Source organism: Manis javanica, chromosome 8, assembly GCF_040802235.1.
Source record: "Manis javanica isolate MJ-LG chromosome 8, MJ_LKY, whole genome shotgun sequence".
NCBI lineage: Eukaryota > Metazoa > Chordata > Mammalia > Pholidota > Manidae > Manis > Manis javanica.
In genome coordinates, this window is record NC_133163.1 from 10,407,561 (window position 1) to 10,477,247 (window position 69,687).

The 69,687-nt window shown below is 47.8% G+C and overlaps 3 protein-coding genes across 6 annotated transcripts; 1 reads left to right on the forward strand and 2 right to left on the reverse strand.

The window, feature by feature from the left end:
- Positions 1-9,269: 9,269 nt before the first annotated feature.
- Positions 9,270-28,444, forward strand: DDX24 (DEAD-box helicase 24). Of its 4 annotated transcripts, none has more exons than XM_036991708.2 (9): positions 9,270-9,370; positions 10,588-11,298; positions 18,915-19,442; positions 19,821-19,974; positions 20,242-20,757; positions 22,737-22,812; positions 24,780-24,968; positions 26,335-26,464; positions 27,945-28,444. In XM_036991708.2, exons 2-9 carry the CDS (start codon positions 10,590-10,592, stop codon positions 28,208-28,210), a joined length of 2,568 nt encoding a protein of 855 aa, XP_036847603.2. In that variant the 5' UTR covers positions 9,270-9,370; positions 10,588-10,589; the 3' UTR covers positions 28,211-28,444. The 4 variants fall into 4 exon arrangements, with proteins under 4 accessions (XP_036847603.2, XP_036847604.2, XP_036847605.2 ...); XM_036991709.2 differs by having other exon boundaries at positions 9,308-9,370; positions 10,585-11,298; XM_036991710.2 differs by lacking the exon at positions 9,270-9,370 and adding an exon at positions 9,449-10,070 and having other exon boundaries at positions 10,585-11,298.
- A 1,713-nt stretch (positions 28,445-30,157) lies between these two features.
- OTUB2 (OTU deubiquitinase, ubiquitin aldehyde binding 2) lies at positions 30,158-49,507 on the reverse strand. Its single transcript, XM_017676795.3, has 6 exons — positions 49,312-49,507; positions 39,251-39,346; positions 37,780-37,898; positions 34,815-34,899; positions 34,076-34,270; positions 30,158-33,407 (listed from the first exon to the last, which is right to left on the reverse strand). Exons 1-6 carry the CDS (start codon positions 49,312-49,314, stop codon positions 33,201-33,203), a joined length of 705 nt encoding a protein of 234 aa, XP_017532284.2. The 5' UTR covers positions 49,315-49,507; the 3' UTR covers positions 30,158-33,200.
- Positions 49,508-58,849: 9,342 nt separating this feature from the next.
- Positions 58,850-67,359, reverse strand: CCDC197 (coiled-coil domain containing 197). The gene is given in 7 exon segments (XM_073241928.1): positions 58,850-62,484; positions 63,893-64,054; position 64,550; positions 65,509-65,567; positions 65,570-65,601; positions 66,888-66,933; positions 66,936-67,359. Coding segments are annotated over 7 exon segments (471 nt in total). The 5' UTR covers positions 66,994-67,359; the 3' UTR covers positions 58,850-62,371.
- Between the last annotated feature and the right edge of the window lie 2,328 nt (positions 67,360-69,687).

A 69,687-nucleotide genomic window follows, 5' to 3' on the forward strand; every position in this document is an offset into this window, starting at 1 on the left:
CAGTGCTACTAGCTGTCCCATGGCTTTCCCTCATCCCTGAAAATTGGTGGATCCTACCAAGTTCCTTTCCATTAATTATAAAAATAATAACAAAAGCTTCTTTTGGGGTCTCCTCTCTGCCTTTACAATGCAGTTCTTTCTTTTCTATATTCCCCTTAGGATATTTTCTGCCTGATGAGATGCAGCGATACATATTCTTCTTTGCTGTTTCTCTTCCAGCTGAATGTGCTTTTTTTTTTATTAGTGTTTTATTTTTTATTTTTTTATTTTTTGAGAGGGCATCTCTCATATTTATTGATCAAATGGTTGTTAACAGTTAACAACAATAAAATTCTGTACAGGGGCTCAATGCACAATCATTAATCCACCCCAAGCCTAATTCTCATCAGTCTCCGATCTTCTGAAGCACAAAGAACAAGTTCTTACATGGTGAACAAATTCTTACATAGTGAATAAGTTCTTACATGGTGAACAGTACAAGGGCAGTCATCACAGAAACTTTCGGTTTTGATCATGCATTATGAACTACAAACAAACAGGTCTTCGTAAGAGTTCTTATTTGACAATGCTTCCCACTTATTTTGCCGATAAGCCTAATTAGTTTAACATCTTCCTTTTAAAAATACCTTATTTAGAATTTGATTTTGGGGAATTTTGTCAAAAATATCCAAGAGGTTTTAAAACACTTGGTCAAATAAGATCATAGGTCACTGTGAAACAATGGTTCTCCATTTAACCACAGAGAGAATCAAAGTCTTTGAAGGCAAAAACAGAGAGTTTAGTAGTTGTAAAACAATAAAAACAAACCCTCTGCATCCTCACCAGCATTTGTTGTTCTTGTCTTTTTGATGCTGGCCATCCTTACTGGTGTGAGGTGATATCTCATTGTGGTTTTAATTTGCATTTCCCTGATGATTAGTGATATGGAGCACCTTTTCATGTGTCTGTTGGCCATCTGAATTTCTTCTTTGGAGAACGGTCTCTTCATATCCTCTGCCCATTTTTCAATCGGGTTATTTGTTTTTTGGGTGTTGAGGAATGTGTTCTTTATATGCTTTGGATGTTAACCCCTTGTCGGGTATGTCATTTACAAATATATTCTCCCATACTGTAGGATTCCTTTTTGTTCTGTTGATGGTGTCCTTTGCTGTACAGAGACTTTTTAGTTTGATGTAGTCTCATGTGTTCATTTTTGCTTTTGTTTCCCTAGCTCGAGGAGATGCGTTCAGGAAGAAGTTGCTCATGCTTATATTCAGGAGACTTTTGCCTATGTTTTCTTCTAGGAGTTTTATGGTTTCATGACTTACATTCAAGTCTTTGATCCATTTCAAGTTTACTTTTGTGTATGGGGTTAAACAATAATCCAGTTTCATTCTCTTACATGTAGCTGTCCAGTTTTGCCAACACCAGCTGTTGAAGAGGCTGTCATTTCCCCTTTCTATGTCCATGGCTCCTTTATCATATATTAATTGACCATATATGGTTGGGTTTATATCAGGGCTCTCTAGTCTGTTTCATTAGTCTATGGGTCTGTTCTTGTGCCAGTACCAAATTGTCTTGATTATTGTGGCTTTGGAGTAGAGCTTGAAGTCAGGGAGCATAATTCCTCTGCTTTATTCTTCCTTCTCAGGATTGCTTTGGCTATTTGGGGTCTTTTGTGGTTCCATATGAATTTTAGAACGATTTTCTCTAGTTCATTGAAGAATGCTGTTGGTATTTTGATAGGAATTGCATTGAATCTGTAGATTGCTTTAGGCAGGATGGCCATTTTAACAATATTGATCCTTCCTGTCCGTGAGCATGGGATGCATTTCCATTTATTGGTATCTTTAATTTCTCTCATGAGTGTCTTGTAGTTTTCAGAGTATAGGTCTTTCACTTCCTTGGTTAGATTTATTCCTAGGCATTTTATTCTTTTTGATGCAACTGTGAAAGGAATTGTTTACCTGATTTCTCCCTCTGCTAGTGCATCATTAGTGTATAGGAATGCCACAGATTTCTGCCTATTCATTTTGTATCCTGCAACTTTGCTGAATTCAGATGTTAGATTTAGTAGTTTTGGAGTGGATTCCTTAGGGTTTTTTATGTACAGTATCATGTCATCTGCAAACAGGGACAGCTTAACTTCTTCCTTGCCAATCTGGATGCCTTTTATTTCTTTGTGTTGTCTGACTGCCATGGCTAGGACCTCCAGTACTATGTTGAATAGAAGTGGGGAGAGTGGGCATCCTTGTCTTGTTCCCAATCTTAAAGGAAAAGCTTTCAGCTTCATGCTGTTAAGTATAATGTTGTCTGTGGGTTTGTCACATATGGTCTTTATTATGTTGAGGCACTTATCCTCCATACCCATTTTGTTGAGAGTTTTTATCATGAATGGATGTTGAATTTTGTCAAATGCTTTTTCAGCATCTATGGAGATGATCCTGTGGTTTTTGTTCTTCTTTTTGTTGATGTGGTGGATGATGTTGATGGAATTTCGAATGTTGTACCCTTCATGCATCCTTGGAATAAATCCTACTTGATCATGATGGATGATCTTTTTTTTTTATGTATTTTTGAATTTGGTTTGCTAATATTTTGTTGAGTATTTTTGTATCTATGTTCATCAGGGATATTGGTCTGTAATTTTCTTTTTTTGTGGTGTCTTTGCCTGGTTTTGGTATTAGAATGATGCTGGCCTCACAGAATGAGTTTGGAAGTATTCCCTCTTCTTCTATTCTTTGGAAAACTTTAAGGAGGTTGGGAATTAGGTCTTCACTAAATGTTTGATAAAATTCAGCGGTGAAGCCATCTGGTCCAGAAGTTTTTTTCTTAGGTAGGCCTTTGATTACCAGTTCAATTTTGTTGCTGATAATTGGTCTGTTCAGATTTTCTGTTTCTTTCTGGGTCAGCCTTGGAAGGTTATATTTTTCTAGAAATTTGTCTATTTCTTCTAGGTTATCCAGTTTGTTAGCATATAATTTTTCATAGTATTCTCTAATAATTCTTTGTATTTCTGTTGTGTCCGTAGTGATTTTTCCTTTCTCATTTCTGATTCTGCTTATGTGAGTAGACTCTCTTTTTTTCTTGGTAAGTCTGGCTAAGGGTTTATCTATTTTGTTTATTTATTTGCTTTTGTAACGTATGGTTCTTGGAGCTTCTCCAGAGGTTTGGGCAAGGCACTAGATGAGTAATGATGCTTCAGGAATAAATTACTTTTACCATCTCAATAGGAAGACAGTTTTTCTGTACTACACTACTTGTATCACTTCTGATACCAGATGTGTGGGTTTTTCCACCCCAAGCTATTCTTCAGAGGTCAAGGGATCAAGCACACAAGACTGCTTCACTTAGATGTTAATCTTAAATAGTGGGACCCAGGTTACTCCCAACTTGTGTCCAACTTGGTTACAAATTAGAGGTTCCCAGGATCCCCTCCCTGGGTTCCATAATTTGCTAGACAGATTCACAGAACTCAGGAAAGTGCTTTACTTACTATTACTGATTTATTAGAAAGGATATTAAAGGATACAAATGAACAGCCAGAGGAAAAGTTACCTAAGGCAAGGTCCTGAGCTCAGGAGCTGCTTTTTCCAGAGTTTGGGGTGTGCCCCCATCTCAGCACATGGATATGTTCTTGTCTACTTCTTGTTTACCAACCGTAAGTTCTTAGAAACCTGTATTTTAGGGACTTTTGCAAGAGGCTTCCTCACATAGGTATGATCAGTTATTAACTTGATCTTTAGTCCATTTCCCTGTCCCAGAGGATGGAGCTGAAAGTTCCAAGCTTCTAATCATGGCTCCATCCTTCTGGTGACCAGAACCCTTTCAGGATCCCCATTAGAACAAAAGATGCTCTTATCACCCAGGAAATTCTAAAGTATTTAGGAGCTCTGTGTAAGATGCTTCTATCACTCAGGATATTACCAAGATTTTAGAAATTCTATGTCAGAAGCCAGGGTCAAAGACCAAATATTCCCAGCAACTTTACCACTTGGGAAGTTACAAGTGTTTTATGACTCCTGTGTTGGGAACCAGGGTCAGAGACCAATTATACATTTCTTATTATTTCACATCACCTGATAAAAGAAAATGCCAAAGCAATCTCTATTTAAGAAAGAATTGCAAATCAATTTTTTTTACTATTAAAAAATTAAGTGGAATATTGAGAAGAGAAATAAATCACCTTTATCATAACAAAGAAATTTAACATCAATACAACATCATAAAAATGTACAAATCATCAAATTTTCCTAAATGATTCCCAAATGCCCTTCACTGGTGTATTCTCACCTGCCCCAACCTAGGTTCCAATCAAAGATCAGGCATTCATTTGGTTGTCATTTCTGATCTTATTTGGTCAAGAGCATTTTTGTTTTTCATGACTTTGTAACAGTCCAGGACAGTCATTTTGTGGAATATTCCACAATCTGGATTTGCCTGATTGTTTCCTCATGATTAGATTCAGGTTAAGCATTTCTTGGAAAGAATACATTATGGGGAGTGTAGTTTTTTTTTAACTTGTACATATTGAAATAATTATAGGTTTGTAGGAAGTTGCAAAATTAGTGCAGAGAGGTCCTGTGTGCTCTTCACCCATTTCCTCCATGGACTACATCTTGTGTAATGCTAGAATAAGATACAAACCAGGAAACTGACATTGGTAGAAAGTGTGTCTAGTTCTGTGTCACTTTATTACATGTGAAGATGATGCTGGGGTTCTTGTTTGTGGAGTCAAAGAATGAACTTAGCAAACAGTCAAGGTAGGAGAGCCAGGGCAGAGGCTTTTATAGAGCGATAAAGTGAGAGGGCAGAGCTCCTGACTCACACCAGGCAGGGACAAGAGAGCCTGAGGTGGTGTGTTGTCTAGGGGATTTATAGGTAGTTGAAGATTTGGGGGAACAGATAAAGGGCTTAGGGTGTGGACTTGTTAAAAGTGGCTTTAGGATGTTTGTCCTTGATGAGATAGCAAATCCATTTTAGCATGCTAAAGTGAATCTTACACATGATTACAAATAATTAGCATAATAAAAACATGGGCTACTTTGCTTTATCTGGAGAGTATCAACTGATCTCACTGAAGAATGACTGTAGAGCTTAATGCTGAACATAGAGTTTTGGTAGGGGGTTTCTTTGCATGTAGTTATTGCTCTGACTGCAAATATCTTGCCTTGCTTTTTCCAGAGGCCCTCACCCTACTCTGACTACACCCACGGTCCCTGTCTCATAACCACTATCACAATCAAGATACGGAACTATTCTATCATCCCTTGCGTTACTTCTAGTCACACTCCGCTTCACTCTCCCCAGTCGCTGGAAATCAATAATCTGTTCTCCATCTCTGTAACTGTCATTTTGAGACTATTGTAACCTTTTGAAATGTTTTTTTTTCACTCATGGTGATACCCTTTAAACCCATCCAGGTTCTACCCAAGTTGTGTGTATCAGTAGTTCATTCCTTTCTATTACTGAGTAGTATTCCATGGTATAGCTGTACCACCGTTTTTTTCTCTAGCTTTATTGAGATATAATTGACATAGAACACTGTCTACATTTAAGGTATACAATGTAATGATTTTAATATGCTGTGAAATAACTACTACATGTCATAGTTTATTTAACCATGCACCTATAGTAGGACATTTTGACTGTTTCCAGCTTTTGGCTGTTAACAAAGCTGCTATGAATTATCAACAGATGCTATGTGACAAGGTCAGTGGTCTTTGTCACTTTTGGTGCTGGCTTCAACTGCAAAAGTGAAGGTGGGGGGCTGTCCTCAAGCTAAGGACAGCCTTACTCATTTATTCACTCAACAAACAACTACTGCCTCCTAAATCAGCCAGGCACTGATTAGGCATTTTAGGGGATGCCCAAATGAATCTGAGGAGAATTCCTTGAGGCACATGCAATCTAGAAGAGAGAATGCAAGAGAGTAAATATCTCAATCTTGCATGTGAGAACTGAAAGTGATATATTCCATAGAGGACGTTCTGGGTGAAGGCAAATTCTGGTGTGCTAAGACCCTCACCCACCCCTTAAGATCCAATCACCACCGACCAGATGGTCGCCCACCCCTTAAAGAGCCAATCAACAATGGCCAGATGGCCCTCACCCCTTAAGAGCCAATCACCACTGACCAGATGGTCGCCCACCCCTTAAGAGCCAATCAACAATGACCAGATGGTCCCCACCCCTTAAGAGCCAATCAACAACGACCAGATGGTCGCCCACCCCTTAAGATCCAATCACCAAGGCAGAACACACCCTACCCCTGCTCCTTAAAAACCTGCTTCCTCACCCACGTGCTGCTGCTCCTCTTGCATGGGCTGTGTCTCCTGAGTCGTTCTGGGGTAAGGAGGGTCACAGAGAGATACCATTTCACTGGGAATCCTGAAGGAGATGCTCACTGAAATAAATTATTATAAATCTGAATCATACTTACTCAACCTTGGCCACAAGTTTCAAATAACATTCTCCAGAGAAATTCTCTCTCTTGGTCTCTTCAACTTCAATTCTTATTCTTTCAGTTAGGTATGGAGCTAAGGGTTACAAAACTGTTAGGCAGGAAAATAGATATGAGCAGGGTAGAAAGAGAACAAGGTCAGTAAAGCGCCCCTATAAAGGACTCAGCTAACCAGTTAAAACTAGAAAGCCAGAAAAGACTCAGAGTTAGAGTTGAACAGTTCAACTCAAAAGGTCAAGGGCAACTTGGCTTTGAATGTTTGACTATTCCCCAGATAAAGAGACATATCTGAGCACAGCCCATGTCTTCATTGTGTCGATTAGATCATTGTAAGATTTACTCCAGCCTGCTGAAAGGCCCACCTATACAGCATAATAAAACCAGGGAGATCCCACCTTAAAGCCAAAATTGCATTTTAAGAAATCCAGGAAGTTAAGAAGATTCTTAACTTACCCTTCAACAAATAATAACTCGGCCCACCCTGCAGGGCAGGGCAAATAGTTGAACTGATATACCCCGAGACCAAAAAACTGCTATTCTAGGAAGAAATCAGTAAATTTCTTATGTTAATTTTGCAGAATTACCTGGAAAACTAATCAAAAGAAAGATGTAATAACTCATCAAAGATAAACATTTAGGGACCATTTAACAAGTCTATACCCATAGCCCTTTGAAAATCCTCAACCGCCTATAAAACCCCAGACCCTAAAACTTTAAGGTGCCTCTTCTCTGAGGTAGCCCACACCCTCCGCTCTCTGAGTGTGCACCTTTTTTGCTTTAAATTAATCTCTCACTTATAACATTTTGTCTCTGTTTTTCCAGTGGTTAAGTATCTTTGTTACTTTGCTTTTTCATTCTAATCACCTTATACTCTCACTTCCCCGTGTCTCCAAACTGACTTTTCCCCTAATAAAACTGGTTTCCAGACGAATTCCTTGCCAGGTCTAAGACTTTCTAAGCAACCTGCTTTGGAGGCTGTGGAAATTCAGCACTTACTGTTTTCTTCTCAGTCTTGGTGCCTCCACTACAACCAATTCAGAAAGAATGCGATTTGGACATCTTATTCATAATAATCAAGGGGGAGAGATCAATTTTATTGTGAACAAATAATGAATAAATAAAATGCCATTTAATCTGATGTTAAAATTTCCATCTCACAGGCCATTTATAACTTCCTTGTTTTCCCTGGCTTAGATCTGATCCAGGCTATAAAACCTAGAGCTGGGAAGAGGGGAGGTAATTTGCTCCTCATCTTTCTTTGATCTACTTCCCTATGTGGCTGTTTCCAGTGAACTTCAGGGTAAACTGGGTGAAGCCATGAGATAACGGGGCTGAAAGCTATTTTAACTTAGCTAGTACTGTTTACAGATCTCTCCTGGCTGTCCAATAGTAGCGGCCTTTTCCATCATGGAAAATGTCAAAACAAATGTTATCCTTTTCTCTCCTAGGATGTTATTTTATGCATCCACTTGGTTGCACCACTGTGTCCAAATACTTGGGCAAACATTACTATAGATGTTTCTGTGCAGATATTTTTTGTATTAGACTAACATTTAAATCTGTGGACTTTGAGTAAAGCACAATACCATCCACTGTGGGGGGTGGGCATCGAACCAGTTGAAGGACTAAATAGAACAAAGACTGCCCTTTCCTAACCAAGAAAATATTCTGCCAGCTGATTGACCTTAGAGTCCTCCCTGAGTCTCCAGCCTGCTGGTCTACCTCATCAGATTTTTTTTTTTTTTTTTTTGGATTCACCAAGCCTCCAGAATCACTGAGCTAATTCCTTAAAAATAAATCTCTTTGTACACACACATATGGTTGGTTCTATTTTTCTGGAGAACCTTGACTAATACAGATGCTTCTGTTAGTTTTTCAGAGGTTTCCACTGAGAATCTCCACCCTGTACCATTCTGACCCAAGATAGCCCTCAAATCTCATGGCAGGGGCCTAACTTCTAGTTTCCCTTTGGTGAGATACCTACCAAAGAGCTGTGTTAGACAAAGTTCTGCCAAGATAACAACTCAAAACCCTCCAAGGTGTGTAACTATCTCAGAAGAGACAGGAACCCCTGTCCTGCCATGAAGAGACATGAAGCCCCTCCTCCTCACTGCCATCAGGGACAGCTCCAGGCTTTTGTCAACAGACTTCAGGCACCACTTGGACACAGGCTTCATGCTACCCAGATTCTTGGGGACAAAATGGCAAAGTTCCCCAAATAAATTAGTTAAGCTGTCCCATGGTTGCTCCATGGGCGGTGAGGAGTCTCACTTGACCTAAGATGAATTCCTTTAGGACCTCCCAAGGTCAACAGATACAGAAATAGTGTTTATTTCCCAGATGATACCCACACCAAAAGACGAGAAGCTGATTTCGCTGGATATAACAAAGGAGCCAGTTTGGTGATTAAAGCATAGGCTTTGAAGTCAGGCCGACTTATCCCGGCCATCAGTGAGCGATAGGTGAGGCTTGAAAAAAAACGGAAAATAGCACCTCCAATACAGGCTGGTTAGGTTATCAAATGCTGAATGACTGCAAGGCTTAGGGCACACTCAATAGCTATTCAATACGTGGACAGCCACGCATTAAAACTAGACCAAGAAAACTTGCGTTCCAGTGCGTGGCGGTCACAGAGACTTATTGGAAGCAGCACACCGCCCTCCACCAGGCCCGCGAGCTCCCAAGGCTGGGGACAACCACCGCGGCCAAGGCCGGTCAACAATCCCTCCGCGTTCTCCACTCCCGCACTGCGGCAGCCCGACCTCGCGCGAAAGCGAATCAGGTTACGGCGTGTAGAATGGGGGCGGGACTTCCTGCCAAAGCAAGTACGCGAGAGTGATGCAAGCCCCACCCCGGAACTGCGGTCGTCGCTGCAGCTGAGGGGTTCTGGCGGCTGTTGTTGATGCCGTTGCTTGGTATCTCCTCGCGGTGAGTACGGGAGTGGGAGCGGGGTTGGCTGGGCCCGGCACCCGAGACGAGCTGGGTGCTCGGGTGCATAGAGGGCGGTCGCCCGCCGGGGAGAGCAGTCTGGCGGACCCCGCGCCGGGGGGCCCCTTCTGTGGGCGGCAAGGCCCAGCGGTCTTGGTTTCTCCGCCTCGTGCTCCCGTTGGTGTCCGAGACGAGGCCCTAGCGCCCGTCACGACGGGGCCCAGCGCCACGAGGAGGGACCCCGCCTGCTGTGAGGGTCTCACTCCGCGTCCTCGTCCCCCTGTGCCTGACCACCCGCAGCCCTCAGCATCGAAGCGGGGCCGTTTGTGATCGTGGCGTGGCCGGTGCGGTGGGGGAAGCTTCGCAGCGTGGCGACGTGCTTACGTAGTGAGGCGCCATGCTAAGCGGTTTTTGATGTGCGTCATCTTTTTGTTTTCGATTAACGATCCAGCGAGACCAATACCCTCCTCATCCCCGGTTACAGTCGAGGAAACTGAGGCACACAGATTTAATGCTTCCACCGCAGTCCGAGCTGTCGAGTTGTGGGTCCGAATTTGAACCAAGATTTACTTTGCCCTTTCCACACTGTCTGTTTTGTTTTGTTTTGGCGTTTCTGAAAGGAGAGAACGTGGATCGATTTCCACTCAGATGATTTGTGCCTAAATGGCTTTTTAAATGGACTGGTGCTGAAATGAAACAGGTATTTGCCATCTTGGGGCAAGGCTTGAGAGGGAAGGAAGCTCTGCACTTGGAATAAAGCTGGCCCCCTTAACACCTCCCCTCCTCCCCGCTTCTTACTCTGCCTTCAAAATGGTTTGGATGTTAGCAGGCTTTAGCCTTCAGGCTTTACATAGTTTTATTTATTTGCACAAAACATTTTGTAACTTAGTTACTGTTAGACCCAACCCCATTTTAAAAGGTGAGAATGCTGAGGTTCTGAGAAGTTCAAGGAGGACTGTCCCGGGGCACACCAGCAATAAGTGCTGGATCTGGAATCCAAACTGGCTCCAGCTCCTGTGTCCCTTCTGTTCCAGGCCAAGCTGCCTGTTCTGTGGATTCATTTCCTTCCTTTGATCTTTAGCATTAGAGTCATCCTTTGTCCTTGTTTGCAGGGCCTGATACTCTGTAGGCTGCTTAGAAGATACTTGTGTTCTCAGAACCCCATGCTTCTCAGTTGCCAGCCTTATGGGACGTTTCTCTCCTTTTTTTTTAAGCAGCCATGAAGTTGAAGGAGACAAAATCAAGGCCAAAGCCCCCAAGCTATGGCAAATTTCAAACAAAAGGAATCAAAGTTGTGGGAAAATGGAAGGAGGTGAAAATTGACCCAAATGTGTTTGCAGAGGGACAGATGGATGAGTTGGTGTGCTTTGAGGAACTGACAGATTACCGGTTGGTCTCCCCTGCCAAGAATCCTTCCAGTCTCTTCTCAAAGGAGGAGCCCAAGAAGAGAAAGGCACAAGCTGTTTCAGGAGAGGAGGAAGGAGAGAGTAGCTCCTCAAAGAAGAAGATGAAATTGAAAAAGAGTAAAGATGTGGAAGCTGAAGGCACCAGTGCCCAGAGACAGTTTGAGCTCCAGGACACTGAGCCAGAGTCCCAGGGAGATGGTCCAGTTTGTCTCGAGCCAGAGGTAGGGGAGATGGCATCAGAAAGACCCACGCAGACTGTTCCAAAAAGGAAGAAAAAGAAAGGGAAAAAAAAAGGTGAGCCTTCCCAGGGTACTACAAAGGTGCCCAAAAAAGCAAAGACGTGGATTCCTGAAATGCATGACCAGAAAGCAGATGTATCAGCTTGGAAGGACATGTTTGTACCCAAGCCCGTTCTTCGAGCACTCAGCTTTCTAGGCTTCTCTGCACCGACACCAATCCAAGCTCTGACGTTGGCACCTGCTATCCGTGACAAACTAGACATCCTTGGAGCTGCTGAGACAGGTAAGGGTAACTTTAGCTGGCCGGGGCAAGATTGCTTTTGTATTGAGCCTGTGGCAGCTAACTGGTTGGGTGGATGGGGCAGAGAAGAATGTTGAATGGAGGTGTTTAGAAATCAACTAGCTCTGCCTAGAAGTACCACTTCCTGATTCGTACTCTAGGCAGGTCACTACCTCTCTGAGCTCTATAGGCCCCATTATAATTGAGATAAACAGTAGTATGTACTATACTAGTGTTTTTGCTATGGTAACTAATTATAAATACTGTTTATACACTACATGGAAAGTGATTTGCAAATGGTAGGTTTTTTTCTGTTCCTGAGCCTTTTCTAAATGGCTCAGAGAGATAAAGTAGGGCTAAGATCAGCCCTCTGGAGAGGTAGCTCTTCATTTAGGAAGAAATATCTGTTTCTTGAGTTTTCTAAAGATAAAAGGGCTCCTTTGGGAGTTGGTGAATTTATTGTTGGAAGAATTTAAGTGTGTGGTAGATCACCAGTGGGTGGGGTTTGTGGGCAGGTTTGGACATGAGGTTACTGTTGAGACCAGGCATTGCTGTTAAAGTTCCTCATTCCCCCCGAACCCCTAAGACTGTATGCAGTAATGTCGGGGTGACCAGCCCTAGGTATGCTAAACTAGTGACTTGGGGGAGGAGCTTGTACAGTCTGGAACTTAGTTCAACTAGACCACAAGAATTCAATAGTAACATATATGTAATGTGATCCATATACATAATTTTAAATTCTTTAGAAGCTATACTTAAAAAGTAAAAAGCAGGTGAAAATTAATTTGAACTATATTTAACCAATTATATTTTTAAAATGCAACATACAATTTATGTAAAATTATTGAGATATTTTATATTCTTATTTTTGTACCAAGTTCTAAAATCTGATGTGTATTTTAAACTTGAAGCACATCTCAATTTAGAGAAACCATATTTTAAGGGCTCAGTAGCCATATGTGGCTAGTAGCTACTACATTGTATGGCACAGGACTAGATAGATGGTCTGTACACTGTGCCTTGTGTTTCAGGAAAAGTGGTCAGAAAACTCAGGGTTTTCATAAATGGAAGGTCACATAGATGGAAAAGTGAGAAAACTCCAGGAAAGGGTAATGGAGGTAATAATTACTTGAATATTTACTTAGCATTTAAACTTTAAATGGATTGTGCACTGTGTTAAGTGCATTCTCTTGATGAACTCAGTTCAGCTATCCTGAACTAAGTTCTATTGATTCCCATGTTACTGCTGAGGAAACTTGCTCTCACAGAGGACAGACAGTATCCCTAAAGTTGTTCAGCCAAAAGTGGTAGTGCCTGGATTCTAAGCAACATCTGTGCTAAGTATTCTGCTGCACTGCTTTTGTATGCAGAGGCCTCTATGTGGCTTTCTGAGAGGCAGAGGCAAAGTTCTTTGAGCCAGTGTAACTCGCCTGACATTTGAATTCATACCACAGTTCCTGTCAGGCTGTTACCATGAAATGTGTGAATATGCAGGTCCAAGATTCAAAAAGATTTGGAACTGTGAGCAAACTGCTGCCCACACAGATAACAAATATACATACATTACCCCAGAAAGATGCGCTTTGGGCCCCTTTGTAATCTTGCCTTCTCTGGGATTTCTACCCTTCCCCCACCCCAGTCTTGCTCATTCACAGGCAGCTGGTGTTATGATAGGCAATCACTATAGATTAGTTTGCATTTTTCAGAATTTTATATAATAGAATCATACAATATGTACTTTTGGGAGTGGGGTTATCTCCTCGTTTACTCAGTGTATTTGAAATTCATCCTTGTTATTGGAAATACCAATAAACAGTTTGTTCCTTTTTATTGACAAGTAGTGTTCCAGTGTTAGGGATATAGTATAATTTGTTCCTCTGTTAGTGGATATTTCTTTTTTTTTTTCTGTTTTTCTTTTGCTATTACAAATAAAACTGTCATAAGTATTGGTGTATTAGTCTCTGTATGGGTATATTTTTTTACCCATTTACCCCTTTAATTTTTGTTGGGTGAATACTTAACGTGTGGAATGACTGGATCTTTTGCTAAATGAAACTTTTAGTTTCCTGAAGTGATTATACCATTTTATGTACCCACCATATCATGACAGTTCAGACTGATCCATGTCCTTGTCATTTGGTATGGTCAGTCATTAATTTTATTTTATTTAGACTTTTACATTTTAGTGTTATTCCTTGTGGTTTTAATTGGCATTTCTCTTGTGACCAGTTGAGTGTATTTTTGGTTACCTTTGGTCATCTGTGTCTTCTTTGGTGGTGTCTGTTCAGTTCTTTTGCCCATTTTTTAAATGGGATGTTATTTTCCTATTACTGATTCATTGTATGTTCTAGATACACCTCCTTAATCAGGTAAGTGATTATTTTCTTCCAGTCTGTGACTTGTCTTTCTATTTTATTTACATATTTATGTACCTCCAGTACAATTTTGAATCAAAATGGTATAGTGGGCATCGCTGCTTTGTTTTTGATCTTTTGGAGAAAACATTAGCTGTAGGTTTTTTTTTTGATGCTCTTTATCTGGCTGGGAAATTTCTATTTTTAGATTGCTGAAAGTTTTTATCAGGAACAGTTGTTAGATTTTTTTTTCAAATGCATTTTCTGCATATACTGAAATAAGTGGTTTTTTCATTTTTAGTGTGTTAATAATGGTGAATTACATTGATTGCTTTTCAAATATTGAACGAAACTGACATTCCTGGGATAAACCAAACTTGGTCACAATGTATTATTCCATTTTATATTAGATTTGATTTGCAGAAATTTTATTGATAATTTTTAAATTTATGTTCATGGGATATTGGTTTGAAGTCTCTTGAAATGTTTTTGGTTTTGGAATCGAGTAATGTAAATGACTTTCAAACTATTCAACTTTCTGAAAGAGTTTGTATAAAATTGTTATGTTTTCTTCCTTCAGTATATGGTAGACTTCATCTGTGCCTGCACCACTCTTTGTAGGATGGTTTTTAACTACAAATGTTAATTGCTTTAATATATTGGAAGTGTTTCTGTTGCTTATCTTATTCTTGAATGATAGTTTTCTACTTGCAGTTCAATTCATGTTTTTGTGTATTTTGAAGCTCTGTTACTGGGTTCATTAATGTTCAGGACTGTTATATTCTCTAAATAACTCATTCCTTTTACTATGAGATGGCTCTCTTTATCCCTAAAATATTCTTTGTTCTTCAGCCTCCTCGGTCTGATGTTGATGTAGCTTTTCCAGCTTAATTTTCATTAATGTTAATATTGTGTATCTTTTTTTCTTACTTGTACTTTGATTTCTGTATATCTTTATATTTAAAGTGAGTTTCTTATATGCACCATATTAATTGGGTCTTACTCTTTAATCTGACAATGTTTTTTAATTGTGATGTTGGTTATTTACATTTAATGTGATTATTGATAATGCTTGGGTTTTAATCTGTTATTTTGCTAGTTTTTCTCCCAGCTATTCTTGTTCTCTTTTTCCTCTTCTACCTTCTTTTGGATTGAATTTTTGTGTGTGTGTATGTGATACCATTTTATCTCCTTTATTGATTTACTAGCTATAACTCTGTCATGTTTTTATAGCAGTTGCTTTTGGGTTCACAGTGTGTATCTTTAATATATCATAACCTACCTTCAAAGTGATAAAACACTACTTTATATATAGTATGAAAACTTCAAGATGGGAGTATATTTCCATTTCCTCTCTGCTTTGTACTTTTTGTTTTACACCTTATATGGTCAGAGATCCCAAAATGCATTATTATTTTTACTTTATTTGGTCAATTATTTTTTAAAGAAGTATAAATTTCTTTTTTTTTTTTACTTATTTTTATTAAGGTATGATTGATATACACTCTTATGAAGGTTTCACATGAAAAACAATGTGGTTACTACATTTACCCATATTATCAAGTCCCCACCCATACCCCAATGCAGTCACTGTCCATCAGTGTAGTAAGAAGCCACAGATCCACTGTGTGCCTTCTCTGTGCTACACTGTTCTCCCTGTGATCCCCCACACCATGTGAACTAAACATAATACCCTTCAATCCCTTTCTCCCTCCCTCCCACATCCTTCCTCCCATACCCCTCCTCTTTGGTAACCAATAGTTCATTCTTGGAGTCACCGAGTTTGCTGCTATTTTGTTCCTTCAGTTTTGCTTCATTGTTATACTACACAAAAGAGGGAAATCATTGGCATTTGTCTTTCTCCGCTTGGCTTATTTCACTGAGCATAATGTCCTCCAGCTCCATCCATGTGGTTGCAAATGGTAGAATCTGTTTCTTACTGCAGAATAGTATTCCATTGTGTATATGTACCGCATCTTCTTTATCCATTCATCTACTGACAGACACTTAGGTTGCTTCCATATCTTAGCTATTGTAAATAGTGCTGCGATAAACATAGGGGTGCATATGTCTTTTTGAATCTGAGAAGTTGTATTCTTTGGTAAATTCCAAGGAGTGGGATTCCCAGGTCAAATGGTATTTCTATTTTTAGTTTTTTGAGGAACCTCCATACTGCTTTCCACAATGGTTGAACTAGCTTACATTCCCACCAGCAGTGTAGGAGGGTTCCCCTTTCTCCGCATCCTCACCAGCATTTGTTGTTCTTAGTCTTTTTGATGCTGGCCATCCTTACTGGTGTGAGGTGATATCTCATTGTGGTTTTAATTTGCATTTCCCTGATGATTAGTGATGATGAGCATCTTTTCATGTGCCTGTTGGCCATCTGAATTTCTTCTTTGGAGAACTGACTCTTCATATCCTCTGCCCATTTGTTAATCGGGTTATTTGCTTTTTGGGTGTTGAGGCGTCTAAGTTCTTTATATATTTTGGATGTTAACCCCTTGTCAATATGTTATTTACAAATATATTCTCCCATACTGTAGGATTCCTTTTTGTTTTGTTGATGGTGTCCTTTGCTGTACAGAAACTTTTTAGTTTGATAGAGTCCCATGATTCATTTTTGCTTTTGTTTCCCTTGCTCAAGGAGATGCATTCCAGAAGAAGTTGCTCATGCTTATATTCAGGAGATGTTTGCCTCTGTTCTCTTCTAAGAGTTTTATGGTTTCGTGACTTACATTCAAGTCTTTGATCCATTTCGAGTTTACTTTTGTGTATGGGGTTAAACAATAATCCACTTTCATTCTCTTGCATGTAGCTGTCCAGTTTTGCCAACACCAGCTGTTGAAGAGGCTGTTTTTTCCCCATTGTATATCCATTGCTCCTTTATTGTATATTAATTGACCATATATGGTTGGGTTTATATCAGGGCTCTCCAGTCTGTTCCATTGGTCTATGGGTCTGTTCTTGTGCCAGTACCAACTTGTCTTGATTACTGTGGCTTTGTAGTAGAACTTGAAGTTGGGGAGCATAATGCCCCCAGCTTTATTCTTCCTTCTCAGAATTGCTTTGGCTATTCGGGGTCTTTTGTGGTTCCATATGAATTTTAGAACGATTTTCTCTAGTTCATTGAAGAATGCTTTTGGTATTTTGATAGGGATTAAATTGAATCTATAGATTGCGTTAGGCAGGATGGGGTTAAACAATATTTGGACAATATTAATTCTTCCTATCCATGAACACAGGATGTGTTTCCATTTATTGGTATCTTTAATTTCTCTTAAGAGTGTCTTGTAGTTTTCAGGGTATAGGTCTTTCACTTCCTGGGCTAGGTTTATTCCTAGGTATTTTATTCTTTTTAATGCAATTGTGAATGGAATTGTTTTCCTGATTTCTCTCTCTGCTAGTTCATTGTTAGTGTATAGGAATGCCCCAGATTTCTGTGTATTAACTTTGTATCCTGCAACTTTGCTGAATTCAGATATTAGATCTAGTAGTTTAGGGGTGGATTCTTTAGGGTTTTTTTATGTACAATATCATGTCATCTGCAAACAGGGACAGTTGGCTTCTTCTTTGCCAGTCTGGGTGCCTTTTATTTCCTTGTGTTGTCTGATTGCTGTGACTAGGACCTCCAGTACTATGTTGAATAGAAGTGGGGAAAGTGGGCATCCTTGTCTTGTTCCTGATCTTAAAGGAAAAGCTTTCAGCTTCTCGCTGTTAAGTATGATGTTGGCTGTAGGTTTGTCACATATGGCCTTTATTATGTTGAGGCACTTGCCCTCCATACCCATTTTGTTGAGAGTTTTTATCATGAATGGATGTTGAACTTTGTCAAATGCTTTTTCAGCATCTGTGGAGATGATCCTGTGGTTTTTGTCCTTCTTCTTGTTGATGTGGTGGATGATGATAGATTTTCGAATGTTGTACCATCCTTGCATCCCTGGAATAAATCCCACTTGATCATGATGGATGATCTTTTTGATGTATTTTTGAATTCGGTTTGCTAATATTTTGTTGAGTATTTTTGCATCTATGTTCTTCAGGGATATTGGTGTGTAATTTTCTTTTTTTGTGGTGTCTTTGCCTGGTTTTGGTATTAGAGTGATGCTGGCCTCATAGAATGAGTTTGGAAGTATTCCCTCTTCTTCTACTCTTTGGAAAACTTTAAGGAGGATGGGTACTAGGTCTTCACTAAATGTTTTATAAAATTCAGTGGTGAGAAGTATAAATTTAAAAAGACAGTTTTTATATTTGCCCTTGTTACTATTTCTGGTGCTCTGTTCCTTTGTGTAGATCCAGATTTTTCTCTAGTATCATCCTTTATTCTGCATGAAAGACTTCTTTTTGTATACCTTGTAGTTCAGGTCTGTTGATGGCAAACTATTGCTGCCCTTGTATTCCTAAAAAGTATTTCATGTTGTTTTGAAAGAAATTTTTTGCTGATTATAGAGTTCTAGATTGTCGGGGGTTTTTTGTTGTTTTTTAGGTCTTTAAATAAAGATGTTATATTGTCTTCTGTCTTCTAACTTTAATTGTTTCTCTTGAAAAATGCTTTTTCTTATTTGGGGTTTTCTGGGTCTGTTTTTGCTTTTTCCTATAATTTTTTTCTTGTGTAGTGCCTTGCTTCTTTGAAGATTAATATTTTCTTACTGAGAGCTGCTCATTCTCCTCTGACAATTATTTGTTAGACTTCTTTGAGGCCTGCAATAAGGTTTCTTCCTTCAGAGATCATCTATATACTTCCGCTTGGGGAATTATAGCTTAGGAACTACTTAAAATTCTCAACTTGAGGTTTTTGCTTTGTTTTTTTTGAACACCCAGGTAGTGTGAATGCAGGTTCAATTTATGTTCATAGGGCAGTTGAAATGGTCAAGCATAGATAAAAGTGTGTTATTTTTAAATTTTCTCAAAAACTAAGAAAACTTCCTTTTACTCCCTCCTTACCCACCAAAGAAAGGTCTTGGGAAAGTATTATATAGATTTCTATCCCCCACAACTTTGCTATTTCTTTAGGATTCCATTGCTTAGATTTTTTGTCTGCAGTTAATCTTTGGTGACCCCAGGCCTCAATTCTAGTCTACCAGACTTTTCTTCAGGCTTCTAATTAGAGGTACCCTCCTGTTGCAATACTGTAGGGGAACCTGTGCAGGGTGGAGGAGCTTTAGGTTGGTCAGGATGGCTCTTGGCTATTTCAGGGTCCCTTATTCTGTGTAAAAGTACATGTGTCTGTTTACTCATGCTGTCTTTACTTTTTGTTTTACTTACAAGGAAGTGGGAAAACTCTTGCCTTTGCCATTCCAATGATTCATGCGGTGCTGCAGTGGCAGGCAAAGAAGAAGCCTACCCCAGCTCTCAGTAACACAGGAGCACCACCTGGCGAGACCAAAACTGAGCCTGGAGCTGAGACTGGATCACCAAGCAAGGCTGGAATGGAGCCTGGAATTGAGGGTGAAGCACAGCCCGTTGAGGGTGAGGCAGAGACTGGAGCGCCATCCAGCAAGGCCAGAGCCAAGACTGGAGCTGGTGATTCAAACCAGGCGCTCCCCTTCTGTGATGATGTTGCTGATGAAGGGCCCTCTTCACTGGTCAGGGAGAAGCCTCTCACCCAACAAGGTGAAGACAAAGAGGAAAAGCTTGTTGAAGAGCTCACTGGAAAGTTAAAGCAAGAATTGGATGGCAAAACTGCTGCCTGTAAAGCCCATCCAAAGCGTCCTCTCCTTGGACTGGTTCTGACTCCCACTAGAGAGCTTGCTGTGCAGGTCAAACAACACATCGATGCTGTGGCCAAGTTTACAGGTGAGATTTAGTTCCATTTAATAGATATTTTCTGGGAGGATCTCAGATGCTGGGGTGGCAAAGGTAAATGAGCTATATAGCTCCTGCCCTCTAGGGGAAACCTTTCTCATTTGTCAGAGAATTAAGCCCTATCGAAAAATGTTTGAGAGATACTTTCTCAGTTCTCTCAAGGATAACACATAGCTAATGCCATTCTAGATGCATAGGAAGTCATTTAACTTGCTGGATACAATGCACATAGAAGGCAGCTCTTATTGCTGAGAGTGGAGCTGTGCTGGTGATGAACTGCCTTTGCTAATCTGGGGGTACCAGTGTCAGCCATGAAGAAGCTAAGTACTCAGACGAATAACAGTGTTTCTTATGTTTTGTGTACCTTAGGAATTAAAACTGCTATTTTGGTTGGTGGAATGTCCACACAGAAACAGCAGAGGATGCTGAACCGCCAGCCTGAGATTGTGATTGCCACTCCAGGCCGGCTGTGGGAGCTAATTAAAGAAAAGCACCCTCATCTGAGCTACCTTCGACAGCTCAGGTGAGAGACAGTACTTCCCCTTTCCCCTCACCTCCTGTTCTGAGATGGGCCTGAGGTGATATGCTAGTCTGTACAATGTCAGGTGCCAGGGTTTGGTGCCATCCAGACCTTGGGTCTTTAGAGAAAAACAGGCGTGCATGATGGTGATTAGTTGAGGCCCTTGTGGTGTGTGTGCGTGTGAGGGTGGGGGTGGTGGTAGAGTATGCTGTAGATGACTCCTCTTAACCTGCTACTAACCAGGTTACGTGGGTTTGTCTGGATCTCTAGGTGCTTGGTGATCGATGAGGCTGACCGGATGGTTGAGAAAGGCCACTTTGCCGAACTGTCACAGCTGCTAGAGATGCTCAGTGACTCCCAATACAACCCAAAGAGACAGACACTTGTTTTTTCTGCCACACTGACACTAGTACATCAAGCACCTGCTCGAATCCTTCACAAGAAGCACACTAAGAAAATTGACAAAACTGCCAAACTTGACCTCCTCGTGCAGAAAATTGGCATGAGGGGCAAGCCCAAGGTCATTGACCTCACAAGAAATGAAGCCACAGTGGAGACGCTGACAGAGACCAAAATCCATTGTGAGACTTATGAGAAAGACTTATATCTGTACTACTTCCTCATGCAGTACCCAGGCCGCACCTTAGTGTTTGCCAACAGTATCTCCTGCATCAAACGCCTCTCTGGGCTCCTCAAAGTCCTGGATATCATGCCACTGACTCTGCATGCCTGCATGCACCAGAAGCAGAGGCTCAGGAACTTGGAGCAGTTCGCCCGTCTGGAAGAGTGAGTCAGTCTGTATCCCCAGAGCCCAGCCTCTAGCCATTGAATCAAGGTGGCCAAGACGGTGGGGAGGTGATGGGGAGCTACCTTCTGTCACTGGGCCCTTATCAGGTGAAGGTAGCAGGTTTTTGCACATGAGGAGGCAGCTCCCCCTCATCGGGTTGCTGGTCAGTGCCCAACTGAAAACTTAATAATTAGTATTGGTGACAGTAATGCCTGCTTAACAGATTAAGTACTATACTGCCATTGTAGACACGTTAGCACCTTCATTCACTTCTAACATCCTTGAGAAGAGGCTGAATAGATTCCTAGTTAAGAGCACAGACTGGAACAGACTGCCTAAGGATCATGTCCTGGCTGAGCACTCCTAGTTGGTCAAATTGCTTCTCTGTGTTTTCAGTTTTCTCATCATTAGTATAGTAGTAGAAGCTACCTCAGAGGGTTGTTGTGAGAAGTGAATTTATGCACATAAAGTGTTTAGAACAATGGCTGGCACGTGGTATGTACTTGCTAAATGTCAGCATTATTACTTTCCACTTAACCATTGTTATTCTCACTTTATAGATGGAAAACATAAGGTCTAGAAAAGCTAATCAGCTTGCCCAAGGATTCTCAGGCTGGAAGTGGCAGAGGTGGGCCTCATATAAACCTGGCCTTCCCCAGAGTTCATGCTGTCACTGTATGTCTGCTTTTGGGCTAGACTGATGCTTAGGCAACACGATGAAGTGTGTCAAGATGAGGGCCTAGGAAGTTGAGTCCAACTCTAAATTGGCTTTGCACACAGTGTTTTATCAGGTTACAGGGTGATTAGTTTTTAGAACAAGTGTCTGGCTTGTAGACATTGTAGACACATTAGCACATTCATTTAGAGTTAGTGGTTTACTGGATCAGGTGCTGGCAAACTATGGCCCACAGGCTGAATCCCACACACTGCCTGTTTTTATAAATGAAGTTTATTGAAACACAGGAAGGTCCATTTTTGTACTGTTTATGGCTTTTTTGCACTATGATAGAGTTGAGTAGTTTCAGCTGAGACTATCACTTGTGAAGCCAAAAATAATTTACCATCTGGCCCTTTACAGAAAAAGTTTTCTGATCTTGGCTTAGAGCAGTGGTTAATGTTTTACAAACTTTGGTTTGCATCATATTGCCCAGCCCTACCTCAGAGACAGTGAGTTGGGGACCCTGGAGGGCCCAGAATCTTTGAAGTTTTTAAGACATACCTCAGGTGCTTTTGACTTTCCTCAAACCACACATACATTAAGAGACATCATCCAGCACATTAGCAAGTGCTTACTATGACCCAGATGCTTTTCTAGGGGCTTGTAATAGAAGAGTGAATAATGCACAGTCCTTGCTCTCATGCAGTTTATGTTTTAGTGGAAGGGAGGTAATAAATTGAAAAGCAAGTATATACTTTGACAAGTGGTGGGCTAGGTGCTGAGAAGGGAAGTTATGAAGATGGTGGGTGTGTAGTCAGGGACGCTTTTCTGCTAAGGTGAGATCTGAGCAGAGTGGAAGAAAGTAAGGAAAACAGATATCTGAGCAGGACCTTCTAAGGCCTAAGGTGCAGCAAGGCAGAGGCTTGGAGGCAGGAACATACTCGGCATATTTGAAGGAGAGCAAGGACATCTGTGTGACTGGAGGGCAATAATTGGGAGGGTGATAGGAGATGAGGTCACTGACCTGCAACATAAATGGCTATATTTAATTACTTGAGGTGGTCTTTTATGATTGCAGAATGTGGCTTCTTGCTTGTGGTAAGTGAGACTCAGGTTGGGATCCTGGCTCCACAACTGAATAGTCATATATGTACCTTGGGACATTTAATATTCCTGAGCCTCCAATTTTTCATCTGTAAAAGGGAGCTAATAGTACTATCCCATAGAATGTATGGATTGCTCTGTTTACTCAGCAGGTGCTAAGAACCTGATTAATGATAGTTACAGTTATTCTTAATAAGCTTTCTCTCCCTATCACAGTTGTGTTCTCCTGGCAACAGACGTGGCAGCTCGGGGCCTGGATATTCCTAAGGTCCAGCATGTCATCCATTACCAGGTAGGGGCAGCTGGGGAATTGTGGGCATTCCCAGTGTTGAATGGGGAGTTTTTAAAGCAAAGGTTGGGGGAAGCAGGAAGGAACAGGAAGAGGAATTATTGGTCCCAAGACCTCATGGAACAGGGAATACCAGTGGCATCTAGTGACCACCAGCTGCAGTCACTTAGGGAACAATGGTGAGATTTATTCTGAAAATCTCTTGCATTGTCTGCGGTCAGAGAGCCTCTCTCTCTTTGGCATGGGCAAACTACTTAATGTTTGCAGGTTAGAGTCTTCGTTTCTTCCATGAAATGGGCATAGTAAGTGTAGCATGAGAACTGTAGAGAAGAGAGCGTGGTGCCTAAGACCTGCCTGCCTGGGCTTAAATCCCAGCTGCATATCCTTGAACAAGCTTGTCTCTGTGGTTCAGTTTTCTCACTGCTAAATGGCGGTTACTTTGGTATTTACTTCTCAAGTTCATCTTAAAGTTATTAAGTAAGTTTAATTTAATTAGAGCTTGGAAAGCCACATGGCATGTCATAAGCACCAGATAAATGTTAACTGCTGTTGCTACTGACATTAACATTAGTGTATGTTCCTAGTAAATATTAGCGTAGGGTGGTGGTTAGGCCTAAGGGCTCCAGAGCCACACTTCCAGTGTTTAAATGCTCATCAGCTGCTTCATAGTCAGTTAGCTTTGGGCATTGTTACTTTCTGGTTTCAAGGTCGTTGTTTGGATACTGGTCATATGCTACCTACCGCATAGGGTTTGTGAGAATGAAATGAGGTAATGCTGATAAAGCACCTAGCACATTGTAAATACTCAATAAATGGTGCTATTCTGGCATTATTTCTCTTTTTTAATCCTTCATGTTTTAAAAAGCCTTTTACGGTGCCAATTCAGTTTAGCAAATCTTTTTTGTTCATCCTCTTTTTGGGGAATAAGCTGGGTCAGTCTTTGGAAGGTTCCAGATAGAGAAAATACAGCCTCTACCCCTCAGAAGTATCAGATCTGCTAAAGGGGATGAGATGAACACAGCCATAATTTAAGGCAGAAGATATTTGGGAGGAAAGGACATGTGGAAGCGGGCAGTTGAGAATGAGAAGACAGTGTGTGCTGGGACAGCAAAGTGAAGGACGCCCAGCAGATCTCATTTCTAGCAACATTGTAAACAGCTTGTGGTGGTGCTTAGAGCACCACAGTGGAAGAGAGATGGAGTGTCAGTGGGCTCAGTGGAGACAAGTGTTCATGCTCGGTGGTGTGTGCCCCAGAAACACGGGAGGGAGGGACTGTTGGCACTCACACCACATCTGTGGATAGTACATCCAGAGTATATCAAAGTAGAGGCAGCATAGCGTGGTCTTTGGAACTGGACTGCTTCAGTTCAAATCCTGGCTCCACCACTTAGTTCTTCCACCTAGGGGGAATTGCTTAATGTCAGTATGTTTCAGTTTCCTGATGTGTAGTATGAATGATCATGAGAGCATCTTTTTCATATTATTGTTATAAGGAACAATGGGATAATACAGGCAGAGTACTTAGAATTGCCTGGCACATTGTAATCACTCAGCAGATGTTATGACTGCTCATCAATCATCCATGTAGAGTTGGTGAAGAAGCAGTGGAATTTCTTTAATTAGAGAAGTATTGGGGTCAGAGCTTGGGCTCAGGAAGATGACACTGGCAGCTTTGCGTTGGGTCAGGGGGAGCAGGGAGGACTAGAGACCAAATAAGTGACTGCCATTGTCCAGTTGAGTGTTCACAAGGGCCTGAACCAGCACAGGGGGCACGGGAGGACAGACGCTTGCACAGTCAATAGGCCAAAGAATGTGGGACTAAGGGAGAAGGGCTGGATCTGTCCAGAGTGCTGGAGAGGTTTCTAGCTTCCTGGCTGGGAGGGAGAAGAGTCCGGCAGGCGTTGCTGGCCCTGAAGGGAGAATAATATTGGGTGTTGGCAATGTGTAGACCTCCTAGTCCTCTCTGGCAGGTCCCTCGCACCTCAGAGATTTATGTCCACCGGAGTGGTCGGACTGCTCGTGCCACCAGTGAAGGCCTCAGCCTGATGCTGATTGGACCTGAGGATGTAATCAACTTTAAGAAGATTTACAAAACCCTTAAGAAAGATGAAGACATCCCACTGTTCCCTGTGCAGACAAAGTACATGGATGCAGTTAAGGTAAAAAGAAAAGTTAAAGCCCAGTGCTGTTGGGGGGAGGGACCATACTGCTCCCTCACCTGCTGTGAGATGGCATCGTATCCCTTGGAAACTAAAGGTTCTGCCAACACCTAAATAGGGAGATGTGTGAGAAAAGGAGTGGGGACACTGTCCCTTGCAGAGGGAGAAAGGATGAGTAGCCAGTGTGGAGTTTCTTCCTGCATCCCTTCTTCACTGTCCTGAAGCCTCCATCACCCATCCAGTGGACAAGGGCAGTGAGCACAGCCACCGGGACGTCCCTTCAGAGGGTTATAAGGAAGTGAGATCAGCATTTCTTGCTGAGGCAGATACTAAAGGTGTGTCACTTTCCTGAAGCAGATGCCAGCAGTGCTTACCTTTGGAGTTTTATATTAACCCAGCTGGCATTCACTGAGTAGATGCTGCTCATCATGGGCCATAGTGTGTCAGGTACCAGTTCAGGGGGTGGTTCTCCTCTGTAGAGGCCCACTAGCTCATGAGGGATGCCAAGCCCAGGCTGCAGTTCAGGTACAGATAGAGTACTGTTGGACTGGTTTATTTATTGGACTTTATTGGAAGGAGATGGGGTTTTCTTCAAGCTTCCTGAAGGCAGAGGTGTGGAGAGGTGAGGAGGAGATGGAATTCCAGGAATGGAGGGAGGAAAAGCATGGAACAGCTCAAGGACTTTTGGCTCCTGTGGCTTGAAAGGACTGGTAGCCATGTAGGGAAATTGTGGTGGGAGATGAGGATGGAAAGGTGTAGAATCAATTCCTGGAGTGTAAGAAGGATTATGTAAAGTCTTAAGGTCATGTGGGGGATAGGAGCTTCCCTTGGCTCCTATCCCTCACTTCACAAGATCTCTCCCATTTTTTTGACGTATCCTGTCACTGTGGTCTGATCCCAACATCCATGAGAGAGAGTTGAAATGTTTTGAACATAGGATAACATGGAAGAGAGGAAAGGCAGTTCTATGAGCTTGTTGTCCATGTGATTGAGAGCTGGACCCTAACTCAGAGCTGTTGGGGTGTTTCAGGGTCTCAGCTGTGAAAGCCTGCTGTGGGCAAAGAGTTCCTTTTAGACACCTGTAGACTGACACTCCAACCAAGGTGGGCTTCCAAGGGGTGGGGCTGTTCACGTTTGTTGTTTGGAAACTCAGCTCTTAGGATTTTGTGCAATATGTTCATGTGTAGTGATTGCCCTCTGCACTTTTATCAGGAAGGAAAACAAATGCACTTAGATGGGAACTGAGCTTCATCTCACTGAGCACGGATCTCAAGAACTTTTTTAAAAACACAACTTAACAAGAGACTTTGCTTCCCAGACGCCTGAACCCTCTGTCAAATGAATACTTTCTCTTCCTTTCTCCCAGGAGCGAATCTGTTTAGCTCGACAGATTGAGAAAGCCGAGTATCGGAACTTCCAGGCTTGTCTGCACAACTCTTGGATTGAGCAGGCAGCAGCTGCCCTTGAGATTGAGCTGGAAGAAGAGATGTATAAGGGTAAGTGGGCTAGATGGGACTTGAGGAAGGGTGCCTTCAGCTTTTCTCTTTTGTTTTTCTTTAAACATTGGTCTTGTCGGAACCAACCCCACTACCATGGGTCCCGTCAAAATCAGCAGGACTCCTTCCTTCTTTGCCACAGGCCCTAGTCCCAGATGAGCCTAAGCCCTTGGCCTTTGTTCCCTCTGAGTTGTCCTGGAGCCTTCAGCTGCCCCTTGTGTGGAGAGGCAGTGGAGCACATTGACTTCTGGGGCAGGTGCTGAGGCCAGGGCACCTGTGTTTAAGTGCTGGTTCATTCCCTTAACTGGCTGTGTGACCAGGTCAAGTTCCTTAACCTCTGTTGTAGCCAGGTTTTCCTCATTTATAAAATGCAGGTTGTAAAGTACCTAATGGGGTTATTGTGAAGATGGCTTGAGTTAATGAAGGTAATGTGCCTGTAACAGTGCCTGGCAACAGAGTATTTGGTACACTTGCAGTTATCATTTACGGTCATTGTTACTACTGTCCCTATCTTCCAAGCTGACAGAGCGTCATCCCATCTTGGTCTCAGGACATGAACAGAGTAGGAATTTTTATCCTTTTACATAAGGAAACTAGAGGTTCACAGAAGTAAAGCGATTGTGCAGGAAAACAACTCCATCACCAGGCATTTCCTGAGCCCCAACTCTGACCCTGGGTCAAGACTGAGGGTTTAGGGTTGAATCTGTGTGGTCCCTGCTCTAGGAAAACTTCTGAGTCTAAGAAGTGGTGGAACCACATCGAGAACTGATGACACTAGTATTAGGTCCAGTGCCATTTCCACCCCACAAGTGGGCAGCTTAGCTAAGGTGTTGGCATCTGGATGCCAAAGAAGCCAAAAAATCCATAGGCAGACTTACTGTTGTCTGCTCAGCATGAAGTCAGGAACCAAATTGCGGGTAGATGATGGTGAGCTGGTACTCTTAGTGGCTTGGGCTTGGGGCTTACACTGTAGATGTGTGAGCCCCTGGCTTCCCTTCCTGTGAACAGGTGGGCGTGGAGTCCTTTGGCTCTGCCCGCCTCCGCAGGTGCGGCCACTGCACAGGTGGTGGGTGCAGGAGAGCTGGGCTGTGCAGATGGCGCACACTGTCTCTTAGGGCTTTGTAGTTTTCTCATCACCATACCCCAGGCAGCAAGCAGATGGGTTGTAGGAAGAACCCAGATCTTCAGGTCAGGAGACTTGGTTCTAATCTCAGTTTGACACCTAGCTGTGCGAGCTGCGGCAGGTGCCCTCTGTTTCCTTGAGTGTAAAATGAAGATCATTCCTATCTTGGAGGGTTTTGTGAAGCTGCAAGGACAAAGTGGCCCTGAGTACCCTCCTGTACTTGAAGTTAGCCAGGTAGCTTCTGCAGAGAACTTTTGAGCCCTGCTTCCCCAGTTCCAAAACATTTTTCATCACAAATACTATCCATCAAGGCTACAAATCATAGTAAATTAGATCTATTTTGTATTGTGTTTCCAGGAGGAAAAGCTGACCAACAAGAAGAACGTCGAAGACAAAAGCAGATGAAGGTCCTGAAGAAGGAGCTGCGCCATTTACTTTCCCAACCATTGTTCAAAGATGACCAGAAAACTAAGTATCCAACTCAGTCTGGCAAGCCGCCTGTGCTCGTGGCTGCCCCAAGGAGTCGCGAGTCTGCCTTGAGCTGCCTCTCCAAACAGAAGAAGAAAAAGAAGCCACAAGAGCGGCAGCAGAAACAGCCACAGCCAAGTGCAAGTGCACAGTAATTGCCCTGCAGGTCAGAGTCTGCTGGTGACTGTACATTGTGGCTGTGTTTATGTGGAAAATCTCCCCTTGTCATTTCCCTCCACTGTTAACCTGCCTAGAAAAAAGTCTCATGCAAATGTGGGTTTTGGGGAGTAAGAGTTCAGTGCAGCAGCTTATGTATGTCTCTTATTTCAGTGTTCACAGGTTTCTTGTATGTTCAACTTGATTTCCTCAATTAAAAACAATAGTCAGAACCAGCATGTCATGCTGAGTTTTTCGTCAGAATCCAGGGGGGACACTGTTGTAGTCCTCTGGCTACAGGATTCACATGTGGCACATCTCACCCTGCTGGACTGTGTGGATGGAAGACAGCTGGTCAGAGAGTTTTGCATATTACTCTCCATCAGTTCTGCCTGGGTCCTCAGCATGTGTCCTGATTTTCGCAATACCAGAACCTGAACAGTTCCTTAGCTCTCCGCCACTCCCTCATGGCTGTTGTGTGAGCCACCCTGGGAGGTGGGCAGGAAAGAGGTTGCTGTCCTCCAGTTCCAAGAGAACACAGGCTTCCTTAACATCAGAGCCACGGGGGCCAGGACCAGTATGCGAGTCTGGCGTGGGAGATGCTTGGGATCTGGCCCTCCCCACATTCGCCAACCTTGTCTCTCCACTCCTCTCCTCTGTGTGACAGAGCTGCTTGCTGCTACGGTCCTGTTCGCCCCTTCTCTTGTCCTGAGCCTTTCTCTGCACAAGCTTTTCCCTCAGCCTGGTTGCCTTTCCCATTCTTGAGGACTGCTGTGTGTTCTCTAGGTCCCTGGGCCCCAGGGGGGCCACGCATCCTGTGGGCTCCCACAGTGCCTGTGCTTATCCTCGCCACAACACTCCCCACAGTTTTCTCTACTAAGCTGGAGAGCAGAGGCTGTTTTATTACCCCCTAGCCCTTGGGCATGGTGTAAATATGTGCTGAGGGAACCAGTGACTTCCCAGTACCACCCCAACTTTCTCTGAGTCTGTGGATAAGTAGCCGCAATCATGGGAGAAGCACAGGTTTCTGCACAGCTAAATAATGGTCTTCTAAACAGGTGTTCCCTCGGCCTGATAGTTGGCGGCATGGCAGCAGCATTCCCTCCACCCCTCTGGGTGACTGCAGCAGGATAGTTGGACTAAACTCAGATTCAGGTATAACTGAGTGTTGTGTTAACCATGTGCCAGACACTGTATGTACCTTACTTAGTTTCTGTCAAGGCAAGGAGACATAAGTCTTACAACCCTCTTTTACAGCTGAGAAAGCTGGCATGAAGTGCTTAAGACTAGCTCAGGATTACACAGCAGCCAAGTGGCAGAGCTGGGATTAGAACCCTAGGTATTTACTTGGAGGCCAGGGGCAAATTCAGAAAAACTGCTTTGGTCTTGAAAGAGCAGTGTTGCCAAAGAATGTCACCAGTAACCCGGAGAGGAAAATGCAAATGAAAACAGCCCTGGTCTGTGAGGTCAGCTTCTGAGTGACAGCTTTCAGAGGATGGCAGGGGACTCCTCATTTTTCAGATGATGGACTGGAAGTTTAAGCAGGCTCAGGTCCCTTAGCAGTACTTGAGTCGTGATCATGAGGTCTGAGGCCACTTGTTGCAGGCTAGACAGATCCGCCAGTGTCCACTGACACCCTGCTCTTGTCCTCTAACAGCAGGTTCTTTTTCTTCTCTCGTGGGGTAATATCAGAGAGGTAGGTTTTAAAAGAAAGACCAGCCTCTTGGGCAGGTCTGCTCTCTGAGCTGATGAGGTGAAGCTTTGGTGAGGCCTGTGGTTCCTTCGGTGCCTCTAGCCCGGGGCAGAACTTCCCTGAGTGTCTGGATCTTTCACTGAACAAGGCACCCCCTCTCCCTGGCCGCCCCACTCATAGCTGTAAGCCCCACAGAGGAGGAGGGTGGCTCTTGTGCACACCAGGTGTCAGGGATTAAGAAGCCAGACACAGGTTGTTAGGAAATCATTTTAATGCTACGAAAATGTTTTTGCCAACTGCCTGGAGAAGCTGGAGGGCCTGGCCCACATTCCACAAGACCTGGGGTCCCCTAAGCAGCCACAGCTCCTCCACCCCCCATTTCTGGTCAGCATGGGAATGTTTGGTTCTTAGATTTTATCTAATGGTACCCCACACTTCCCACTGTTCAGGAACCCACAGTGCCACTGCCAGAGGTGTGTTCTCCATCTCTCAGTGTTCTGCTGCCTCCCGTAGGGAAGGCTAGGGTGTGGGCCATCCCCCTTGTAGAACACGTGCCATGTGTCAGGTCTTATGGTGGTTTTCATACGCATAATCTCCTTCCACTTTAAACCAATAATCCTGTGATGTTCAGGTATTGTCTCCATTTCACTGATGTGGGAAATGGGGCTCAGAGAGGTGAACTGACTTGCCAAGATCACATAACTATTAAATGACAAAGATGAGATTTGAACCCAGGCAGTCTGGCTCCAGAGCCCCTTTGTGCTTAAAATAGGAACCCAGTCAAACGCAAGGACAGCTGCACGTTTTGTTGCTAAGTGTCTCTGGAAAGAAGGAAATGTGCAGTACAAAGACACTTTCTGAGCAACTTTCCTGTTAGGTTTTGCTCTGGAAAGCAGTGGCTTTATGGGGTGGGGCGGAGAATAATGCAGGAAGTGTGGCTGCTGCACTAAGGTCATTTCTATGGATGATGGTCTGAGCAAGTTACGACAAATTTCATGGAATTCTGATGCTCCTTTTTCTCCACAGTGCTTTCCTGCAGAAAAGATCTGAGGGCGGGTGTGAAGGGAAGAGAGAGTGGCTTGGATTCGGCCAACGGTTTAGCCAAGAGCAAGGTCATGAGAATGACTTGGCCTGTCTGTCTCGGGCATTCTGGTTCTAAACTAATGGCATCTCTCCTGGGAGGAAGCCCCGTAGGATCACCAGCAGGCTCTCAGGCCTGGAAACACAGCATAGGCAGGTCTCAAGAAGGAATTTCCTCAGCCAGTATGCCAAAGAAAAGGCTCTGCTTTTGTAAGCGCCACTCAAGCCACATTGGCAGAAAAATGGCGGCCAGTGCTGCTTATACTGTGCTTGAGAGCTCGACTGGGGGCTTGGGGCCCAGCTCACAGCCTCGTGGAGCGGCCAAGGGTGTTTAACTGGGCACCATGTATTCACACCCTTTGTTTGGAAACGGGGATCCTGATACTCAGAAATCATGTGACATGTTTCCCCAGTCTTCCAGGGCACTTGGCAGAGAACCTAGCACTCTGACCTAGAGCAGTGTGGGACCTGCACCAATTCAGAGGGCAAGGTCAGGTTTGCATTCCTGTGGAAAAGTGACATAATCACTTTGTTTGAACATTGGTTTCAAATTCCAGCTGAGGGCAGTATGGGAACCTGGGTCCCTGCCTGGAATTGAAGCACCCTGACATCTGTCTTCACAAAGGTAGAAGAGAGTACAAACCTGATGTTTGTATGCAGGGACTCGGAACAGTCCACTACCCAGTCCTCATGCACAGCCTGTAGTCTGGCTGTCGGCAGACTTGTATCACAGCACCAAAAGGTTCTTATAAATCCCTGTAGAATGGAGCCTGTGAGAAGTCCTTTGATTAAGAAGTACCCCCAGAGGGTTCCACACCCCTGCATTCTCCATTTCCTTCCGCAGACGAAGAGCGCAGTGCCCCAGCCCGGTAGGGCTCTTGGAGGTCCTGAGGCAGCAAGGTGGGGAAGTTACTAAGTGGCATGTCCAGGTGGATGAGCAAGGGGGTTGCCAACCAGGGCTCTTGGCTGCCAGGCAGTTTCTAAAGTGGGAATCTCCCCCACTGCGAGTTCCCTTAGCTTGTCTCTCTTCCTTCCCGCCTAACCTCTCACCAGCCATAAACCAAGCAAAAGGGGAAGAGGGGGAGGAAGCCAAAGATAACCCTGCAAAGCTTGTTTGTGGTGCTCAGCTGGAGTCTATGGCCGCATGTGCTAGGGTCTCCACTTGGCTGAGTATCTACTTTCTCCTTCCAGGATATGTTTGGGATGATGAGACAGCTTCCCGGTCCCAGACCCTAGTCTTTCTCAAGCCTCTGTCCTGGGGCTGGTGGCAGAATCCTGAAAGGGCTGCCCTTTGAAAGGCAGGCAGTCCTGGCCCTGAGAGAGGTAGCGGGGGCTCCAAGACCTTGAGCTTCATGCTGAAGGCTGAAGGCCCCTTTCTAGACTTTGGCATAAAAGTCTTTTTCTTCCTTAAACTGGGGATAAGAAAACACTCCCACCATGGATATTTGAAACCACACTGAGGCCCTTGCATTCAAGTTGACTTCGACTGGCCAGTGCTTCAGTCAGCCATCCACCGAAGTCCAGTCCAACAGCTGATTTGGACTTGCTGTTGTTTTTATAGAACTTGTACGTCAGTTGACCTTGAGCTTTTCCCTTTGGATTTGGCCAGTGGTTTTGTGAGAGAAAAAGCGGGGGAAGCTGCACTGGGGTGCGGGTGGGGACTTGATAATATGGGTAAATCTAGTAACCACATTGTTTTTTCATGTGAAACCTTCATAAGAGTGTATATCAATCATACCTTAATAAAGAAAAAAAAAGAAAAAGGAGGGAAGCCAAGAGCAAGACCATGAGGATGACTTGGCCTGCCTCTCTCAAGAATGAGTACCTACAGAGAGGTACTACCCCCGGTGAAAAAACAGAGGACCTCTTTTTTACACAATAGAATGTCAACACTGGCAGGAATCTCCTCCAGATGAAGAAACAGGCCCAAAGGGGAAAGGTGATCTACAGGCCTCCCAGGGAACTGGGAACAGAGCCAGGGGTCCTCGCTTCCTACCCAGAGTAGGAAAGTATTTGGTCCCCACGAAAATAAATACTAAAAATACTGCTAAGTTTCCACGGTCCATAGTGGATAGCCTCATTCCCAGCGATTGTGCCCAGGAGGCTGTACGTTTTATAATTACAGTCTAAATAGCTTAAAGAATTGAAAAGCCAAATGTTCCATTCAGAATGCAGTCCTGTTAGGTGACAGGCTCCACTGCATCGTCTAAACTTAATCAGCGTTTATCAGTTGCATAAAGGATGTTGTAGTGTGATGTTTTATAAAGCAGGTAAACGGAAGGGATGGCAGCCTCAGGGAACACGTGGTGGTTTAGGGCTGTATCCAGCTCATCAACGTACTCCACCTGCAGGGCAATATTTAGTGCCTGAGACAAGGCTGTGATCTGGATGTGGTCACATTCCATGGCCATGGGCTCCACTTCCTGCAAAGACCACGATGAAAATACAAAGCCAGTTTAGGAAGGAGGCCTGCAAGAAAACAGGTGAGAATTCCAACCCTAAGCCAAAGCCTCTGTGGTCCTGGGTCAAAGCCTCTGTGGGGGTAAATAATCTTCATAACAACCTATGAGGTAGGTACTGACATCCCCATTTTACAGAGGAGGAAACAGAGGCTCAGGGAAGAAGTGACATCTAGGAATCAACCAGAATTGCAAAGCTTACATCTAGGTCTTGATTCCAGACCCTGTGGTTGATTAAGGAATTTTTCCACTTGGACTTTCTAGTCACAAATTCCTTAGCTCTCTTTCAGGTAAATACCATTATCTCATAAACAACACATCTTGGGGCAAATGGGGCTCTAGAGCTAGTACTCTGCCACTCTGTGGACAGTACAGTACCATGCCCTCATTTTCACATGGGAACTCTGAGGTCCACTGCAGGAAAGTGACTCTCCCAGAGCCATACAGTTTGGGCAGCTCAAGCAAGACCTGTTCCCAGCTTGCTAGTCCCATGCTTTTTGAATTACAAATGGAGACAGCAGTCAAGGTCCCTGGCTGGGAATGCTGCTGCTGGTCTCCCAAGGGGAGCAGGATGAGGGCAGAACTGGGGGCTGGGGACTGGTCTCCAAAGCCTGAGACCCCCCAGGACCTACATGAGTGCAGAAGTCCTTGATGTCCATCTCCTCATCGATGAAGTGTCTGAAGAAGTCTGCGTGGTTCTTGATGAAGGCGGAGGTGAGCAGGCGCAAGAACTGCACGATACAGTCCGAGGAGCTCTGGTCATTGAACACTTTCAGCAGGCTGGACACGGAGCCATCCTCCTCCACCAGCTCGACCACACTGTAAAACTGCACCCCACTGGCTGTCAGCTGGGGAGGCGCAGGCAGAGTCCGCCGCCCACCTGCCCTCCACAGGACTACCTCCACATGCACATTCATGTTAATTCCTCAAGTGGAGGTCCCCAAATCACATCTCCCCAGAGCTAAGTAATGCTTCAAATCCTTCACAGTGACCACCTTAGCCTGGAGTTCTGTCCAGGGAACAGTAGTTAGGGTCTCCCTCCACTGGAAACAGTCCTCCAACCCCAACCCCTATGCTAATGAGACCCGGGCAGTGGGGTGGAGAGGGAACGGGGTGAAGGAGGCCAACAACGGTTTGCAGCCTGAGGTACTGCCTCACAGGTGCTTCCTCCCAGAGGGAGGGTGGGGCCCTGGGCTCCCTGTCTGCACAGAGGCAGGAAGCAGCCCTCAGTCCTTCCCCCATTGGGAGGAGCCAGAGGGGCACAGGCACAAGAGCCCCTGGCTGTGAGGGGGCTCTGACCAGTGCCATTCCTGTGTGCTCTGCCAGCCTGGAGGGACCTGTCCCTCAGATGTTGTGCCCACATTAACTCACAGCATTAAAGAAGTTTCGGAACTTGTGCTCTTCAAAGCCGGCAGCCAGAAGGTCATTTGGGGTCTGCAGGACATGTTCTTTGAACCTAAAGGGGGGCAGACTGGTGCTTATGGGAAACGCTGACAGGGAGCGCTGCTGTGCTGAACAGCACCGTCCCACTCCGAGCCGCTGCCCCCACCCGAGAAGGCGGATGTCACCAGCAAGTGAAGGACTCTTCTACCTTCAATTAGGACAGGAATACTAACACCCCAGAAACAAACTGCCACCACCAATCAGGCCTCCTGCCCCCTGACCAGTAAACCTTTGCCAGCACTGCCTGACCTTCAAGACCTGGTCAATGGCCCTTGCTTTGTCAGTATTGGATCTTCCCTCTCCCACTGCAGACCCACTAATGGCACGGCCCCATTCTGGCACCCATCCTGATACTCTTGGGGGGCACGGTGGGGACTCCACCCAGCCCGTGGTCTCAGAACACAGTTTAGCAGCAAAGACAAGGTATAGACCAAGTGGTCCATGGAGGGAGGGATGCGTCCTATGCAAGAACGACCAAGTGGAGGGGCTCTAGGGGACCAGCTGGCCGAGATAGAACTGCAGCCTGTCCCCTGGGAAGGGAGACCAGACTCCAGTGAGGACCCAGAAAGGCCTGGGAAGGCTTAGGTGCTTTGTAGCAGGAGAGGGGGTGGTGAGGAGAGGGGTGGGGTGTGTGAGTGGAAACAGGCCTCCTAAAGCAGCTTCCATGAAGGGTACTGTGAGGACCCTCCATCCCTCTGTCCCTGCAAGGCTGTGATGTTCAGTCTGCTCCCGGCTCTCCTGCCCAGTCACCACTTCCCCTCCTGGTCTCCCACCCATGAACCTTCACCACAGTGCCACATTCATTATTCTCTAATGACTGCTGACCGCCCTGTGCCAGGCCCTGAGGACACAGAGATGAGTGACATACAGGCCCAGTCAAGTCAGGGGCAAACACCCAGGCCAGGACTCGGGCACGAGGCAGCATCGGGACTGCAGTGCAGGCTCTCTGGGCTGCACTTCGGCTTCAGTGTAACCTCAGGCAAGTCATTGATCCTTTCCAAGCGTCAGCTTACTCAACTGTAAATGGGGGTAACAGCCAACCGGACACACCGCTCAGATGGCTACAGACATTTTGGATTTAGCATTACTCAAACAGAGCTCCCCATCTTCCCTGGCTTCCCTTTGCAGCAAGCGGCTTCTCTGTCCTGGTAATGCCCCAGGGCCACACATCTGGCAGTCATTCTTGACTCCCCTCCACTTGCGCCATACACCATGCCTGAGCCATGAGTGAATCCTCTCAGCACCACCTCCACGGGAATCTGACTTCTCTCTACCTGTTCATGTCACCAGCCTCTTCCCCTGGGGCTGTCCCCGAGCATGTCCTGTGCTGATCCTGCCGGGTCTGTCCTGCACACAGCAGCCAGCAGGTCAGACCCCATGCTCTGCTCAAACCCTCTGCAACTCCATCTCATTCAGGCTGAAATTTAAGGTCCTTATTATAAAGGCCCATGAGGCCCTACTTGACCTGCCTGGCTTGCCTCTCACCTCTACTTCAACTGCAATCCCTCTCGCCCTGGTCAGTTCAGTCGCCTCCCCTGCCTGATTTCTTCTCACAACATTGAGCAGCATGTGGCATATTTAAATACTGCTTGTATGTACTGTCCATCTCCTCCTGTCAGGACTCACTTCCACAGGTAGGGAGTGTTGTCTCTCTCATTCACTGCTGCATCCCCAGGGATGACAACAGGTTCTGCCTGTGATGCCCAGTTAGGTGATGACTACAGGAAGGAAGGTGCCCCAGAGGCAGGTAGGGGTGAGGAGGTCTGACACAGAGACACTGGGGCTGGGCTTTGCTAGCATCACCTTGCTGAGTCCTCATTGACAACCCCCTGACCTCTGCGAAATTATCCACCTCCCACAGATGTGGAAACAGGCTCAGAGAGGTTGAGTCACTTGCGCAAGATCACATAGTAAGTAAGCCAGAGAATGAGGTCTGACCTCAGAGCCAGGACTGTGGGGAGGAGGAGGATGGGAGTGACTTGAGATAGTTGACTGTCGGTCAAAAGGGGCGCTCTGCCAGTTTGTCATTTAGGAAACGAGATAAATGGTTCATTCAGAATAAGAACAGGTGACTTATTTCTATCCCCCCATGAGGGAATCTGTATTTTGAATCGGAGATGATGGCTTAATCTAGTTCTCAACCAGGGTTGACTTTTTCCCCAGGAGGAAATATTTGGCAATGTCTGGAGACATTTTAATTGCCAGTGCTCCTGGCATCTAGTAGGTGGAGGTGAAGAGTGCTAGTAAACACCCCACCATGCACAGGACAGCCTACAAGAATGAGCTCACCCCAAATGTCAGGAATGCCACTGTGGGGAAGCCCGCCTTGGCAAAGGAGGCTCCACGGTTAGCCGCAAGTGCTCTGCAACCACCCCTCAGCCTCTGCACTGTTCCCACAGTGTGGCTGGGTGGGCAGCTCTGACAAGGAGGCCCGTGGCCTTCATCAAGTCTCCTAAGGGCTCTGAGACCCCCAAGGTCAAGAAGCAGGGCTCTTAGCTCCTTGCTACTCAAAGTGTGGTCGGTCAGAGGCCCAAGCGGCAGTGGTAGCATCTCCTGGGAACTTGTGAGAGACACGCTCAAAATTAAGGTCAGCTGAAATTGTTCAGAACGTTTGTTTTCTTCTTGGAGTGAGTCTCCATAATGTTCTCAATGTGACCTTCCTGGCCAACTCAGACCAGAGGGCTGGAAGCAACTGTTAGGTCACGGGCTGCCGGCACCAGCCACAGCAGGCAGTGAGGCATCCCCCCAACATCAACACCACTACCGGGCAGCCCTCCAGCTCACTCCCTGGGCCAGGCAGTCCGCCCAGGAAAAGCCCTTAGGGAGACTGAGGGCCAAAGAAGCAGATAACACAGCCTCAGAGTCTCCAGCTCTGGTCTCCAGCCCTACTTACCTGAGGATCTCTCTGTTCTTTCCCAGCAAAGATTCCAAATAGGAGTAGCCCAAGGCCCGGTAGAAACAGTTCCCGTCCCCCTTGGTCTTGCGGATGGCGGTGAACCTTTTGCTGAGCTCCTGGGGGGCAGAGAAGGAAAGCTGGACGTCCGCAAGGACAACACCCCTCATGTTGTCCTGTGAGGGCTGTGGCCCCACCACTCCCAGATGACACCCGCCCACTCCTCGCAGACTGCCTGCCCCTGCACAGCCTCCCAACTCCCATTCGTCCCACAAATATAGGACCATGCTGACTGCATCCTTGTGGCAGGCACTGAACGGTGAGCCGAGTGCTGAGCAGGCGCCACTGTCAGGCAGTCTGCAGTCTATGAGGCAAGATGGAGAGTCAGAGATGACAGGAGGAGGACAAGGGGAAGCACCAGGGGTGCCTGGGAGCAATGGCCTCTACACCAGACTTCAGAGATCCAGGAAGGCTTTTGGAGGAAGGGTGCTGAGAGGAGCAGGCATGGCGTAGGTGGCAGGGTGGCAGGCGAGAGCAGAGGCCATGGCGGGTGGGGTGGGACTAGGCACTGGGCCAGGAGTCTGCAGAGTGGGTAGGAAGGGCCTCCTTAGACATAACTGAGCAGTCCGGCCAGTCCTTCAGATGTTTCGCAAAAGGTGTGGCCCTCCCCATGCCACCTCACTCCAGTTCTGTCTGTTCGTTCTGAGATGGCCTGGGGTGGGGTCCCCTTGCTGCCTCATGGGCCCACAGGCAGCGTTTAGAGAGCAGAGCATGATTTCAAGGGGTCAGGGAGTTCCCTGCTCCCACCATGGCGATGAGAAGGCTCAGAGCTGACGGGGCCCACCTGAGGCCGGCAGGCGGGGAAGGACAAGTTCCCTGGAAAACCTGTCCTGTCTCCCTAGAGGGCCCCAGGGGACAGAGTCTGCTGCCCAGCACTTGCTCCTGCCTGTTGCCCGGAGAGGGTGGGGGGTGCGCCAGCTCCTCCCACTGCCCTGTTCTCAGATCTGTCCCCACATCCTTCTCTGTAGCCTGGCTGGAATGGGCTTCCCCCCTGAGAGATGTCCGAGCAGAGAGGCTGTGAGTACAGCTTGTGAGATCAGGCTGCCTGGCCCATATCCCAGCTCAGCTTTGCACTAGCTACAGGATGTGGGCCTGCCATTTAATTTCTGAGCCTCAGTGTCCTCAGTTGTAGAATGTGGATTACCTCGCAATGTTGTACTGAGGTCTCTGAGTAAATAAAGCATTGAGGATGTGCTTAGCTTTTTGAAAAATTACTATTTCTTGTGCAACTAAAGGATTTCTCACTAAGGCAAATGCCCAACATCAAAATATTCTGGGAGCCCTTTAATTTGCTTCGGAACCTGGTCGAAATACTAGGTCTCATTGCCTTCAAAGTGCTGTTCTCTGCCTTCTCTGCTCCCAACTCCAGCCTACTGAATCTAGGATCCCCTCCTCCAGCCTTCTGCCTCACCTGGATTTTCCTCTGGTAAATCTTGTTTTCAGGATGGTCCCGAAGAATTGATAGAATGTCACATTTTTCTGATATTAAATTAAAAGATGTTTCACTCTGAAAGAGAAAAAGAAGGAAAGATGTAACAATTTCAAGTGCAACTGACTCACCTTGCAGAAAGCCTCTGAACTGCTACAAGACATAGTCAATGTTACCTTCCCACCTAAGCATGTGTGAGGACACCTCCAGTGTGCTGGGCGCCATGTTCCCCGGACAGGTAGGTAGTCAGGGTCAGCCCGGTCCTGCAGGCGTGTCATCTTGTAACCTCCAAACTGATCATTTCATAGAATATAATACCTCAAACCTCATGAGTCTTAATCATGGTGTATATCATGTCCCTTTGTCTCCTTCCAGTCTCAGCCATTCTCATTCATTCCTTCATGTATTCACTCCCCAGTTCTTGAACATCTAGTCTGCACCAAGCACAAAGTTACATGCTAGAAATTCACAGGTCAGAACACCTGGCCAGATGCACAGTCTACTGGTAAAAGTTCGTATTTCTGTCCATCTCTGAATCTAGGTCACTTCCAACCCAGAGAGGTAATAAGACTCCTGGACCAGAGTCAGGGCCTCTGGAGGACTGAGAGGACCTCATCTGGCAGGGGGCAGGTAATGGCAGAGGGAAGCTCCAGGGTCAGGGAAAGAGCAGAGATGGCTCTGTTCCAGTAGCTGACTCCCTGGCCTCCCCTCTGCCTTATGCTTCTCCCACCCAGACTCAGGGCTCAGACAAGGGGGAGAGGCACCCCTGCCTCCAACCTACCCCAGCAATGGCTCTGATTTCAGCATGAAAATAACCTAAGAGGCATTGGTGCTAAAGCCACTTGTAGTTTATGGTTTAAAATAAATGGCCCTGGCACCAGCACACAACCCAAGGAGGCAGTTCTTACTCATCGTACACAGCTGACAGGTTGACCTTAATTGAGATCTGTGTAAGTGGGAATCCAGTTTTCCATCGGTTCATCGCCATCATGTTTTCAAAGTTCTCACTGGAGCTCATCACTTTCACTTTATGCCTCTGACCACGAGGGCCCTTCCCAGGTGGCCTCTCAGCCTCCTCACTGACTAGACAATGACCTCAACCCAATACCACAGTGCTTACACGGGAGCCTCTGATGTTACAAACCCCTTTCCACCTGGAGAGAGGTATCTGGATTGTTGATGATGAGATTACTCTAAAGCTCACCACCAAAAGCAAAAGAGCTGGGCCGCAGGATCATATAATGAGGTGTAAGTGACTTCTATGATTACCCCTGTCTTCACTGTCCAAACTTCTGTCTGGCAATGAGCTTCTTTAGCTCCAGTTCCTGTACCCAGCATCTAGGACTAAACGGCACTTGGGACTGGGAAGGAGCATTTCTGGGGGGCCTGGATGCCTCACCCATCAAAGTCTCCAAAGCCACACAGGCTTCCCTTGGCATAGAACAGCTTGTCAGACTGTCTGAGACCTTCCATTCACCTGATTCCCCAGGTCCCATCACAGAGCCTGGAACAGAGCAGAGGATGAGCTGTTTGTTAAATGACTGAATAAAAGCCACTTCTACCATGAAGCCTTCCTGGTTGCCCTATCCCATCTGAGTCAGGCTTGGGCTATCCGTTAAACTCACGCTTTATTTTATCCCTTTCTGATGGCCGCAAGCATGCCCTCCCCTGGATTTAGGGAATCATGGCACCTTTCCAGAGGAAAGCCTAGGAGTGGAAAAGGTTGAATTGGTTGTCCCAAAAAAGAACAGGAGGAAAAGTGTTTCTAAAAGAGGGAAGAGAGCATGCAAATGCTTGTGCATGGAGGAAGGGACTCTAGGTTGTTTCTGGAAGCTTCCATTCTATGCCCACACTTCTTTGCAAAATTAAGTCAGCCTGAGGTTACTTCATTGCTTCTGCTCTGGCACCAGAGTGACACGCTGGCAGAGCAGTGGCGAAACCATGAGGAAGAACCAAACAGCTGCCTGGGACAGATGCTGTGGGCTGCTTTCCCACCAGCCATTGCCCAATTCTTCCCTACTGAAGGGATCCCTGTTTACTCTGTGCAACGTGATAGAAAATGCCTGGGCTTAGTCATGATAACCGTAACGTCCTCCTCAAGGATTTTCCAAGCCTCCCTCGCAGCTATTGGCAGCTAAGTGACTGGGGTTAACTGGGCCCATGAAAGGTCTGCTGGGGGCTTTGGGGAAGGCTTTTGGTTTCGGATAAAAGGAACAGAGGGCATGTCTTTCCTATTCTTTGCTCCTCCTTCCTTCCTTTAATGCAGATGCAATGTCTACCTTACAGTAGCCATCCTGTGACCATGAAGTTGAAAGTCAACACATGGAAGATAGTTTGATTATCTGCTACTATCTTAAGCCCAAGATGTATGAAATAACAACAGATGCCATTTTTGTGCACCTACTATGTGCCAAGCTCTGGGACAGAGGCTTGCATAACTCTGTTATCTCATTTAATCCCCACTTACAATTATTACATCCAGTCAACTTGTGTTGTTCGCTTGTGCCAGGAAATGATTTAAGGCAGATCTGACTCTGAAGCTCACAGAAACTCTACCAAGTCAAACTGCGAGGCAGATAAAGCTCAGAGTCCAGGAGCCCTCAAGGGACCAAGGCTGCAAGACCTCCAAGGAGCCCTGTGTGCAGGACGGCCTGGGGCCTTCTCCCCATCAGGCCAGGTCGCACCCTTCTGGCCCTGCAGCTCCTCCGGTCGGGCAGATAGCATAGCTCTCATGCTCCCTAACAGCACCCACCAGTCTGACACTTGTCACAGCTGAATGAGAGACAATTTAAAGGTGATATCCAGACATGCTGTTAAAAGACATTGGCAACATCTGGAGGGAAACTTATTCTTTTCAATCTCTTTAAAACTTCCAATTGCACCAAGGAAAAGGCTGGTTGCTAGCGACACTCTAACTCCTTCCCGCTTTGCTAGTCTCTTTTCTGCAGAGTGAGCAAACCTGTGACTCAGAACTTAAAAGTATTCCATTTTCATTTGCATTTTTTTGACTTAAAATAAGTGGCTCTATTCATGGGCATATTTATAGGAAGTTTACATGTTTTAATCTTTTCAACACAGAAGATATACATTATTGAGATAATAAACAACAATCGCTGGTGTACAGTTAATTTTGTACTCAAAACTGGATGCTAACAAAGCAAATACCCATGGGATCTCGTAAGTTTCAGAATTACAAATGGCAAGATGCCAAGCAGTTAATAGTTAACAGAAAGTGCACCTGCTCCAGGACACCCTTCTCACTCACGCACATACGTACTTCATTCCAAAATCCCGTTATTTGCTTCACTCACAAAAAGTCTTATTGTTACAGATGGGCAACTAAAAACAGCAGCTTGGGGCTTTTAAACAATGGATTAAGAAGTAGTACAGCTGTGTGAACACCCCTTGTGTCTGAACTGCCCCAAACAAAACCAACAAAATGTGGGCAGGGGGAGAGGACAAGGGCCTAAATCGGCGATGCTAGTTAGCAGATTCCGAGACGATATGGATGGACTGGAAAGGAGTTTAATGAATTAATCTTGAATATGCAGAGGTAAGTACTTCAGATGTAGAAAACCGCCATTAACAGTCAAAATGAGAATATTAACAGTGGGTCAGGGAGTGGAAATGCACCTTATGCCAGGGAAGCATCTAAGTTTTCCACTTGCCATTGTAGTAAAACTTGGCATTTTTTATGAGTTGACTATGCTATTTAACACAGTCATTTCCCCTTCATCCCTGAGCCCTGTTCCCAACCCTCCATCTCCCTGACCCCACAGCTGCTCTCTATGCTATGTCTTTTGACATAGCTGCCTGCTTATTTTTAATTATGGTGAAATATATGTATGAAATATGCCTCTGTAGACCGTTTTTTTAAGTGTGTGGTTCAGTGGCATTAGGTACATTGTTGTGCAGCCATCTCCACCATCCATGCCAGGACTTTTTCATCATCCCCAACTGAAACACTAACTCCTCATTCCCCACCCCCCAACCCCTGACAACCCCCTTTTACTTTCTGTCTCTATGAATCTGCCTATCCTAGGGACCTCATATCAGTGGAATGTATTTGTCTTGTTAAAAATACAGTTTTATATATGCATGTGTTTTAAATGTGCATATGTATTATTCTATAAATATCATGTTTTTTTTTCCTTCACTTAATACTATTTAAGCTTTATCCCTCCTGACAAATGTCCCCTGGGTCAAGCTTCCTCCACGCCCAGGAGATAGAGCCTTGGTTAGCTCTAGCGCCCCCTAGTGGTCCCTGGTGCCTTTGCTTTAGTCCCCGGTGGGCAAGTGGGTTTCTACCTTGGCACCTTCAAGTCCCCATCTGGCATGCCTCTACCCAAGTCAGCCGGAGGTGGTCCCTGCCCCTCTGCCCACCAGCACGGTCCTGCTCACACCCCTTGGAAAAACTAGAACCTCAAACTCCAGGGAGCCTGAGCACAGCCTCAATTTACTGGCCCACAAAGCAGGTACAGTGCTCTGGGTTTGACCTTGGCTGACTAATTGGTGGTTTGTTTTATAAAACCACGGCTGAAAATTTCCAGGATGTTATGGAGAAAGAACAGATGGGCCACACCTAACAATGTCCTGCCAGACCTAATCAGGCCACCAGAAAGGATTTTTAGCCTTTAATTGCTAGTTTGCAAATAGATGCAATTAATTTAGTCAGGTAGATAACACCTCTGCTTGGAAACAGCTTTCAGCAAGTTAACTTGATCAAAGAGAGAAAACCGATATTTCTTCAATCACTGGCTCTCCCCCAGCAACCCTGGGAACCAGCCTCATGCACCCGAACGTGGGCCTGGTGTTCCGACTGGTTTGGGTCCTCACGGGGAGTCTGGACTCCATGTGTCTTCCTTGGCCGTTTCCTCCTATAGCCTAGGATTGGCTCATGAAGCACCTACTATGGCCCTGTGAACCTGCACCTGATCGCCACCCCTGATTCACATTCTCTTCTCCAAATGCAGGAAAAGTCCAATTCCTCACTTCTGACTTGGCTCTAAAGACTTTCTACACATCTACAACCTGCCTGTGTAGCCCCCAGGAGTTCCTCCAGCCTGAGACCACCAAAAAAACAGGTTCCCCCAACCCCTCCACCTATATCCCAGTCCACGGATCCTGCCATATGAGTCCGAGGCCCTGGCAGCTGCTGGTGAAGAGTCTCCAAGCAGAGCCAGTGAGAGGCCCCGCGCCAGGGTGACGCAGAGCTCCGCCCCCGTGTGCCCCGCTCCGCACGGGAACCCCATGTGCCCGCCCTGTGTGAGGATTCCAGGTACCCCCAGGAGAGCTGGTGTGGTGGGGGAGACCCGGAGCTGCGGGATGGGGAGGGGCAAGCTGGGAGTGGGCTCTGGCAGCTCGGTCCCACAGGCTCTTAAGGCCTGTCCCCTGACCCGATATGTGACCCCAGCCAAGATAGCTACCCCTCCTAGAACAGGTACAACTCCGGATTTGAACCCAGCCTCCCTGGGCTCTCATGGAAGTGAAAGGCTAGGAGAATGAAGCTCCCCAAGGACAGGGCCCTCAGTCACTTAGGCTCACGGGTGCACCCCACATGCTGGAACAGCGTCTGATGCCCAGTGGGGGCTCGGAAATTGTTCATTGAGTGAAGGAAGCTGCTTTTGCTGGGCAGTTGCTGTATGCCAGGTGCTGTGTATATTATCTCACCTAAGCCTCTCGATATCTCTCTTCTATAAATGGAAACTGAGGCACACAGCAGCAGGCCATTTGCCTGAGTTCTGACGATGAGGCAGCCTCAGGCAGGCACCTGGACCCTGGTCACCCAGCACAGAAAAGGTGTTCCATGGACCGGCGCCTTTCTGCACCCTCTCAGCACCTGGCCCTCCCATGTGCCCTACTTCACTTCCTGTCCGCTCCTCAACAGCCAGGCCTCAGCCTCAGGACTCTGCGTACAAAGCCTCCTCTGGCATAGCCTTTGATGCGCCTGTTCACATCCCCCTCTGGGCCCCAGGGGACAATGACAGGCTGCTGGACGCTGCTCCACTGGCAGGCTGACCCCGGGCTGAGTCAGTCTCATTAACCAGGCCCAGCCCACAGAAGCCACAACTCACCGCGTGGCCTGACCTCATGCTACCGACTCCTTCACAGTAGAGGCCGAAGCCTCCAGGCTCACCTGCCAGCAGGGCAGGGCTCCGAACTCGGCCAACCCCGCCTCAGCAGGACCCTGTCACTTCCAGAGGCTCCCCGGGCTTCCCTGGGCCTGCCTGCCTGGGGCTGGGCTCTCCACAGTGGGATGCTGCAGGGGCTGGAAGGAAATGCCCTTTTAAATGTCTATGTCATGGTATAATGTATAATATGCAAATATATGGAATGAGCAAACATTTTTATTGATGAGTGAGCAAAACTGTTTGGAGGCCAAAGATTTAGGAGATACCTAGTGTCCTGAGCTAGTTCCCTATTGCACTATAACAAGTGCACACAAACTCGGTCACATGTAACACAATTTACTTACCTTGTGTTTCTGGAAGCTCCTAGGGGAGAACCATTTCCTTACCTTGTTCAGTTCTAGCAGCTCGCAGCACTCCTTGGCTCACGATCCCTTCCTGCCCTGATCACGTGCCCTCCTCACTCTGACCCTCGTGCCTCTCTCCCTTCATAAGGACCCTGTGATGACATCCCTGGGCCCTCCTGGGTAATTCAGGGCACTCTCCCCATCTCGAGGCCTGAACTTCATCATACCCTCCAAGTCCCTATTGGCACTTGAGGTACCCTATTCACAGGTTCTGAGAAATAGGATGTGGACGTCAGCAGGCTGTTACTTGGCCTGCCACCCACATGCTCCTCCTTTGCTGTTCAGCACAGGCAATAGAGAAGACCCTGCATCTGGGCCACCACTCCCTTGGGTCACAGTTATCAGCTGGCCCTGCAGAGACCCTGAACTCAGGTCTGGCCCCCTCTAGTTTGATGCCTGGACTCAGACAACATCCTTCTTATGGACTCTCAGATCTTTGTCTCCCACTCATACCTCTCCCTGGAGCTCCAGCCTCAAACAGCCACCAGCCACCAGGATGCCTGCCCATCCCAACAAATGACTGTGCCTCTAAGTGCTCTCTTGTTCCACCCCTGCCTCCTCTCCAGGTGTGCCCAGCTCCCCAAAAGGCCCCTCCAACTGGTCAGAGCTCACATCAGACCCCGGGGTCCTCTTCCATTCCTCTTTCCCCATCTGCTCTGCTCCTGGGTCTGGCCTGAGTGGCCACCCTCTGCCCCCAGGGGAGCTGCAACAGCACCTGCCCCACTGACCTCCTGGCCTCACTCCAGCCCCCTCACCCCCACCACCCTTCCACAGCAGCCAGCGCAGGCTGCTTACCAGGTAAATCAGGAGAGAGCATTGGCAGAATAAACCCAAACTCCACAGTACAGCATGTGAAGCCTTTCACAGCACATTCTGACCCCACCTACCTTTGTAGACTCACCTCACATCCATACAGTTCCCTACATCCATCCACACGGGCTGCTCACTTTTCATGGAATATCCCTCTCTTCACTGTGTTTCCGGGCCTTTAAGCACACTGTCTCATCCTGCCTGTAATGCAGTCTTCCCAAATTCTTCCTGAACAATCCTATACATGCTTTAAAACCCATTCAAAAGACCCTCTTGTGAAGCCTTCCCTGACACTCCCTGCACTGCCAGAATGCACCAGCTTCCTGCTGTGCTCTGAAAGCCCTTGGTCAGATCTTTCATGGAAAGACCAGTAGCTCAGGAATTGCTTGTGTCCAGCTCTCAGCTCTGTCTTGACCAGCAGGCAGTGGGCTTCTAAGAGAGGGCAGGTCCCTTGTCTTTCTTAGAGCCCAGCACAGGACTGACGAGGTTGCCTACACTTATTTGACAGAAGAACAGAGCGCAGAAGGGCTCTGTGGTCTTCCTGTACACATTCATTCACCGAATGTTAAGTGCATTGTGAGTGAGCATGACAGCCTATAGGCCCTGCAGTCACTACCTACAGTCCCTGCCAGTGGCAGCCCCAGGCCTGGTCCTTGTCTTGGCCCCTGCCTTCGTAAAGGGCTCTTTGTCTTCTACCTGGGACCCTTCCATAAGCTTAGCCCAGTGAAATGGGAAAGGAAAGAAGACACTGCATTTTTCAAGGACATTCTCCTCTGCACACAACACACACACCTCCATCCATGCCACACAGGCCAGGCTCAGTAGAGTGCCTGACAAACAGTAGAAGCTCAATATAAATGCTGGGTGACTGGAAGAGAACAGACCCTGCACAGCCTCCTCCCAGCCCCGGCCCCATGATTCCCAGGCAGACATCCGATTTAGGAGGTGAACCACCTCCTTCTCCCTAAGGCACCCAAGCTGCTCCTGACTGGGTGAGGATGTGGTGCCTTTGATCCATCTGCCCTCTAACTTCTGGTGTAGGGAGTCCAGGACAGATGGGAAGGTGGAGTCAGAGGCCTCACCATGCAGCACAAAAGCCAAAAGTTCAGGTCCCAGCCTCCACCACCCCTGCCCTGCTCTCAGCTACCCAGAGGTGGCCAGAAGGCACAGCAGCCTCCAGCTTCCGAGTGACCACACCCATCATTACCCCAGCTTCTGCCACACCCCAGTGGATGACGCACAAACACCTGGGCCGCCTTCCAGGAACAGTTGAACCAGGCAAACCCTTGGGCACTGGGTAGAAGCAGGAAGCTGATGCTTCTAGATGCCCCAGAGGCCCCCTGCCACAGCCCAGCAGCAGGCTGGTTTGTCCAGGGCAGCCTCAGCTTACATGACCTCGTTGCCCACGCCACACCAGAATGTGCCAGACCATGGCCAGGCGTGACCCATGCTCCAGCCCAGCAGCATCCTGCAGGGCGACCCATTTCCCTGCCAGACATGTGAAGGAGGTGGCCCAGCACAAAGAACCCTGCGCCTGTGCACACCACCTTTCAGGAACTCTGTTATCACAGGAAAAGCCATGGCCAACTACCTGGACCAAGTGCCCCACACTCATCACCTCACAGGGTCCTCAAAGCAGCCTACTGTACAGATGTGCAAAACAGTGCTGGGGGAGGGGAAAGGGACCAAAAAAAGCCTCTTGGCTTTCCAAGGGTGGTGAGATCTGAACTCAGGGCTGTGTGACCCCAAGCCACCCTAAGGCCACCAGCCCTTACACTGTACAGCCTCCGTGGAGCAGGGGACTCAGGGTTGAGGGGTTTTAGGCAGCCATCACACCCAGTCCCCTGTAGATTGCCTGCCCCACTTCCCCCACAACCTGTAAGGCAGACCGATGTGACACATAGAGCACTGGACTGGGAATCCAGAGGCTTGGGTTCAAGTCCTAGGCCCAGCACATCAGTCCCAGCCCTTCGCAGTCTGACCTTCAGCTTCCCCACTTGCCCAAGACCCAGGTTTGGCTGCCTTCAGAGTGTCTCTGGAACCCTTCTGCTCAGACACGACTCTGTATCAGAGGTTCCCCTAGATTTTGCTTTGCCTGGACCCCTAATTCACGTGCCTCACAACTTGAGGCAGCCTTCCCATGTGGGTCCTAGCTCCAAACACCCTATGTTGATGTGCTAGACAGAATATCCAGCGACCTGGCCACTTGTGCAGCCCCTCGGTCCACTCCTGGGGCTTGGGAGGGGGGTATCTGATGACTGAGCCCTTGGGTGGGTGGGGCTATGAGCTGTCCGCTGGGGGACTACTTAATAAAGGGCTACCCTGAGCCCTGGAGCCTTCTTGTCCCCTCTCTTGTCAAGGGCGCCTACCTTGCGTCGGGGATGCGCCCTCGGGGACACGTGAGAAAACGCGCCAGGGAGGATACCTGGGTGCCAGCTCTGTCTCCTGTGCTGGACGTCCACGGAGGACGGCGGGGCACGTCTCAGGCGTTATAGGGCCTTCCCAGGAGGGAAGGGACCCCCAGCATCCGTCCTGACTCAGTATTCCCAGGGGTCAGAATGCTGGGGGTCCCGCGCTTTGGACTGAGCCTGGCGCCTGACCCCCACTATCGCGAGTGCACATGCGCCCTGGCAGCGATCCTGCCTACCGCGTCCCCCTTCCCGCTCCCCCTTCCCTGCTTCCTTCCAGGAACACTGACCATAGTGACCGGAGCCGTGGGGCCAGGTCCCGCCCCAGCGAGGAGCGATCCGGTGCGGGAGGGCGCCACGGGAGCCGCTGGCTGGCTCCGCCGTTGGGTCGGGAGGCGGGGGCCTCGATGGCGTGGGGGCCAGCGGAGAATACACCCGACCGCTCCGCAGACCTCAGCTGTGTCCCAGCAAGACACACGCCCCACGATTGACGTCTGAGTCGGGCAATCAAAAGCCGGGTCACATGACGTCACAGAAAGTGGGTGGAACTTCACGCACATTCAGCCAATGTTTTAGGGGCCATTTGACAGTGTGCCGCCCCCTTTTAAAGACATAGAAAGCTTTTAACTAGCAAAGGAGTTAGCCCAACCCAGGAAGACCTGTCTTCATTTGTAAAGGCTGAAGGGCTTTTGACCAAAACTGCAAATTGAAGTCTTCTGAAAGATTAGCTGTCCCTCATTAATACCTAAACAGGGTTACATAAATAGTTTGCTCAAGATCCGAGAACAGGTGCTTAGGGAGCACGTGCCCTGTAACACTGTTACCTGCCTGCCCTTGTGTAGCTTTTAAATACTATTTTACCTCCTTCCAACTCATGAATCAGTAGGTTGCCCAGCACCCAATTAATGTTTGTTGAATGAATGAATTTCCAGGTTGAGATTCTGTGCCTCTGGAATTGTGTGGCGCGCGCGCGCGCGCACACACACACACACACACACACACACACACACACACACACACACACAGAGATATATGTATAAAGAACCAGGTTTGGTGATTCACCCTGCATACAAGCTCATTACTGCTGACCATCAAACAGAGGAATATGTATCATTCAAAGATTTATTCATCAGCCCTTGACCCCTCGGAGGTGATTTGTGGGGGTGGGGGAGGGAGATTTTGTGGGGAAGAAAATCCAGCGCATTGTTTTTGCTCTTTTTACAAGTATCAACATTTTCGGAGAAGCATTATCAACAAATTCCCGGCCCCAAGCACCAGGCTATAGGTTCTTTAGCAGACACATATCTGTGGTCTTCCAAATTCGTATAATTTACTAGGTGAGGATTTGGGGGTCAATCAAGGGTCAAGGACCAACAACAGTAGAAGTTCTATTGGGCACTAACTGGGCATGGGGGACTGCTCTAAACCCTCAACTTACGTTACCTTAATTTTCTCACAACTCACTGATGGAGGTATATTATTATTTTCCCCATTATCCCTAGTTTACAGATGAGGAAACCGAGGCAGAGGGAAATTAAGGTACTTGCCCAAATTCACACAGCACACAGTGGGATTCCAGGCAGACTGACACTAGTGCTGGTTTTGAATTCCTTCTGCTGAAGAACCATTCACATGATTGTCGGGGCCTTGTGCTCGCTAATGCTTTTGTAAAGTTTCTCCTCCTTGTTTTTTACAGCCAAAGAAGCCAGAGAGGTGACAGGAGCAGCCCAGTGGTGCTCAGCTAGGAAGTGACCCAGCTGGGCTGGATCCTGGACTTTGAATCCCCCTGTAGTGCCCATGCCAGGCTGTGTTAGGCTTCACTGGGTGGGGGAATGACTGAGCCAGTGACAGCTCCACGGGGTGCCTGAGGAATCTTTGCCAAGGAAAAGAGGGAAGGGCCTGTGGGGGCATTGCCTGCGGCCTGGTCTTTGGCTTCGCCCTAGTCAGGCCCATATCTGAGGCATTCGGGGCCTCAGGGAGGAGGGCCCTGAGTGAGCTGACTGATGCTACTAGGAGCCCTCATGTTGGGCCACCCTGAGCCATTGACCCCTCTCCTCCCCTTTCCAGACCACGACACCTCCAAACTGAGCTGCCACTGGTGAGTGGCAGGAGCACTAAGCTGAAGTATACATGGAACCTGGGCCCTAATGATGACTCTGTCACTCACTGCTCTGTGGCCTCAGGTGATTTCCAGGCCCAGAAAGAGGCTCAGTGAGAGGGTTGGACAATCTGGGTGATTTAAAAAAAAAAAGAGATATGTAAAAAATATTTTTAATAGTGAAGTTTTTACACAAAACAGTCTTACCCAGAATCTCAGTACATGTGTAATGAAATCTTTCCTTAACTTGCAGCTCGAATGAGCAGGGAAAATGAAATGTAATATCTTTAGTCTATAAGTAGTCAGGCTTCTTCCGGACTTGCTAAAGCTGGTTAGAAGAGAAAAAGTGTTTCCAGGAGTTCCACTGGGTCCAAGTTGAAAATGTGAGCAGCCCTTTCAGGGGCCGCCCCGTGGCTGGGTGTAAACATGTTCTGTCGGGAATAAACTGGCTGTCCTCTTGCTGTGCTACGTCTACCTGGTGCTGGGCTATCCGGGAGGGGTCGGGGGAAGGCTGCTATGGCCCCACAGGTTCAGAGAGGAGGGTCTTGACCTCCAACACAGGAGTCGGCACCAGGGTGCTGGACACCCCAACATCCGGGGCTGGGCTCCGTGGCCCACGTGACTCACGGTCACACCCAGAGAGGCCTCCCAGGGTTCCCCGCCTTACTCTACCACACTGGCCCCAGCCCACCTTGCTCACTCCCTCTCCCTCACCTCCCCACTTCCCCAGGATGTGACTTAAGAGGATGGCTTCAGCCTTCCCCATGCTCTTCTGCCTTTGATCCTTCGCTCCTCCCCTCCTAGAACGCCCATTTCACAGACTCCACTTGTCACATTCCACCTGTCCTTCAAATTCTGGCTGCTCCTCTTTGAAGCCTTCCCAGATTGCCAGGCTGGCCATGAATGCCTCTGAATTTCCACCACACCCAATCTGTCCTTCTATGGTGCTGACCCCTTACAACTGTGACTTGGAGGGGGTGGTAGGACAAGAAATGGCAAGTGGGGCATCGTGTATACTTGTGTCAGGATTCCCATGGCATAATGCAAGTCAAACCTTTCTGAGCCTCTGCTTCTCTGTAAGGTGGGGGCATTCATACCAAACTCAAAGGGCAGTCAGAGGACAAAGGGAGAGGTTCATGTAAAGTACATGGCACTGTACTTGGGATCTGGTAAGCGCTCAGAATATCTGGGCTGCGCATGGTAGTTAATGGCGCCTTAGTCTTGCTCATCCTTGTGGGACTAAACCTAAAGGGGACAGGTAAGGATTAGCATGTGGCAGGGAGGAGCCCCAAGGAGATTTGTGCCTGCATGCTTGAAAGGAGGTTCAGCTGCCCTCTCCCCAGCTCAGTGAAATGAAGTCATGGCAGGGGGACCTCAGGCAGCCACACCATGCCCGGCAGAAACTTTCGGTGCAGGCCCATTTCCCGGCACTCTTTACATTGTGATATTTTATGCATTTAGCAACACTTCTACCCTTCGCAGGCTTCAGGCAGGGTGCTCTGCAGGAGGACCAGGACCCCAGGGTTGTAAAGTGCTTCACCTCCACACAGGATGGCCACATCATGCAGACTGCTCCCACCCCCTCACATCAGAGCCTGCAACTTGAGCTGGAGAACATGCTGAGATACAAACCTGTGTGTTGTTCCACAGCTGGGGAAGATCAGAAAGAATGAGAGCTAGAATGAGCCCCCTCCTCCTTCATGACACCACTGCCAGGGAGCAGTGCATGGGCCAGCCCCGGAGCCAGCGGGCTGCCCTGGCTCCCACCCCCAGGGGCAAGGTTGAGAAGGATGCTTTTATTTTTGAGAAAATGTCTTTCCAGGAAGAACAATGGAACTTGAGGGATTAGAGAACGGGAGGTAGGTCTCGCTGAATAGGGAGAACATTTTGGAATCAGATAAGGGGTGGAAGCAGGTGTCCCAGAACAGGGGGCACCCCTAGCCCTCCTCCTTGCTCACATGTCACCTGCTGGGCCCTAAGAGGAAAGACCTGTACTGTCCAAGGAAACACAGGTCATTGGCCTTGCTAGTGAGGGTCCCTTCAGATCTTCCCTTTATGGCCATGTATGTTTGGGTGAGGGCTGCAACAGGACCAAAGACAGTTCATTCAACATTCAGCAAAGGTGTACTGCACGTCTACTGTGTAATGGCATGGACCCTGCATGTCTGTGCACAGAACTACAAACATCAGCTTCCACTGTATCAGGGAAGTCACCTCCAGGGACTCGGCACCGCATCAGCAGCCCTGGACCACACAGCCCCAGTGGGATGGGGACAGAGCCCCCCAAATGGTTGAGATGCAACACAGTGAGAGTTCAATTTACTAGGGGAAACCAGAAGGAAGGCACTATTTCTTGTATCCTCAGAGAGAGCCCTGGAGAGTGTCACGTGACAGGCTGCTCTGGCTTTTCAAATGTGAGACAGGAAAATCTAGAGGAGAAATAATTTTACAAGGCCCAATTATAACACATCACTGCTCACTTTTCAGTTTAAACGTGACCCACAGCCCCTGAAGGGTAATAGCTGGGCCAATTTTCCCATCAACTACCCATCTGTGGGCTCCCCCAGGCCCAGGTTTTGACAGCTTATGTTTCTTCAGTTCAGACAGCAAGTGCTTGTACCCCACACGGCCTCGGGGGCTAGGCAGGAAGCACTCTCTGGCTGCCATGGAAGAGAAAGCTTTGGGTGTGGTTGTAGAAAGTGGAGGCTGGTGGTGGTGGGCTGGGGGAGGGCCTGGGCTTGGCAGAGCCCCTACTGCAGAGCCCTGTCCCGACCTCCCTGAGGTGGGCAGAGCACCAGGCTCTGAAGGCGGGTGGAAGGTGTCCTGGCTACCAGACTTGGGGCAGGCACCTGACCTCTGTGATAGGTGGCCTCCACTGACTGCCCCCGGCCCCCCACCTCCTGGGCTCCTGCCCCATATGATCCCCTCTCCTCAAGCATGGGCTGCACCTACCGACTTGCCCATGACGACCAGAGTGTAAGAAAAGCAATAGATGGTTGCTTCTGAGGTTAGGTTCCCATAGACTGTAGCTGCCCTCTTCTCTTCTCTCTGACTTGCCACCTTGCCAGCTGCCTTGTGGAGAGGTCTGTAGGGCAAGGCACCGAGGGGGACCATCAGCCAACAGCCAGCAAAGACCTGAGGCCTTGGGTCCGACAGCCTGGGAGGGACGTCCTCTGCCAACAGCCACATGAGGGAACTTGGAAGCTGATTCTACTCCAGTTGAGCCTTCAGATGAAACCACAGCCCTGGCCAACAGCTGAATTGAGGCCTTGTGGAGAGATCCTGAGCCTGAGGGTCTATGCCACCTAACCCATGCCCAGATGCCTGGCCTCAGGAATAATGAGGTAATAAATGTTCATTTGTGTAAGTTAAGTTTTGGGGTGATTTGTTACTCAGCATTCAATGACTAATACAGCCTCAGTCTGCTCCTTTGCAAAATGGGGATAATGATATTCATATGTCTGGGTAATGGTGTGGATGAACCCAGCTCTGAGGGTGACTTCCTCAAGCCCCCACTGGAGAGAGACTGGGTGTTCCACAGCACCATTCCTCACCACTGCTTTAGGCACATAAGTCAATGTCTAATTGCAAATTATGGCAAGTGCTGGGAAGGAAGAGAGCAAGGTGCTGTGGGCGCAGGTAACCAAGGGCCCTGGCCTTTTCTGGGGGAGAGGAAAGGCTTCTCAGAGGAGGTGAATCTTGAGGAGGTTTCACCTGTCCTCCTCGCCCCTGTCCCCACCCTGTTGGTCTCTGTTTCAGTGCTGTTTGATTTCCTGCCCTTGCATTTATCACAGTTCATGACTACCTGTGTACCTGCCTTGGGTAAGCTCCAGGTGCACAGAGTACCTGGCATGTGCTTGGCACATGGTGGGTGCTCAAGAAAAATGCACTGATGAATGAATAGGTATAAGTAAAGACTCAGGGACAAAGCGTAAAAGGTCTAGGGAACAGCATTGGTAAAGATCTTAGGAGAGAAGCTGGCTGTTGTGGCTGGAGCACAAGAGAGAAGGGAGATGGTTCAGATGGGGCTGAGGAGCTAGACCAGGCCAGGTCATGCAGGCTTTGCAGGCCCTGGGAAAGGGTTTGTCTTCGGGGCAATAGGGAGCTTTAGAAGGTGCAAGAGAGAGGGTGGACATGATCAGATGTGTCTGAGTGAATGCTGTGGCTGCTGTGAGGAGGACGGGTTTCAGAGGGCAAGAGTGGAAATCAGGCCCCACAGGAGGTGGCTGTAGTCATCCAGGCCGGAGAAGAGAGTACTGGGCACCAGGGTGGGCACAGAGATGGGGGAAGTGAACAGTGTTCAGGAGCAGAAGTTAATATGGGCAGGACCTGGTGACCTCAATTAGACTGAGCAAGTTCAGTGAGTGAATGAATCCCCCACATACTATATCCCAGGACATGAAAAATGGGTAGTTCTGGGCTCTGTGATCTCTAGAAACTCTAGGCCCCTGGAGAGAAAAGCACAGAAAAGCTTGGTCTTGGAGGGGCTGATAAAAGTATCTTGAAACTCGAGCCTGTGTTTACAGATAATGGACCCTGTGTGGGCTAAGTGCTGGCTCCTCGCACAGGTCCCTGGGGGACACTGGGCTCTGCCAGGCAGACATGAAGTGCAGCATATATGCTGGATTATATGTGGTCCTCAGACATTCTTACAGGGAGAAAATGATTTTTTGTACAAGAACAAAATATTATGAAATAGAATGTGAATTCACTCATATAAAATTTTCAGATGAGACACAAAAGTGCACAGATACTCAGTTTCCATCAAGCCCGAGCATCAGGGCCCTGGACGTCTGAGTTCACTCTCCTCTGCCATCAAAACCATTTGCGAAAAATTCTAGAAGCTTTAATTAGGAAAAGTGCCTAGCTTCGAGGTCAGCTAGACTTGAACTTTGTCACCTCTTTGCTGTGTGACCTTGAGGGGGTTGCTGTACATCTCTGAGGCAAACTATTACTTTCTGTGGCCTTTGAAAACCCTGCCTCTCCAAGGAGGACTTTGAGCAGCTGTTCCTCTCAGATTGGCTCTCCGACTCACAATTCTCATCTTTTACCACTTGCTGAAGGAGAATTGAGATTTGTTTAAAATTTAGGTAGCAGCATTTTGCCAAGAATAATTTCTTATGTGAAAGCACAGGAAATAGAAAAATAGAAATCAACCATTGCAGGAATGATTAACCATGGGCAGTGTCCCTACCCACAAGGTATCCTTTGCAGGATTTATAATTTACTGTAATTTCAAATTGCATAAAGGTTATGGATCAACTTTTGAAATCTTTTTGACTGATTGGCTGACAAAAGGAAAAAACAGAACCCCACCCCCATCAACCAATGTTATAGGTGTGGTGAAATCCGATTTTTAGTCAGATCTTCCTCAATCCAGCCTCTGGAGTTGGTGATAATCTATCCAACCATTTGTGAGTAAAATAGTAACAGACAGAAATTTAAATATATAAACATGTATATATGTATGTACATGTGAATGTGTGCGTGTGCATATACAAATAGACATGCACACATACACTCAGGCCCTTCCTGTCTTTCTGTGCCCTTCCATCCCACCCATCCCACCTCCACTTGTTAAGGGCCCTGTGAGCCTGCGTGGGCCCTTAGCAAGTTCATGGGCCACTCCACCCAGAGCAAGGCTCTGTGGGCTCCCAAGAGGTGGGCGCCTGCCTCCCTCATTCCTTGGCAGCACCCTAGGGTGAGTGTCTACAGCATTCCTGTGACTGATGACACTGTGTAGAGGAGGAAAAAGAGCTCTTCTCCTAATAACGCCCCTGGAGAACTCATAAACCCCTGCCTGGTTTTCTAGGGCTCACCCAGGAGGCTGCTGGGGAGACTGGGAGGTGGCATGGCCCTGGGCATCCAACAGTACCTGTGCACGGGACATAGATGACCCTGAGGCCAAATGGGAGCCAAGATTCCTCTGCCCCCCAAATATCCCTCACTTTTAATTCCTACATGTCCCTTACAGTTTTCACTTAGAGATTTACTCCTTTGCTGAAAGCTTTTCATCCATCCATCCATTCACTCATTCATCATTTACTCTAAGGATATAAGGATGTACTGGCTGGTTGGCTGGCTGGAGGCACTGCAGAAGCCCTGGGTACTGGGAGCTGGTGCCATCCTCAGGACTCATATCTCCAGATGAGGGTGAAGCCAGCCTTCCTCAGAACAAATTAGACCAGTGCTTTACTGTGCATGCGGCTCCCCCAGAAATCTTGCTAAAATGCAGGCTCTGCCTTCTCACATGCTCCCAGGTGATGTCAGGACGCAGGTCCTCAGACCACCCTTTGAGTAGTGGGGATGTGAGTAGCATACTCTCCCGAATCCCCCTGGGGACTGTTACACAGATTTGAACTTGAACCATTGACTTCCACCTCTAGTTCATGATTCACGCCTGTGCTCCCTTCAGCCTGTAGTCGCATCTCTGAAAGGACACAGTCAGTGGGCCTGTCCTCTGAGCTGTGCAACCCTGGGCAAGGCTTTCACCTCTGAGCCTGTTTCCTCATCTGTAAATGGGAAGTAGTCACTTTCCAAGGTTGGTGTGAGGCCTGCATGAACAATGGCGAGCTGAGCAAGGTGCCCGGCACACAGCAAGTGTCCAGGGCTCATTACTACTTGTTCTGATAGTTATTTTTGCTGCCAAAACGTTTCCAGTTCCAGTAATATTGTTCCATTTGGACCCAATGGACTTGAGTTAATGTCCCAGCTCAACCACTGAGCAGCTGTGCAACCTTGGACAAGCCACATAACCACCCTGAGCTGCAACTTCCCCCTCTGTATTACAGAGCTAGAAAACTGATGCTCACTGGCTCATGGGTGGTGGGGATGACTCAGTGAGTTAGAGTGACCTGTAAGCAGCATTCTCCCACCCCACTGGGGAGTCCTCACCATGGGGAGCCATCAGGAGCCTCACTCTCTTGATTCACTCATACATGCCTACTCATCCACACTGAACGCCTACTCAGCACCAGGTCGTCCTGGCTAAGCATGGAGAATCAGGAGCCAAGGAGATGTAGCCCTGGCCCTCACATCTTCCTCTCCACAGTGCTGGAGGGCAGCTGGGGGCCCAGGTCTTCCTTTCTCTGGACTCTGAATGCAGAGCTCATGTGATACCAAACCATGCTGACAGGCAGCCAGGGACCATTGAGCTTCAGCACCAAAATGCACAGAAACAGTGCAGTATCTTCTGGAGATGCCTAGTAAGGGCCATGGGGGACAGGCCAGGGCCAGGTGGCTTGGGTCTGAAGGAGTTTGCCAAGTTCCCATAGTCTGGCTGGCACTCGTGGCCTCATAGAACAAGCCCTGGGGTGGCCAGAGCAAGCAGGCAGGACATCAGCCCCCAGGCTGAGGGCTGGGAGTGAAGGCTGAAGTGCCCAGTGCCTTTCCGTCCAGAGCCACAGCGAGGATGTTTCCTTCCAGGTACTCCCTGTCATGCTCAGTTGGCCGACTTCCTTACCTGGAGAATGGAGCTCATATGGACACCCACATTTTAATGCTAGAGGCCAGTGGGGATCCATCCAGAGAGCAGAGCCACATTTAAGAAGCCAGAGCTGTGAACTTAGAGAGAAGACCCCATGCAGCGGAGCAAGAACCCTGTGTTCAGAGACTTGAAGGCGCCCTGTGGGTGAAGGACTTGACACTTAACCTTCTTCCTGGGGACACTGAAGGTTAGAATCAATGAGACGCCAAGAAGGATTGGTTTCCAGTTAATTTTTTTCAATTTTTGAATAAAGCCTTTTATTTTCTGTTCATAAAAGTGAACCATGCTTATCGCAGAAACTGAAAAACTACACAGAAGTATAAAGGAGAAAATTAAAAATTAGAATCTTACCATTCAAAGCTAACCATTGCCAACATGGCAGAACAGTGTTCCTAACCGCTTCCTACATCACAGCGTCCCTCGGAGACACAATTCAAGCCCACCAGGTGGACTGGCTCCCACATGCCAGTGATTCTTGGGTTGGAGAGAGCATGGAATTTGAAGTGTGCAGGTGTATCTGACAGCTATTGCTGTGATGCTGTGTAACAACCCACCTCAAACTTTACTGGCTTACAATTATGAGCATTTATGTCCCACTCAGGTGTCTATGAGTTGGCTGAGGATTGAGTGGTTTCAGTGGATCCAATCTGCAGGATGGATCCATGTCTGCTCCACATGGCTCCCATCCCCCAGGACCAGGGGGCTCCCAGAGGCACATTTTCTTCATGGCAGAGCTCGTGGGTGCTCAGTTCAACTGCACAATCATGTTTTAAGCCCCTGCTTGTGTCATAATTCACTAACATCCTACTGGCCAAAGCAAGTCACATGGCCAACCCAAAGTCAAGAGGTGGAGATGAATACTCGGCCCCCCAAGAGCCTCTAGCAAGTGTGGATGTAGATACCACCATAGGGGGGTGGAGACTTGGGACCCCTAATTCAATCTGCCATACTAGGGGGGCCTAATACCTCCCTCGTCTCCCAGGGTCAGGATCCTCCCACTTAGAAACACTGCTTCATATAATTTTTACCAAATGAGGTTTATATTCTACTTTTTAAAAATCTGTTTTTTTCTGCTTAACTTTACATCCTAGAGATATTTTCTTTACATTAAATATTTTTTAAAACATATAATTTAACAGCTGCAAAATTATAAAATCATAAGATTTGGGCATTGAACTCTTCCTCTGAGTTATTTATTTCTAATTTGGCCTCTGTAAATAACAATGTGGTGACATCTTTGTTGGCATCTATAATGGACATTTCTGACTTTGCTCGCTCAGCACCAGGTTCCACCTCACTGTGCTAACAGTAGCCTGATGTCCCTTTGAGGGAATACCTGTCCCCTTCTTTCAGTCCGTGTAGTTCATGTGGCACCCACCATGGGCTCCAGGGTAATGACCTCTAGCCATGAAAGTATTCCACCTCATTTACACTAAAAAATCTGAGCCAGACCCAGCTAATCAGAGTATGGAATTCACTAGTTACAGAGATTCAGGATGGACCCACCAGGCCTGGTCAGTGAGGGACTTGTTTAAAGCCAGGCATGTGACCAAAGATGATCCAATCAGAGTGAACCCTGGGACTGGTCCACAACTTCCTGGAAAAAGATATTCTCTCTTTGCCTCTGACTTCAACTTCTGAGGATGCAGGGCTGACATTGCTGTCAGTCATCCTGTTTACACTGAGCCTGAGAATGGAGCTGATATGTAGACTAGCAAAGCCTAGAGACCAAGGACTGGATTCTGTTGACACTGAGCTCCTTAACAAGCTGCACCTAAAGCTAAAATCCTTGGTCTTACACATTTATAAGCCTCTTCTTGGTTTAAGCCATGTTGAGTTGGGCTTTCTTGTCAGTTTAAGCCAAATAGCTCTTGTTTTACTAACGCAAATGTATTGACCTAGAATTACCACACCAAAGGACGGAGCATTTTTCAGCCTCACGACCTCTTATAAAATTGACTTTCAGAGAGTTTATGTCAAACATTTTCACAGTGTTGGAGAGCCTATCTTACAAGGATTAGTGTATTCATTTAAATTTTTTTGATGAGCAGAAAGTATATGGTTTAGTTTTATTTTTAGTGAGGTGAAATATTTTTCATGTTGATAGGCCATTTTTATTTATTTTTTAATTTGCTGAATATGAACAATTGATGTCATTTTTTTTTTTACTTTGTGAGAGTTCTTTAAATATAAAAATAGATGATCCTTTTTCAAATTTCTTGCTATTTTCCCACAGTTGATTGTCTTTAGATATTTTGATGTGTGCTGAGGAAGATGCATTTTTAAGTTTTATGCAAATTATTTTCAGGTGTCACTTATATTGCTTTCATGCTTCTGAGTTTCTTCTCAACTAAAGACCAGGTAAATGTGGACCAGATTTTCTTCTTTTTGACATTAGGTACCTGTATATCTTACCCTGCCACTGGAGAGTCATCTACATTGGAGCTATTTGGGAACCTGTTCAAAATCCAGATTTCTGGGCCCCACCCCAGAATCAGAATCTGAGGATAATCTGTAGGTATCTCCATGCTTAGCAAGTGGCATAGGTGGTTTTGGTGAATGTAACACTTGGAACACCACCCCACAAAGGAATTGGAATATACTACAGTGTATGGTGTGAAAAAGGATGTAATTCGATTTCCTCACCAAATAGCCAATTTTCTTAGCATCAGCCATTTGCTAATAATCCAACTCTCCCAGAAGGGTTTGTAGGAAGAATTTTCTCACACTTGAAGTTGTTTAAAGCTGGAATTTTTTGGTCGGTAAGGAGCTCTTCGTCTCTGCTCCCCTTTGTTTAATACTATTCTGAAGATTTGACCCGCTAACTTAGCCTCCTTTATTATATTTAGCTTTCCTAATGAATTCAGCAGCTGAGGCCTACTGCACACTACCCCCCACCTTTCCTCCCTCTGTGCCTCTGATCCTCCTCTCCCAACAGCACCTGGAATATATAACAGATCTCTGTGTTTGTTGACTGAATAGCAGCCTATTTCATGAAACTCCCCTTGGAAAGTTAATTTGCGGACTCACCACCATTTGCAGCTCCTCAGTTGCTCTTAACTTTGACCTAAATCACCTAAACTTTCTTACCTTTTTTCCTAAATCAGTTAACATCAGCTGATCTCCAGAGGTGAATTCTTTTCAGGGCTGCAGTAGTTGATTTTACCCCAATGACACAATAAAACTAAACCAGTGCCTTCCAGGCAGACAACGCTTTTCCAACCTTGATGTAAGAACATCGGACTGGAGCAGGGGTCTCTGGCCATGGCTTCGGCCATGACTTACTCTTTCTGAACATCACTTCTCTCATCTGTGAAATAGATGTGGGTAAGAATCAACCAATATTTAGGAATACCTATTCCAGGTTAGGCCCTGGGCTAAACACTGCCTGGCAATGATCAGAAACATAAGAATCACTGAAGATGGTGTGTAATAACCTCTCACTTACATGTCATTATTTTATAATTAACCCAAGCCTTTTAGAAGGATTGAGTAAGCACCCAGCTATGCCAGGCCCTGGGCCTGGGTTGGGGGATCTCTGCTCTAGCTTTTGGTAAAGCCCAGTCCTTAACTACCCCTGGCCTGTTTTCCCATCTGTAAAATAATGTCTGCACCATCTCAGAGAAGCCCTTTGAAGGCTAACGGTCGCCCAAGAGAGGTAAGTGACTGAGTGGTGTGTGTGTGTGTTTGAGGATGACAGTTACTGAGGAGACAGCAGGCCCCTGTCCTGCTCCAGCTCCCAGGGCCAGCAGTGTGGACTCACATCCTAGCTGCCCATGTCTTTCTGGTAAGTGACACCATGTTCCAACTGCCACCACTGCTCCCGCTTGCGGTGACGCCTCCTCTGCAGCTGATACAGCCGGATCTTGAGGGTCTGCAGTGAGAGGGGCCGGGTCATCTGGGTGCAGCAACCCCTCCTGGGGCATCTGCCCTCAGCCTTGTCACAGGAGCTCACTGCCCAGGGTGGTCTGAGTGGGGATGGGATGGGGGAGGGGCAAGTTCTGGGTGTTTGAGGCCATTCAAGGCTCCAGGAGATGCAGGAAAAGGCATGTCCAGGGTTTGAATATGACCAGCCCCTGGAGCTGCTTTTCCTCCCCATAACCAGAGCCAAAAGTCTGTGCCCTTCAGGTCGCAGGGGCTGCTGGGAACACCAGAGAGCAGGGCTGTGAAAGGCCTGCCATGGCCCAGGGCTGTGCTGGGCATGGTCCCCCAGCTCAGCCCTGGGGGCTGTGCTTGGGGGACCTAGGACCATACACAAGGTCCTAGTTTCTTTGTCTTGAAAATGGGAAGAATTGCATGACTTGAACCAAGGTGCAAAGTTTAAGAGGGCATCAGAAAACTCAGTAATTAAGTAATGTTTTAATGCAGTGTCTGTAAAAATCAAAGTTAATGCAAAAAAATCCATACTGAGCAAAATATTAAGGATAGGCTCTATCCCTGCACTTGCCCGCTCACGTCATACCTACCCTAGTGTCAGTCCTAGTAATTAAAACACCAACCTCGAGGTGCTGGGGTGAGATTTAAATGAGATAAAGCATGTGTAAATGCTTCTCAGGGGTCCCATCCTATAAAGGATCCCATCTCTAGGTAAAAAAAGGTACAGAATGGTGTAGGTTTTCAGTACTGCCACTAGAGGGCACAGACCCGCTACAAACGTCAAGCAATGTTGCTACGCAAGAGTCGACTGACAGGTCCGCCACCCTCTATGTGTACTCTTCCCCTCCGAGTCCCCAGACCCCACTGCAGCAAGCAAATTCATCATTCCACGCCTTTTGCCGGGGCAGCTGCTTCTGTCTATCTGTCCTGGTGAAAGTTCTATTCATTACAAGATTAACCAAAAAGGAAAGAGAGATGACTTTTTAGGGCAGTAACTTTGTAACAGTTTAGGTTCCTTGTCTTACAACAGACGACCACTTAAGTTGCACTGCCCTCATTGGACAGCCTAGAAACTGAGGTTCAGAGCGGGTACAAACTTGCCCAGGGTCATGCAGCCAGTCAGAGGCTGAGCTGGAATTTGAACCCTGGTCTATCTGAATCCAGGGCTTTTCTAGCATAAAGAACACTTTTTAAGCATAAGCTGAGCCTCAGGAAAAACCCCAAGTCAGCCAGTCGAAGGGGAGAGAAAGGGATATAGCACAAGGCTGTGGAGTGACAGCCCCACCCACACTGCTCAGCAGCCCACCACGGCTCCAGATCTTCCCCGGGGTGCAGAGGGTAGAGGCCTTCTATGCCTCCAGTTCTGCGGGTCAAGGGGAGAGGGCCAGACTTCAGGCAGCTGCTTCTGGGGTAAGAGCCCTATGGCCCCCCGCTAGAGACTCCAGGCTCTGACGGATGGCCTTGGTCATCTTGGAGAAGACCTCTAGTTGCTTCTGGGTGTTCTAGCTGCCTGTGAAGAGCTTCCCACAGTGTTCCGCCATGGCCTCCACCAGGGACTCCTCTGACCCCTCCCCTTCGCTGGTGCCCGTGGAGACAGTGCCATGGCAGGATGGGTGGGCACAGCGGGCCCCCTGTAGTGGGTGGTGCCGATAAGGTGCATGGGGCTTCTGCTGTTGTGCCAACAGTCAGGCTGGGGCCCCAAAGCTGAGAGGCACGGACGGTCCTTCAGAGCTTACTCCAAACAGCAGGACGGGCCAGCCCCATCCCCTGCCTCTTGTGTCTTCAAGAGAATCATCAACGTTTGAAAGGCTGCCCAGCAGCTAAGGACAGGATTCTAGGTGCAGGCTGCCCAGTGAGGCCGGAGACTGCCCTTAAGGACAAATTGCTGATTATGAGAGCCGACAAAAAACGGCCAGGAACTGTTGCTGCCCTGAGTGACAGGGTCCCCAGCTTTGGTGCTCACTCATTCTGGATGGGTTGGACAGGGCTGAATTACTGAATTAGGATGGCCCCAAACTGGGAGGCCACCAGAAGCAGTACTGGTTGCTGGGTCCTGGCATTCGAGCACACTGGACCTCACATCCCCAAACCAGGGCTGTGGCTCCAGCCCACGTTTATGCTCTTCCCTCCACTCACAGAGCTGTTCCCCTTTGCTGAATTCATTTGAGTTCCATGAGAGGCTACCTCCTCTGTGAAGCATTCCCTGAACTCCAGGTCAGAGCTTGAGGCCCCCACGGCTCTATATTACTTACTGCAGTGGCTATAAAGTCAGACCAGAGTCTGAGACCCAGATCCCCCACTTTCTGGCTGGGCAACCTTGGGCACGTTCCCTAACCTCTCTGAGCCTGGGCAACACAGTTCTCAGAGGCTTGTAAGAAGGGATAAAACAGCTCTACTGAAGTGCTTATCATGGAGTATATATTTAATAAATGGCAATATTTATTTTTACTATCAAAGATGAGGTCATAATGATAATGATAATAAAAATATGTGTGTGTCTCCTTCTCCTTCTCCTAAGACATTTCCAGCACTTATAACGGTGGACTCCGGTACAAATCATTATAAAACAGAACAAAACCCAAAACCCATTTCAGATGTCTGCGTAAATTTAGTTGAAAATAGCAAAAAAAAAAAAAGCAAGGTCATGGCAAATGAAATAATTGTAATGACAGCCAACATTTACTGTAATGTCAGTTCCATGCAGGTGTGAGAGCACTAGCTCAACCCCAGGCACGGTGCTACATTCTTACAAAGGGTGAGTTTGTCCCGTCCACACAGCTGTTGTTGTTCCCACTATACAGATAACTGTACATGATACGCTATTCAGATAGACACCAGGACCATGCGAAACTGTCACGGGCCCCACTGGCAGAGCCGGGCTCACTGGCAGCCTGGCTCAGCACCTGTGACCCCCCCTAACCCCTGTGGCATCGTCTTTGTGGATACCCATTCTGCAAATGGGCTCAAGCCTCCATGAGGTCACAGCCATGCCCAGGGACTGTGAGGGGACAGGCTTTCTGAGGAGGCTCCTTAAGTACCTTTGGAGATTTTCTCAAGAATCTTAATCAGATAGTCTTCAAAAAGCGATGTTTCTGCACCTCTCTCTCCAGCTTCCTCTGCCTGTAGAGACAGTCAGTGGTGGCAGGAGCCAGACACGAGAACATGGTCTGGAGGCTTCCAGGTCATGACCCCCTGAGGCTGCTCTCTGAAGATCTCCTGCCCAGACACGCCCTGGGCTGGCCACTCACTGCCACCTGTGGGCCACTGAATTCAGCCTTTCCACCCCCATTTTCCTGATGAGAAAACTGAGCCTCAAACTGGTCAGAGGGGTGCTGTCATCAGGCCACGAGAAAGGGGCTCAGGAGAGAGCTGGGTCTTTCTGGCATGGGGGTCTGTGAAGCCTCTGCTGGAGGCTGAGCAGGTGACAGCTGGCCCGAGCCCCTACCAGCTGGTGACCTGGCCAGGTGCTTCACCTCTCTGTGCCGGGGTAGCCCAGCTGCAAGGAGGGTAATGAGAAACCCTTCCCACAGGTTGGCTGGGACCATGCCTGGGGTGCCCAGCACCCTGGGAGCACTCATTCTGAGGTTGGGGGACTCAGGAGCCCCCAGAAGGGAGAAGGCCGTGTGCTGATGACCAGCCATGCTCAGCTCTCAGGGTGAACCCCTAAGCAAGATGGATCTCCAAGGGGTTGCCTGCTCTGGACGCAGTCAAGATGCATAGTCAAGGGCAGAGGGCAGAGCAGGGCCTGCCCTGGCCAGCTGGCTGAGCCAACAGAGGCTGTGTGGGTCTCTCTGAGTGACCACCTAGTGACCCAGGACAAGCTACTCTGCCTCTTGGGCCCCAGTTCCCCATCCCTACAGTCCCGAAAATTACCTGGAAAAAATTGTCTTTCTCCACACATACCATGTGGCGCCCTGGGAGCCACGGCGCTAAAAGCCTTTCTGGGGCCAGGAATCCCTCATAGAATCTGGTGGACGGGTTGGACCTTTTCTCCATCAAATTGCTCTGACACACCCTTTCACACCTCGCTCAGGCTTTCATGGGCACCCTGAAACTGAAGGGCCACTCACGGGGCAGGACCCAGGGCCCCCCCAGAGCCAGGTGGCAACCGCAGAGGGGGTTTTAGAGGGGCTGAGCTGGCAGACACTTGGGGATAGCCACCCACGGCCCTGCCTTCATGGTGGGAGACGAAGCCCATGGAGGGCCTGAGACCAGCCCAAGGTCTCAGGTCAGAGGGTGGGAGCTAAGCCCCCTGCCTCCCCACCACTCTGCCCTCCTCATCACCCCACTCCTCGTCCTCTCCCTGGCCTCGCCTCCTCAGGCCTTTTTGCTCAGTCCCAGCTACTTAGCCCAGTAGGGGGTGGCACTGGGGCAGGGGGAACTGCAAGGCCTGGGACAGCTCGTACTTGGCCTGGAGCTGGCGGAGGTCCTGGGACAGCACCTGCAGCCCCAGTCCTTGGTGCCAGGACTGCTCGGGCCAGGCCCCTGGCTCATGTCCTCAGCCCCCAGCATTGCCCCTCCCTACTGTGCTGGAGGCCGAGGGCCGAGGGGGCCAGGCAGGAAGAAGATGGGTGGCCACAGCTGTCTCCCCAGGTCCCCCAAACTGTCCGGAAGCCAGGTTACATTCCCACTTCATAGGAAAGGAAAGAGAGACTCAGGGGGGCCTGTGACCAACTCAGGTACTACAGCACGACTGGATGAGGGCCTGGGGGTCACTAAATTCACAGTCTGGGGTCTTTGAGCTGGGAGCCCAGCTGTGAAGGAGCCACATTTGCCTTTCTGTAGCCACTCTGCTACCCTTGCCACCCCATAATGGGGATGGCCCCACCACCACCAGGTCCCGAGGGCCCTGGGGCTTCCCAAGATGCCGCGGGCTTCCAACAGGGGTGGCTTCCAGCAGCATTCAGGAACAAGGCCTCAGGCCGGAGGGGTGGCTGGTTCAGAAGACGGGCCAGTTGGCAGGAAGCACCTTTGTCATCTGTGTCTTCCCACCCATCCCTCCACCATGCATTCATTTAATCAGCATCACATGCTTTGGGTGTACACAGAGCTTATCGAGCTGGAGTGAGAGCGAGACAGACACTTGCAATAAGGTCGTGGTCAAGGTGGAAGGGTGGCCTAGTTAGCCGGGAGTTTCAACACAGCCGTGCAAAGAGTTCACCTCTGTCTGGTCCCCAGTTATGGCCAAAAGGAGAAGAAAGTATCCCTATGCGTGCCATTTACTGGCCAGCTGCCAGGCCAGCCCCAGCATATGGGGGGAGCAGGAGAGAAGGAGAGCAGCTCGTGGTCAGCCTCTCCCCGTGCATGGAGATCAGACATGGGCACGTGAGCATATGGAGGAGGACGGGGCCCAGCTGACTCACTCACACCTCCAGGAGGCACAGCTACAGCCCAGCATGGACATCACCACACTGGCTTTTGTCCTCATGAAGCCCTGCAGGATCCACCTGTGCGTGGAGGGCCAGACCCCAGGGTCCTATGCCCTCCCCACCCCCTCCTCCCTGTTCAGTTCCCAAGAAGAAGGGCTGGAGAGGTGTTGGTGACCCCAGAGACACTTGAGCTTTCTTTCAAGGCTGGTCGTCTGCAGGCAAGGTGTAGTGGGGGGGGTCATTCTTGATGCCCCACTTTGTAGGCTGCCCAAATCCCACTGGCCTGTCCTAGGATTCTCCCGTTTACCTCTTCTCCAGCCAGGGCACTCAGCAACCCGTGGAGGCTCAGCCCTGCCCAGGGCTCAGGAGAAGGCCTGGCCCAGGGCAGGGGTAGGGGTGAGCAAGCCGGAGAACCTTGGGACCTGTGCCTGCCTTGCGGCTGGGCCTGTTACCTGTTATTGGAGCTGCCTGGCCTGTACTGCTGTGGGGAGGGGGGCCTGGTGCACCCCACATGTTGTCCAACTAGCTGTATGGGCCTTCCCCAGTGAAAGCCCCTGGTCAATTGGAGCCAGGGCCTCTGCAGAGGACAGCTTGGGATGTCACATCCTCAGGATGGTTTCACTGGGAAGGATGCTGGGGTAGGAAGGGACCACAGTGAGGGCACAGGTGAGGACTGGGGCCTATGCAGGGACAGAAACAGGGTTGGGACTGAGGGTGGGGTGTGAGGTCGTGCAGGGGCTGGGCTATGCCTGGGCCAGGACAGTTTCTGGAGCAAAGGCTGGAGCTGGGGCCATGGCTGGGTTGGGGGCTTGGCAGGGCAGGGTCTAGATCAAAGATGGGCTGGTGCAAGGCTGGGCCAGAGAGGCTGGGCTCACTGTGATTCAAGGATGAGTCCTGAACCTCCTAGTCCCTTATAGCCACCCATCAGCAGGCAATGGATTCAGTCCCTGAGCAGGTGCAAGCCAGCTGTCTCTGCGTGCCAATCATTCTAGAGCCCATCAGACATTCATTGAGCACCGAGTGAGAAGTGAAGGAGAGTGGGGACTGCTTCTGGCCTTGGGTTCAGACTAGGGAGGGAGGGCGGTGGTCCCTGCACAGGGGAGTCGTGTGGAGGGAGAGAGCCCCAGGGTTTAGGGTTGCCGGAAGACGGGGTGGGGCAGGAAGGGGTGCTGGAGGAGGTCCCCCAGAGTCAACAATGTCTGAAGTGGTTTTGAGGATAAGAATAAGCGGAAGCGGTAGGGCAGTAGGGTGGGAAGAACATTCCTGGCCGAAGGAACAGCAGGGACAAAGGTTCAGAGGTGCAGAGCAGAATGCACGGCCTGTGAGAGCTGTGGGCAGATCCTTCAAAGCCAAAGGTGAAGGTCAGAATGGGAGGGGTTTGGGATGTGGGTGGGGAAGCTGTCAAGCAGGAGCCAGAGTGTTCTGGCCCAGCTTTCTGGGTGTCTGCGACAGAGGCTGATCAGGCTTTTCTAGGCAAAGAGGCCGTCAATGGAAGACTTTAAGTGAGGGTGTAGAATGGGAGGAAGGTAAGCCAGGTCAAGTAGTTTGGGCTTTATCCAGCAGGTGGGCGCGGCTGAAGGTGTGATGGGCTCAGACCTGCATTCTGGGTGTGCTCTCACGCTCGGTGGAGGTGAGGCCCGCACCTGCAGTGACTAACATTTGTCACACAGGTGGCCAACATCTGTCAGCACGGTTCTAAGTACGCTCCATGCAGGCGTTCATGTAATGTGGCATGCCTATGAGGTCAAAGCTGTTTCACAGAGGGGGAAACTGAGGCCCAGAGAGTAACTTGCCCAAGGTCTCACTGTTGGGAAATTGCTGAATTGAGTTGTTAATC

What these genes read in the sequence shown, in the direction of transcription:
- OTUB2 (XM_017676795.3), bottom strand. An exon ending in AAGAACAGAGAGATCCTCAG is followed by an intron (nt 34,900 to 37,779) that starts GTAAGTAGGGCT and finishes GCCCCCCTTTAG; the next exon opens with GTTCAAAGAACATGTCCTGC. An exon ending in TCCGAAACTTCTTTAATGCT is followed by an intron (nt 34,271 to 34,814) that starts GTGAGTTAATGT and finishes AGTGGGGTGCAG; the next exon opens with TTTTACAGTGTGGTCGAGCT.
- DDX24 (XM_036991708.2), top strand. Translation starts at nt 10,590, where the DNA reads ATGAAGTTGAAGGAGACAAAATCAAGGCCAAAGCCCCCAAGCTATGGC. An exon ending in CAGTTCGCCCGTCTGGAAGA is followed by an intron (nt 20,758 to 22,736) that starts GTGAGTCAGTCT and finishes TCCCTATCACAG; the next exon opens with TTGTGTTCTCCTGGCAACAG. An exon ending in AGTACATGGATGCAGTTAAG is followed by an intron (nt 24,969 to 26,334) that starts GTAAAAAGAAAA and finishes CCTTTCTCCCAG; the next exon opens with GAGCGAATCTGTTTAGCTCG.